Here is a 70,673-nt window from a genome sequence, read left to right as displayed (position 1 = left end):
TCTGTTCCCGTGGTAGCAACTTCTTGCTCAGGTACACGATGGGGTGTCTCTCCCCCTTTTCATCCTCCTGCATTAATATCACCCCCAGTCCCATGTCTGAGGCGTCAGTTAACACCATAAAGGGCTTGTCGAAATCTGGGTCTGCCAGAAATGGGTCACTAACTAGAATCTTCTTCAGCACCCGGAGAGCCTGCTGGCACTGCTCGGTCCAGACCAGCTTGCCTGGCTTCCCCTTCTTGCACAGCTCAGTGATGGGGGCAGCTATGGGGCAGAAGTGGGGCACGAACCTTCGATAGTACCTCACCATCCCAATAAAGACCTGGACCTGGTTTTTGGTTTGGAGAGCAGGCCAGTCTCTGATCACCTCCACCTTGGCTGATTCCGGCTTTAGGCAGCCACTCCCCACCCGATGGCCAAGATAAGATCCTTCAGACATCTCCACCTTGCACTTCTCAGCCTTTATGGTTAACCCAGCCTCTTGCAGTTGGTCCAGCACTTGTTTAACCTGGGACACGTGGTCCTCTCAGGTCCGGCTAAAGACGCAGATGTCATCAATATACGTCACGGCATAATGCTCCATCCCCCTCAATAGTTGATCCCACAGGCGCTGGAAGGTGGCTGGCGCTCCCTTGAGGCCGAAGGACAGGGTCAGAAACTCGCAGAGCCCCAGAGGGGTGATAAAGGCCGATTTCAGCCTGGCATCTGCGTCCAGTGGCACTTGCCAGTAGCCCTTTGTAAGATCCTCAGAGGTGAGGTACAGAGCACCTCCCAGCTTCTCTAGGAGCTCATTAGGCCTGGGCATGGGGTAGGCAACAGATATGATGATGGCATTGAGCTTTTGATAGTCCACACAGAACCGGATCGACCCATCCCTTTTGGGGACCAGCACCACTGGAGAGGCCCAAGGCCTGGAAGATGGCTGGATCACCCCCAAAGCCAGCATGTCCCTGACCTCTCTTTCTAGGTCCTGGGCAGTTTTCCCGGTGACCCAAAAAGGGGATCATCTTATAGGAGGATGTGACCCGGTCTCCACCCAGTGGACAATCAAATTAATGAGTCTAGGCTGGTTGGAAAACAGCTGTCGGTATAGAGATGCAGCACCCCTGTGTTCTCAGCATGCTGGGCCGGGGTCAGCTGATCAGAGACGGGAATTGCTTCCAGCGGGGAACCAGCTTTTTTAGCAGGATATAGATCCACTAAAGCGTCATCTCCCTGCTCCTCCCAATGTCCACACATGGCCAACACCACATTCCCCCTGTCATAATATGGCTTCATCATATTTACATGGTACACCTGGCGGTGGTGCGCCAGTTCGACAGCTCCACCGCATAGTTTGTCTCATTTAGTTGCTTGACAACCTTGAAGGGCCCTTCCCGGGGTCCTGAAGTTTGTTCTTTCTCATGGGGATGAGAACCATCACCTGATCCCCGGTGGCAAAGGTGCAAGCCCGTGCCGTGCGGTCATATCAGACCTTCTGCTTCCTCTAGGCTCAGGCCATATTCTCCCTGGCCAGGCCCATGAGCTCGGCAAGTCTTTCCCGGAAGGTCAGGACATACTCCACCACTGACTCCCCATCAGGAGTGGCCTTCCCCTCCCATTCGTCTCTCATCAGGTCCAGGGGCCTCCTTACCTGCCTTCCATATAACAGTTCGAAAGGTGAAAACCCAGTAGATTCCTGGGGTACCTCCCTATACGCAAACAGCAGGTGAGGTAAGTACTTGTCCCAGTCCTGCGGATGCTGGTTCATAAATGTTTTTAGCATCATCTTCAGAGTCTCGTTGAATCTTTCCACCAGCCCATTGGACTGAGGGTGATACGCTGAGGCCCGGCTGTGCCGGATCCAACATTTCTCCCACAAGCACCGGAGCAGGGTCGACATGAAGTTGGACCCCTGGTCCATTAAGACTTTCTTGGGGAACCCGACCCGGCTGAAAATGGTCAGCAGCGCATCTGCCACAGTATCTGCTTCGATAGAGGACAAGGCCACCGCCTCGAGGTAGCGAGTGGCGAAATCTACCACCAGAATGAGGGATTTTTCTGCAACTCATCCTGGAACTCAGCAGCTGAGACAGGGATGGAGACACGCTCTCTCTCTAGCTGGCTTGTTCTGAGGCCGCAGCCTTTCTGAGCCGTGTCCCTGGGCGTTCTCCTTGGGAGGGGATTCTCCCTATTACCTCTTTGGGAGGTCCCAGGATGAGACTCTCTCTGCATCGCAGTGGGCCTGTTCTTTTGGGTCTCCTCCGTGATACCTCCCGACCGGATCTTCACAAACTCATTGGCCAGCCGCCCTGTATGTTGCGGGTCCTCTGGTTTTTGGTCCCTCAACCACAGCCTCAGGTCGGATGGGTACCGCTCATACAGTTGCTCCAGTCCTAGCAGTTTAACCAGGTCCCCCTTCATCTGGGCCCCACTGGCCCACTTGCTGGTTTATCCCTCCATGCGGATGGCTAGTAGAAGATATGAGACCTCAGGGGTTTTATACTGACCCCTGGAAAATCTCTCGTGTACCTCTCAGGAGTCAGCCTGAATCCGCACAGCAGGGCCTGTTTGAATAGTTCATAGTTCCCTTTCTCAGCATCTCCCAGTTGGCAGTACAATGCCATGGCCTTGGGGTCCTGTAAGGGAGTGAGAACCTGGAGCCTGTCCTCAGGATCTACCTGGTGCAGCTCGCAGGCCATCTCAAAGTCAACCAGGAAATCATCCATGTCCTCCCCCTCCTTACGCTGAGCCAGAATGCACCTACCAAAGCTCCATGCAGTCCTGGGCCCCCCTCACTCCTTGCAGTTGGGGGCCCCGCTGTTCCTCAGCCTGAGCCAGTTCTAGCTCATACTGATGCTGTTATTCTTCATATTCCTCTTTCTCACTTTTTCCTCCTGTTCTTCGCTGTCTTTGTCTCTCTTCATGTTCTCTCTGTCGCTCACGATCCTCCAGCTCTCTCAGTTTTAGCTCTCTCTCCCATTCCAGCCGCTTCTGCTCCACGGATGCCGAGCATTGTCGGGACGATCCCCTGCTGGTGGGCGAGCTTTGCCGGGAGGATCCCCTGCTGGCCGGGGGTGTCACGGTGACCTTGGTATTCGCTGGGCTCCTCCTGACCCTTCCCCTAGGCATAGGAAAGGGAGGTCTCGGGAAGCCCTCAGCCGTCGGCTGACCACTCCCAGTGGGGACAGACCCAGGTGTCTGTGCTGCATCTATCAGGCTGCTTCCCTCAGAGACAGTGATCAGTTCATTCAAGTGATCTCCCTCCTCCAGCCGGGCAATCAGGTGGTCTTCGGTGAGCCTCCCTTTGCGCAGCCCCCTCTGCTTGCACAGCCCAAGCAGGTCGCACTTAAGCCACTTGGCATACATCTTCCTGTTGGCCACTCCCAGGCCAGTGTGCTCACTGCTCCCCACGGTTTCCAGGGAGACCCCTAGTGCACCAGCCCTTCTTGAGATCACCGCCCATCTGCCAGGGTTGATCCGCAGACTCCTCCACCCCTGGGACCGCTCACTGCAATCCCCCGGGGGACTCTGTTACTGCAAAAGTCCTTCTCTCTGGTCACACACTCCCAGGGCTTAATCACCCCTACAATAGTCCCTTAGTTTTACTGCTCCCCAGTCACTTACTGCAGGAAGCGTCGTCCACGGGGTGCAGTAGATCCCGCTGCTGCCACCAGTTGTCACAGAGTGTGGAGGAGTCTGGCCTGCACCCCTCTTCCTGGGACTCACAGTGACTCTCAGCCAGCCAGTAAAACAGATGGTTTATTGGACAACAGGAACACAGGTGACAGCAGAGCTTGTAGGCACAACCAGGACCCCTCAATCTGGTCCTTCTGGGGGTTCAGAGTGTTTTGTCTCCAGCTTGGGATTCCCTGAATTCCAACCACCCAGCCATAAAACTGAAACTGTCCAAACCCTCTCTAGTCAGCTCTCTGCCTTTGTCCACCTTCTCGGGCCAAGGTGTTGAACTCCCGTCGCCCCTGCATCGCTCAGGTTACAGGCTCAGGTCCTGTCCCTCACCTAAAGTCACCCCCTGCTCTCCCATCCCCCACACAGACAGTTCATACTCCATCACAAGGGGCACCAGTAGAGCAGGGGGAATCCCACGGGGCTGCGGGTCGGGAGTGATGGGCATCAACAGACCTGTGAGTCTGGAGGTCAAAACTGGGATAACAGGGACTGCGAGTCGGGAAGTGAGGGACACTGGCTAGAGCTGGAAGGTGCCCAGGGGGCTGCGGGTCAGGAGTGAGGGGAACCACTACAAGCTGGGGTGAACCCAGGGGGCTGTGGGTTGGGAGTGAGGGTCACCAGCAGAGCTGTGAGTCTGGAGGTCACGACTGGTATACCAGGTGCTGCAGGGTCGGGAGTGAGGGGCATGGGCAGCTCAGTGACTGGGAGATCAGCGGGGAACCCAGAGAGCTGCTGGTTGGGAGTGAGGGTCACCAGCAGAGCGGTGAGTCTGGAGGTCAGGACTGGGATACCATCCAAACTGATGGTAAGTGATACCCAGGTGAACCCATGGCGAGTACATCCTGCTCCACCCACAGCCAGGATGGGAACCAGGACTCCTGGTTCTTATCCCCAGTCTGGGAGGGCAGTGCAGTCTAGTGGTTAGAGGAGCGGATGCTGGGAGCCAGGCATGGGCTGTGACTAGAAGGGACCTGGGGAGGCACCTGGCCCATGCTCCACTCAGAGGCCCTGATCCCTCTCGTCCTCTCCCCCACAAGGCCCCATCTGCCCTGTTCCAAGTTCCCATCCGCCCACATGGAGCCACGGGAGAGGGGCAGGGGTGCAAACATCAGGCAGGCAGGCGGGGGCCTTGGGGGTAGGGGGCGACGGGGCACAAGTTGCAGGGCCTTGGCGGAAGAGACATGAGAGCAGGCGGAAGGGGTCAGGGGAGTGGAACAAAGGGGGCCTGAGAGTGGAGTGTGGGAGGGGCTGAAGGGGGAGTGTGGGCGGGGCTTCAGCAGGAGGAGGCTGAGTGGGAGCGGGCCTTGGGGCAGGGCCGCAGTCCGGGACCGCCCAGCCCCCCCAAATGGAGGAGTCCCAAGCTGCCCATGGAGCCAGGACTCCTGGGTTCTATTCCTGGCTCTCCCACAGACTCCCAATTGGAGCTGGCACAGGCCATATCACCGTCCCTGGTTCCTCAGTTTCCCCATGTGTGAGACAGGTACCAGTGCGAGCGGATGCAAAACTGTGGAGAATCTACTCCCTTCTCCTGGTGGCTCCTTGTAGCCCTCAGTAAGCAGCCAACTGCTCCAGACTCTGGATCCCATATGGGTAGACCGGGGCTGAGAGCTAGATCTGGGCAATGGAAAGAATAAATCCACCCTTATCCGACTCCACCCCGGGATACATGGCAGGGAGGCTGGTGTTGGAGGGGGCAGGGAGTCCTGCAGCCCTCGCAGGGGAGAAAGGGGGCGATTCCCCGGCTTGACTGCTGATGGTGGTGGCAGGGCAGGGGGCACTGGGGGATTGTGATCTCATCCCAGCGGGGCTGGAGATGGAGCACGGCCTGCTGGGAGCTGACGTCTCCTCTGTATGTGGGAGGGTGACACTGAGCTAAATTGTGGGACCCCTGCCCCCCCCGGGACAAGGGAGGGTCCTCAGCCTTGCCTGCTCTTCTCTCTTTTACCAGGATCTGCCCAAGCAGCTGGGCCAGGCCAGGCCCTACCTTCCTCAATGCCAGCAGCTTCCATTTCTGGGGAGTGGAGCGGTCGGGGAGTGGGGGCCTCTCAAGCCCACCCCGGGGAGCAGGGGCCAGGGCACTAGGGGGGCAAGGGCTGTGATGGGGGGAGGTGGGGCTGGAGAGATGTCAGAGGGTGAAGCTGGGACTCAGCAGGGAATGGGGCAAGCTTCAGGGAGAAAGTATAGGGGGGGATGTGACAAGGTTGGGAGCTGAGGGGGAGGGGACACAGCCGGGGGGAGGACTGGGCAGACTGTTAGGGGGGGCTGCTCAGAGGCAGTAGCATGAGGGGAAGGCAGGGCGGGAGCTGGGGGGGGGGACACAGCCGGGGGGATGGACTGGGCAGACTAGGGGGGCTGCTCAGAGGCAGTAGCATGGGGGGAGGCAGGGCGGTGCTGGGGGGGGAGGGGACACAGCCAGGAGGAGGACTGGGCAGACCGTAGGGGGGGCTGCTCAGAGGCAGCAGCATGGTGGGGACAGGGTGGGAGCTGGCAGGGGAAACAGCTGGGGGGAGGGACTAGGCAGACTGTGGGGGGGCTGCTCAGAGGCAGTAGAATGGGGGGGCAGGGCAGGAGCTGGGGGGAGGGAACACAGGTGGGGGAGAGACTGGCCAGGCAGTTTGGGGGGCTGCTCAGAGGCAGTAGAATGGGGGGGGGCAGGGCAGGAGCTGGGGGGAGGGGACACAGCCAGGAGGAGGACTGGGCAGACCGTAAGGGGGGCTGCTCAGAGGCATTATCGGGGGGGAGGCAGGGCGGGAGCTGGGGGGAAGGACATAGCCAGGGGGGAGGGACTGGGCAGACCGTAGGGGGGGCTGCTTAGAGGCAGTAGCTTGGGGGGGCAGGGCGCAAGCTGGGGAGGGGACACAGCCGAGGGGAGGGACTGGGCAGAATGTAGGAGGGGCTGGTCAGAGGCAGTAGCATGGGGAGGAGGTAGAGCGGGAGCTGGGGGCAGAGGACACAGTCAAGGGGAGGGACTGGGCAGACTGTAGGGGGGCTGCTCAAAGGCAGTAGCATCAGGGGAGTGGCAGGGTGGGAGCTGCGGGGGGGCACAGCCAGGGGGAGGGACTGGGCAGACCGTACGGGGGGCTGTTCACAGTCAGTAGCATGGGGGTGTTGTTGTCACTAGGCATAAATCTAGGCCTCAGGGAACCAAAGCTCCTCCATGTTGAACTCTACCTGATCTAGAAAGCTAGCAGCTGTGAAATGAAATGTGTAACAGTAAGTTCTCAGTTGCAGCACAGCTCAAACCGGTCTAAAGCAGTGGTGATAAGGCCTGTGCACCTTTAGCAGAAGGACAAGGTAACTTACAGAAGGAAAACTTACTAACGAGCTGCCGCAGCCAAGATTACTTAATGCACCTGTGCTTATGTAACTGCTACGGGGGACGAAGGAGAAGGGGGCAGGAAGAAAGAAGAAAGAGAAAAAAACATTATAAAAGGGTCAAGCCGCTTGTGTAGTGGTGCATGATTTGAGGCGTTCGTCTCCTTGCACCGCTTTGAGATCTCAAATAAACTTTGTTTGCTTCTCCACCCTGGTGTGTATTCATTGGGGCTTCGCACTCTAGGCACGAACCACTGTTGCTTGCCTCGGGCACCTTCTGTGTCAGCAACAGAAGGCAGCGCCCGGCCCCCGCAGGAACGGCTGCTCCCCAGTCGGATCGCGGAGACGGGCAGTGAAGGCAGAGCCCCGCCCCCGCTGGAACGGCCACTTCCCCTTCTTGTTGCAGGGCTGGGGAGGGAACCCAGTGCGCCGCCCCCGATCCCCTGTCCCCTCGCAGGGCTAGGGAGGGAAACCAGCGCCCTGCCCCCGCCGGAATAGCCGCTCCCCCATCCTCTCACAGGGCTGGGGAGGGAAGGCAGCACCCCGCCCCCACTGGAAAGGCCGCTGCCCAGTCCCCACGCAGAGCCGGAGAGAGTCCAGCACCCTGCTCCCGCAGGAAAGGCTGTTCCCCAGTTCCCTTGCAGAGCTGGGAAGGGAACCCAGTGCCCCACCCCCGCTGGAATGGCCGCTCCCCATTCCCCTCGCAGAGCTGGGGAGGGAAGGCAGCGCCCCGATCCCGGTGGAACGGCTGCTCTCTAGTTCCCTGGCAGAGCTGAGAAGGAAAGGCAGAGACCCACCTCCCAGGAATGGCCGATCCCCAGTACCCTCGCAGACCTGGGGAGGGAACCCAGCGCCCCACCCCCGCTGGAACAGCGGCTTTTCCCAGTCCCCTCGCAGAGCCAGGGAGGGAACCCAACGCTCTGACCGCGTAGGAACAGCCGCTGCCCAGTCTCCTAACAGAGCTGGAGAGGGAACCCAGTGCCCGCCCCCGGTGGAATGGCCGCTCTCTAGTTCCCTGGCAGAGCTGGGGAGCAAAGGCAGCGCCCCACCGTCCAGGAACGGCCGCTCCCCAGTCCCCTGTCAGAACTGGGGAGGGAATCCAGTGCCCTGCCCCCGCTGGCATGACCACTCCCTAGTCCACTGGCAGAGATGGGAGGGGAACTGAGCGCCCCTCCTCCCCTGGAATGGGAGCTCCTCAGTCCACTGGCAGAGCTGGGGAGGGAACCCAGTGCCCCGCCCGCCCAGGAAAGACCGCTCCCCAGTCCGCTCTCAAAGCTGGGGAGGGAACCCAGTGCCCCGCCCCCACTTGAACTGTCACTGCCCAGTTCCCTCGCAGAGCTGGGGAGGGAAGGCAGCACTCCACCGCCGCAGGAACGGCCGCTCCCCATTCCCCTATCAGAGCTGGGGAGGGATGGTAGCGCCCCGCCCTGATGGAATAGCTATTTCCCATTCCCTCGAAGAGCTGGGAAGGGAGCCCAGTGCCCCATCGCCACTGGGACCTCCGCTCCCCAGTTCCATTTCAGAAGTGGGGAGGGAAAGCAGCACTCCGCCCCCGCAGGAACAGCCACTACTCATTCCCCTGGCAGAGCTGGGGAGGGAAGGCAGCATCCTACCCCTGCTAGAACGGCTGCTTCCCAGTCTTATCGCAGAGCTGGACAAGGAACCCAGCGGCCCACCCCCCAAGGAATGACAGCTGTCCAGTCCCCTCACAGAGCTGGGAGGGGAACCCAGCATCCTGCCCCCGCAGGAACGGTCGCTCCGCAGTCCGCTCTCAAAGCTGGGGAGGGAACCCAGGGCTTCTGCCCCCGAAGGAACGGCCGCTCCCCAGTCCCCTGGCAGAACTGGGGACGGAAGGCAGCACCCTAGACCCCTGAAACGGCTGCTCCCCAGTCCCAAAGCAGATCTGGGAAGGGAACCCAGCGCCCCATCCACGCAGAAACGACAGCTGTCCAGTCCTTTCACAGATCTGGGAGGTAACCCAGAGCCCTGCCCCCCCACTCCCATGGCAGAGCTGGGCAGGGAAGGCAGCGCTTTGTCCCCCCGGAACGGCCGCACCCCAGTCGCTTCGCAGAGCTGGGAAGGGAACCCAGCACCCTGCTCCCACATGAACGGCAGCTCCCTAGTCTCCTGGCAGAGCTTGGGAGGGAACACAGCACCCCACCCCCGCAGAAACGGCTGCTCCCCAGTGCCTTGGCAGAGCTGGGGAGGGAAGGTAGCGCCCCACCCCCAGAGGGCTGGAAGCTCCCTAGTCCCCTCCCAGAGCTGGGGAGGGAAGGCAGAGCTCCACCTCCGGAGGAACGGCAGCGCCCCAGTCCCCTCGCAAAGCTGAGAAGGGAACACAGCACCCTGCCCCCACAGGAACAGCCGCTCCCCAGTCTTCTCGCAGAGCTGAGGGGGGAACCAAGTCCCCCTCCCCTCTGGAACGGCAGCTCTCCAGTCCCCTCGCAGAGCTGGGGAAGGGAGGCAGCGCCCTAACCCCGAAAGAACGGTCGCTCCCCAGTCCCCTGGCAGAGCTGGGGACAGTACCCAGTGCACCGCCCCAGCAGGAATGGTGGGTCCCCAGTTCCTTTACAGAGCTGGGAAGGGAAAGCAGTGCCCCGCCCCCGCTGAAATAACAGCTCCACAGTCCCCTCGCAGAGGTGGAGTGGGATGGCAGCGCTCCGTCCCCGCACGAACTGTCCCCTCCCCAGTCTCATGGCAGAGCTGGGATGGGAACTCAGCGCCCCGCCCCAGCAGGAATGGCCGCTCCCCACTCCTCTCGCAGACCTGGGGAGGAAACCCAGCTCCTCGCCCCAGCAGGAATGGCCATTCCCCAGTCCCCTTGCAGAGGTTCGGTGGGAACCCAATGCCCCACCTTTGCAGGAACGGCTGCTCTCCGGTCCCCTCGCAGAGCTGGGGAGGGAAGGCAGCGCCCCGATCCCGGTGGAATGGCAGTGTCACAGTCCCCTCGCAGAATTTGGGAGAGAACACAGCGCCCCACCCCCCCAGGAACGGCCGCTCCCCAGTCCCCTTGCATGGGTGGGGAGGTAAAACAGTGCCCCGCCCCCGCTGGAATAGCGGACCCACAGTCCCCTCGCAGAGGTGGGCAGGGCAGGTAGTACTCCGCCCCCGCAGGAACGGCCGCTCCTCATTCCCCTCGCAGAGCTGGGGAAGGAAGGCAGCGCCCCGCTCCCGCAGGAACAGCCGCTCCCCAGTCCCGTCACAGAGCTGATGAGGGAAGGCAGCGCCCCGCTCCCGCAGGAATGGTTGCTCCCCAGTCCCCTCGCAGAGCAGGGACGGGAAACCAGTGCCCCGCCCCCGCAGGAGCGGACGTTCCCCATTTCCTTCGCAGAGCTGGGTAGGGAAGGCAGCGTACCCCCCTGCAGGAACAGCTGCTCCTCATTTCCGTCGCAGAGCTGGGGAAGGAAGGCAGTGCCCTGCCCCCGCAGGAACGGACGCTCCCCAGTCCCCTGGGAGAGCTGGGTAGGGAAGGCAGTGCACTGCCCTCGCAGGAACGGCTGCTCCCCATTCCCCTCACAGAGCTGGGGAAGGATCCCAGCGACCTTCCCCCGCAGGAATGACCACTCTCCAGTCCCCTCACAGAGCTGGGACGGAACCCAGCGCCCCATCCCTGCAGGAACGACCGCTCCCCAATACCCTGGCAGAGCTGGGGAGGGAAGGCAGCACCCCGCCCCCGCAGGAACTGAAGTACCTCAGTCCCCTCGCAGAGCTGGGGAGGGAAGGCAGCGCTCTACCCCGGCTGGAAAGGTCACTCCCCAGTCCCATCGCAGAGCTGGGAAGGGAACCTAGTGCCCCACACATGCAGTCTCTCTGTCCTAGCATTCTTTCTTAAATTTGAACCTTAGAGTCCAGAAAATGAGATACTAGCATGAATTTCCCTAAGCTTAATTACCAGCTTAGGTCTGATAGGCTGCCACCACCCTAAAATATAGTGTTTTGGGGCGCTTTGACCTCCCCAACCTTCCCTGGGGACCCCAAGATCCCTTGGGTTCTTAAAGCAAAGAGAAATAAACCATTCCCCCACCTTTCCCCCTTCCAGAACTTCCCTCCCTGGGCTATCCTGACTTTTCCCCAAGTACCAATACAAATCAAAAGATTCCCAGCAACTACACATATATAAGTTAACCAGCCAGATCCACACCTCCCAAATCGCAGACAGTGGGGATCCTCACTGGTGGCGATTTCTTCCTAGAACTGTAAAATAAACAGATTAATACAACACATGCACTTTTGCATATACTACTATGTATATAACTAACAGACTTCTACCTTTTAAGAACACTTTTTAACTACTGGATTCTGGGAAACTTTCACAAGAGAGTGCATCAGCTACTTTGTTAGGAGCTCCTGAAATGTGTTGAATTTTAAAATTAAAATCTTGGAGAGCTAAACTCCATCGAAGAAGTTTTTTGTTGTTCCTCTTGGCAGTATGAAGCCACTTTAGTGCAGCATGGTCGGTCTGTAGCTGGAACCGCCATCCCCAAACAGTATGGGCATAGCTTTTTCAGGGAGTACACAATGGCGTAGCATTCCTTTTTACTGACTGACCAGTGGCTTTCTCTCCTCAGACAGTTTCTTGCTGAGAAATACGACAGGATGGAAGTTATGATCCGGTCCTTCCTGCATGAGAACTGCTCCTATACCACGCTCAGATGCATTCTGTGGTTACTAGGAATGGTTTGTCAAAGTCCGGGGCTCTTAGCACAGGGTCAGACATGAGCAGTCGCCTTAAGTTGGGGAAAGGTCTTTTGACACTCGTCAGTCCACTTAACTGCATTCGGCTGGGTCTTTTTGGTCAGGTCGGTCAGTGGGGCAGCGATTTGGCTGTAGTGTGGTACAAATCGCTTGTAATACCAGGCCAAGCCTAAGAAGGATTAGACCTGTTTCTTTGACGTTGGGACAGGCCACTTTTGGATAGCGTCCACCTTGGCCTGTAGGGGGTTTATGGTTACTCAACCCACCTGGTGTCCCAGGTAAGTCACTCTGTTTTGGCCTATTTGACACTTTTTGGCCTAACCATTAGTCCTGCCTGTCTGATTCGCTGAAAGACCTTTTTCAGGTGTTCTAGGTGTTCAGGGCCAGGAATCAGAAAAAATGGCCACATTATCAAGGTAGGCAACTGCATATTGGCCCAGTCCTGCTAGTAGACAATCTACCAGCCTCTGGAAGGTGGCGGGTGCATTTTGCAGCCCGAAATGGAAGCACATTAAATTCATACACCCCTGCATGAGTGATGAATGCTGACCTCTCTTTGGCAGGTTTATTTAGCGGTACTTGCCAGTACCCCGTGGTTAAGTCTATTGTAGAGATGAACTGGGCACGTCCCAACTTTTCCAATAGCTCATCGGTGTGTGGCATTGGATAGTTGTCTGGACGAGTTACCGCATTTAGCTTACGGTAGTCCACGCAAAAGCGTATTTCCCCAACTGGTTTGGGTACCAGAACCACTGGAGATGCCCATGCACTGGTAGATGAGTGGATTATACCCATCTGTAGCATGTTCTGGATCTCCCATTCTATAGCAGCTTGGGCATGAGGAGACACCCGGTAGGGTGGGCTTCTAATTGGGTGAGCATTACCTGTGTCAATGGAGTGGTATGCCCATTCAGTCCATCCTGGGTTGGCTGAGAACAATGGGGCGAAGCTAGTGCACAGCTCCTTGATTTGTTGCTGCTGCAGACGTTCCAGGGTGGTTGAGAGGTTCACTTCTTTCATGCCACCGTCTTTTTTTTTCCTTCGTAGTAGACACCGTCAGGCCGCTCAGCATTATCTCCTCCCTGGACTGTAAACTGACAAACCTGTAAGTCTCTGGAATAAAAGGGCTTGAGAGAATTAACATGATATACTTTGGGCTTTAGGGAGGAATTGGCAAATGCTATGAGGTAGTTAACAGCTACCAGGTGCTTTTAGATTGTGAATGGCCCTTCCCATGATGCTTCCATTTTATGGGCCTGTTGCACCTTCAAGACCATAACCTGGTCTCCTACCTTGAAGGAACACTGTCTGGTATGTTTGTCATACCAGGCCTTTTGCTCTTTTTGAGCACCCTTTAGGTTTTCTTTAGCAAGGGCTAAAGAGTGTCGGAGGGTGTTTTGTACGTTGCTTACAAAGTCCAGAATGTTAGTCCCTGGAGAAGGCGTAAACCCCTTCCATTGTTGCTTCACCAACTGTAATGGCCCCTTAACCTTGTGACCATACACAAGTTCAAACGGTGAAAACCCTAAACTGGGATGTGGTACAGCCCTGTAGGCAAAAAGTAACCGCTGCAATACTAGGTCCCAGTCATTGGAGTGTTCATTGACGAATTTACGTATTATGGCCCCCAAAGTTCCATTAAACCTTTCCACCTAGGCCATTGATTTGATGGTGGTACGGGGTGGCAACCAAGTGGTTCACCCCATGAGTTTCCCACAGTTCTTTCATGGTCCCTGCCAGGAAATTTGTCCCTGAATCTGTAAGGATATCGGAGGGCCAACCTACCCTGGCAAAAATGTCAGTTAGGGCCTGGCACACAGTTTTAGCCCCGGTGTTGCTTAGAGCTACTGCTTCCGGCCATTGGGTAGCAAAGTCCACGAAAGTCAGTATGTACTGCATTCCTCTGGGCGTCTTTCTTGGGAAAGGACCCAGAATATCCACAGCTACTCGCTGAAATGAGACCTCAATTATGGGGAGTGGCTGGAGAGGGGCCTTGACCTGTTCTTGGGGTTTTCCCACTCTTTGGCACACCTCACAAGACCGGACATACTTGGCAACGTCCTTGCCCATCCCCTCCCAGTGGAAGGACTTCCCAACCGGTCCTTGGTTCTGTTCACCCCAGCATGGCCACTGGGATGATCATGGGCTAAGCTTAAGAACTTTTCCCGGTATTTAGTTGGAACCACTAACTGTTTTTGTGGATGCCAGTCTTCCTGGTGTCCACCAGAAAGAGTCTCCTTGTATAAAAGTCCTTGTTCTACAACAAACCGGGATCGATTAGAAGAGCTGAGAGGCGGTGGGGTGCTCTGTGCCACCGCCCAAGCTTTCTGAAGGCTGTCATCTGCTTCCTGCTCAGCCTGGAACTGTTCCCTTGAAGCTGGAGACACCTGTTTTTCTTTAGACTGTGGACTTGGGCTTGGTCCCTCTGGAAGCGATGTAGGTGATGGGGTTGTTTCCGTTGTTGGTGAACTGCTCTCCGCTGGTGCACCAGGGGGTATTTCAGGCTCTGACTGAGCCTCTTGGGTGTGGTTGTCTGCTGCTTCTGTCAGCTAAGGCTCGCTGGCGCCCTCTGGAGTTGGGGTTGAAGATGGATTTGCAAGCGCTGGTGTCAGTGCTGGCAACGGTTCTGGTGCTGGTTGCTTTTCCAGTTCCTGGTCTGGGACTGGAAGCACTGTGGCTATTTCCATTGTTGGCATGGGATCCGGGTCCACTACCTCTGTCTGGATCTCTTGTAACACAGACAGGGGCCCCTGTGGACGGCTCAGGAACAGGAATGGGTCTGGAAGCTTGCCTGGTTTGGCTACGTGTAACCATTCCCACTTTCTTGGTCCGCTTCACCTGGTTGGCCAAATCTTCCCCCAGTAGCATGGGGATGGAATAATTGTCATAGACTGCAAAAGTCCACATTCCTGACCAGCCTTTGTACTGGACAGGCAGTTCAGCTGTAGGCAAGTCTACAGCTTGTGACATGAAAAGGTAAATTGTCACTTGGGCCTTTGGATTGATGAATTTGGGGTCCAGCAAGGATTGGTGGATAGCTGACACTTGTGCCCCCGTGTCTCTCCAAGCAGTAACCTTCTTTCTGCCCACTCTCAAAGTTTCCCTTCGCTCCAAGGGTATTTGAGAGGCATCTGGGCCTGGGAATCTTTGGTGTGATGGTGGTGTAATGAACTGCACTCGGTTGGGGTTCTTTGGGCAGTTGGCCTTTATATGTCCCAGTTCATTACGCTTAAAGCATCTTCCAGCTGACTGGTCACTCGGTCGAGGTGGGTTACTGGATACTGGTGAGGTGGAAGAATAGGGCATCTGTGGCTTTCCTTGGGTTGTTGGTGGGGTCCTGTGCTGCCCTCGGTTGTAGGGTTTATTGCTGGGGTGCCTTCTAGGGTATTCGTTCCCCTTGACAGTAGCTTTTTTCTTTTTTGCCACTTCCATCCATTTAGCTCCAATCTCCCCCGCCTCGATTACCGTTTTGGGTTTCCCATCTAGAATGTACCTCTTTATTTCCTCAGGAATACCATCTAAGAACTGCTTCATTTTTATCAGGAGATGCAGCTCGTCCATATTGTTAACCTTTGTTCCTGATATCCAGGCTTCATAATTCTTTGCAATATGGTAGGCGTGTCAGGGGAATGACACATCTGGTTTCCATTTTAGGGCTCTGAACTGCCGACGCACCTGTTCAGGTGTTATCCCCATTCGGTAACTGCCTTGGTTTGAAAAAGTTTATAATCGTTCATTTTCTCCTTAGGCATTTTAGCCCCCACCTCTGCTAAGGGTCCACTGAGCAGTGGCCTCAATTCTACCATGTACTGGTCTTCAGAGATGCTGTACCCAAGGCAGGCTCTTTCAAAATTTTCTAAGAAGGCCTCAGTGTCATTACCTGCCTTGTAGGTGGGAAATTTCTTGTCCTGCGGAACAATTATTGGTGAAGGGTTGTTAGGATTGGCTGTCAAGTATCAGAGGGTAGCCGTGTTAGTCTGGATCTGTAAAAGCAGCAAAGAGGTTCTGTTGCTTAGCTTTTCTAATTCCAGGGCCTGCCAGTGGGCTTCCCTCAGGAGTTCCAACTCTCTCCTGTGGGCAGCCTCTCTTTCTCTTTCTCTCAGCTCCATCTCTTGTAGTTTTTTTTCCATGCCTCACCTGTGTTCTGCGTCTTTGATTTGGCCCTCTGTATCCAGTTTTGCCTTGGAAGTCATATTTCCTGCTTTTTTGTGTTGGGGCACCCTCTGGTGTTTTACTGCCTGAAATGCTGGTTCTCTGTTGGCTTCCTGGGGTTGCTTAGCAACAGAGTCCTTTTAACTTACTAGCCTGTTCCGAAAGAGTTAAAAAGCAAAAGAAAACTCTCTTTCATTTAATATGTGTTCTGGCTGGAGTGCATTGCTGACCGCTTAAGGCTGCTTTGTTTAACAAACGACCGTTGTTAAACCTTAATAGCCCTCCCTATGCACAGCAGAACGGAGCAAGGAAAAAACATTCTCTGGCTGCAGTTTAAAAAAATAAACCCCTTCCCTTTGCTTATAACAAGCTAGCAGAGAAGCAAATTAATAATCTTACTAGCTTTTGGATTCTTATCTATCCCACCTCTACCACCATGTCCTAGCATTCTTTCTCAAATCTGAACCTTAGAGTCCAGAAAATGAGATACTAGCATGAATTTCCCTAAGCTTAATTACCAGCTTAGATCTGATAAGCTGCCACCACCCAAAAATATAGTATTTTGGGGCACTCTGACCTCCCCAACCTTCCCTGAGGACCCCAAGAACCCAGAATCCCTTGGGTTCTTAAAACAAGGAGAAATAAACCATTCCCCCACCCAAGAACTTCCCTTCCTGGGCTATCCTGAGATACTGATTCAACCACTTAAATTACCATACAGAGAAGCATCTCCCTTCCCTTCCACAAAGAGGCAAACAGATTCAAGGAAAGCAAGAGAAGATTTTATCTCTCCCTCCTCCCGTATCCCCCATCCGTCCTGGTGAGTTATCCCAATCCCAGGGGATAAAACAAGGAAAAGAAGAAAGAAAAAAAATCAATCAGGTTCTCTAAAAAGAAATCTTTTAATAAAAAAAAGAAAAAAGTAAAGAATTATCTCTGTAACTTCAAGATGTAAATATTACAGGGTCCTATAGCTTACAGACACCAGAAAGAGACTTTCCCCCCAGTACCAATACAAATCAAAAGATTTCCCAGCAACTACACATATATAAGTTAACCAGCCAGATCCACAATTGCAAATAGAGTAAAACAATCAAAAAGCCTAAACCACCTGTTTTATTTACTATATGAAAAGAAACTTTGAGAGCCTGTAGTAATGTCTGGTCTCTCTCAGACCCTGCCGAGAGAAGAACACACAACGGACAAAGAACACACACAAAAACTTCCCTCCATCCAAATTTAAAAGTATCATGTCTTCTGATTGGTCTTCTGGTCAGGTGTCCAGTTCCCTGCTTGTAACCCTTTACAGGTAGAAAAGGCATTAAACCTTAACAATTTGTTTATGACACTCTCACAGAGCTGGAAGATGAACCCAGTGCCCCACTCCCGGGGGAACGAGAGGAAGCCAGTCCCCTTGCAAAGTTGGGGATGGAAGGCTGCACCCCTCCCCCGAAGGAATGGCCTCTCCCCAGTCCACTGGCAGAGCTCTGGAGGCAACCCAGTGCCATGCCCCCACAGCAACAGCCGCTCCCCAGTCCCCTGGCAGAGCTGGGGAAGGAAGGCAGTGCCCCACCCCTGCAGGAACCGCCACTCCCCAGTCCCTTGGCAGAGCTGGGGAGGGAAGGCAAAGCCAATCCCTAGTCTCCTGGCAGAGCCAGGGAGGTAACCCAGTGCCCCGCGCCGACAGGAATGGCTGCTCACCAGCCCCCTCGCAGAGCTGGGAGGGGAACCCCATGCCCCACCCCCGCTGGAAGTGCCGCTCCCCAGTCCCATCGCAGAGCTAGGGAGGGACCACAGCGCCCCGCCCCCGTAGGAACGGCCGCAGCCCAGTCCCCTCGCAGAGCTGGGGAAGGAAGGCAGCGCCCTGCCCCCACAGGAACGGCCACTCCCCATTCTCCTGGCAGAGCTGGGGAGGGAAAGCAGTATCCCACCCCCGCTGGAATGGCGGCACCGCAGTCCTCTCACAGAGGTAGGGAGGGAAGGCAGCGCTCCGTCCCCGCAGAAACGGCCGCTCCCCACTCCCCTTGCAGAGTTGGGAGGGAACCCAGCATCCCGTCCGACCAGGAACGGCCGCTCTCCAGTCTCATAGACTCATAGACTTTAGGGTCAGAAGGGACCAATATGATCATCTAGTCTGACCTCCTGCACAAAGCAGGCCACAGAACCCTACCCATCCCCTTCTATAACAAACCCCTAACCTATGTCCGAGTTACTGAAGTCTTCAAATTGTGGTTTGAAGACATCAAGCTGCAGAGACTCCACCAGCAAGTGACCCATGCCCCATGCTGCAGAGGACAGCGAAAAACTTCCAGGGCTTCTGCCAATCTGCCCCAGAGGAAAATTTCTTCCCGATCCCAAATATGGCGATCAGCTAAACCATGACCATGTGGGCAAGACTCACTGGCCAGCACTCAGAAAAGAATTCTCTGCAGTAACTCAGATCTCATCCCATCCAACATCCCATCACCAACCACTGGGCATACTTATCTGCTGATAATCAAAGATCAATTGCAAAATTAAGCTATCCCATCAAATCATCCCTTCCATAAACATATCAAGCTTAGTCTTAAAGCCAGATATGTCTTTTGCCCCCACTACTCCCCTTGGAAGGCTGTTCCAGAGCTTCACTCCTCTAATGGTTATAAACCTTCGTCTAATTTCAAGTCTAAACTTCCTAGTGTCCAGTTTATACCCATTTGTTCTTGTGTCTACATTGGTACTAAGCTTAAATAATTCCTCTCCCTCCCTAATTAATTCCTCTCCCTCCCTAAATAATTCCTTTCCCTCCCTAATTCCTTGCAGAGCTGGGGAGGCAAGGCAGCTCCCTGCCCCTGCAGGAATGGCTGCTCCCCAGTCCCTTCGCAGACCTGGGGAGGGAAGCCCGGGCCCCACCCCTGCAGGTAACGGCCGCTCCCCAGTTCCCTCGCAGAGCTGAGGAGGGAAAGCAGCGCCCCGCAAACGCAGAAATGGCTGCTCCCCTGTCACCTCACAGAGCTAGGGAGGCAACAAAGTGCCGCACCCCCGCAGGAATGGCCGCTCCCCAGTCCACTCGCAGACCTGAAGTGGGAAGGCAGCGCCCCGTCCCCTCAAGAATGGCCACTCCCCAGTCCCCTGGCAGAGCTGGGGAGGGAAAACAGCGCCCCGCCCCCGCTTGAACTGCCGCTGCCCAGTTCCCTCGCAGAGCTGGGGAGGGAAGGCAGCACCCCGCCCCTGCAGGAATGGCCGCTCCCCAGCCCCCTGGCAGAGCTGGGAAGTGAACCCAGGGCCTCACCCCTGCAGGAACGGCCGCTCCCCAGTACCATTGCAGAGCTTGGAAGGAAACCCAGTGCCCCATCCCCGCAGGAATGGCTGCTCCCCAGTCCTCTGGCAGAGCTGGGGAGGGAAGGCAGCACGCCTCCCCGACTGGAACAGCCGCTCCCCAGTCCCCTCACACAGCTGGGGAGGGAAGGCAGTTCCCCACCCCCGCAGGAACGGCCGCTCCCCAGTCCCCTCGCAGAGCTGGAGAGGGAACACAGTGCCCTGCCTCTGTAGGAACGGCAGCTCCCCAGTCTCCTGGCAGAGCTGGGGAGGGAACACAACGCCTGGCCCCCGCAGGAACGACCACTCCCCAGTTCCCCCCGAAGAAAGCTTACAGGAAGTGGAAGAAAGGCAGGATCAGTAAGGAAAGCTACCTTGGTGAGGTCAGAACATGTAGGGATAAAGTGAGGAAGGCTAAAACCCACATTGAACTGGACCTTGCAAAGGGAATCAAAACCAATAGTAAAAGGTTCTACAGCCACATAAATAAGAAGAAAACAAAGAAAGAAGTGGGGCTGCTATACACTGAGGATGGAATGGAGGTTAAGGATAACCTAGGCATGGCCCAACATCTAAACAAGTACTTTGCCTCAATTTTTAATAAGACTAGTGAGGAATCTAGCGATGATGGAGGGATGATAAACGGGAATGAGGATATGGAAGTGGATATTACCTCAACTGAGGTAGAGGCCGTACTTGAACAACTCAATGGGACGAAGTCGGAGGGCCCGGACAATCTCCATCCAAGGATATTAAAGGAACTGGCACGTGAAATTGAGAGCCCGTTAGCGAGAATTTTTAAGCAATCGATAAACTCGGGGGTTGTGCCGTATGACTGGAGGATTGCTAATGTAGTTCCTATTTTTAAGAAAGGGAATAAAAGTGATCCGGGTAATTATAGGCCTGTTCGCTTGATGTCTGTAGTATGTAAGGTCTTGGAAAAATTTTTAAGGGAGAAAGTAGTTAAGGACATAGAGGTCAATGGTAATTGGGACGAATTGCAACACGGATTTACTAAAGGTAGATCATGTCAAACCAATCTGATCTCCTTCTTTGAGAAGGTGACGGATTACTTAGATAAAGGAAATGCGGTAGATATAATTTACCTAGATTTCAGTAAGGCGTTCAACACGGTTCCGCATGGGGAACTGTTAGTTAAATTGGAAAAGATGGGGATGAATATGAAAGTTGTAAGGTGGATAAGGAACTGGTTAAAGGGGAGACACCAGAGGGTCGTATTGAAAGGTGAACTGTCAGGCTGGAAGGAGGTCACTAGTGGAGTCCCTCAAGGATCGGTTTTGGGACCGATCTTATTTAACCTTTTTATTACTGACCTTGGCACAAAGAGCAGGAATGTGCTAATAAAGTTTGCGGATGACACAAAGCTGGGGGGTATTGCTAACACGGTGAAGGACAGGGTTACTATTCAGGAAGATCTGAACCACCTTGTAAACTGGAGTAATAGAAATAGGATGAAATACAATAGTGAAAAGTGCAAGGTCATGCACTTAGGAATTAATAATAAGAATTTTGGATATACGTTGGGAGCGCATCAGTTGGAAGCGACGGAGGAGGAGAAGGACCTTGGGGTATTGGTTGATAGCAGGATGACTATGAGTCGCCAATGTGATATGGCTGTTAAAAAAGCAAATGTGATTTTGGGATGCATCAGGCGGGGTATTTCATGCAAGGATAAGGAGGTGTTAGTACCGTTATATAAGGCGTTGGTGAGACCCCATCTGCAAAACTGTGTGCAGTCCTGGTGTCCCATGTTCAAAAAGGAAGAATTCAAACTGGAACAGGTTCAGAGACGGGCTACAAGGATGATCCGAGGAATGGAAAACCTGCCTTATGAAAGGAGACTCAAAGAGCTTGGCTTGTTTAGCCTGGCAAAAAGAAGGCTGCGGGGGGATAAGCTTGCTCTATATAAATATATCAGGGGGGTTAACGTTAGGGAGGGAGAGGAATTATTTAAGTTTAGTACTAATGTAGGCACGAGGACGAATGGGTATAAACTGGATATTAGGAAGTTTAGACTTGAAATTAGACAAAGGTTTCTAACCATTAGGGGAGTGAAGTTCTGGAACAGCCTTCCGAGGGAAGTAGTAGGGGCAAAAGACTTTTCTGGCTTTAAGACAAAGCTTGATAAGTATATGGAGGGGATGTTATGATAGGATTGTTAATTTGGGCAATTGATCTTGGATTACCACCAGATAGGTCTGCTCAATGATCTGCGGGGAGATGTTGGATGGCATGGGAACTGAGTTACTGCAGAGAATTCCTTCTTGGGTGCTGGCTGGTGAGTCTTGCCCACATGCTCAGGGTTTAGCTGATCGCCATATTTGGGGTCGGGAGGGAATTTTCCTCCAGGGCGGATTGGCAGGGGCCCTGGAGGTTTTTAGCCTTCCCCTGCAGCGTGGGGCTCGGGTCGCTTGCTGGTGGATTCTCTGCAGCTTGAGGTCTTCAAACCAATTTTGAGGATTTCAATAACTCGGTCCTGGGTTAGGGGTTGTTATAAAATTGGATGGGTGGGGTTCTGTGGCCTGCCTTGTGCAGGAGGTCAGACTAGATGATCATATTGGTCCCTTCTGACCTATAAGTCTATGAGCTGGGGATGGAAAGCAGTGTCCCACCCCCCCAGAATGACGGCCCCACAGTCCACTAGCAGAGATGGGGAGGGAAGGTAGCACCCCGCCCCCGCAAGAACGGCCTCTCCTGACTCCCCTCGCAGAGCGAGGAGGGAACCCAGCGTCCTGCCCCCGCTGGAACAGCCGCTCATCAGTCCCCTCGTAGAGCTGAGGAGGAAAGGCAGCGCCCCGCCCCAGCAAGAACGGCCGCTAGAGAGTCCCCTAGCAGAGCTGAGGAGGGAACACAGTGCCCCACCCCCGCAGGCACGGCTGCTCCCTTGTCCCCTGGCAGAGTTCATCAACTATTAATGGAAACTAGGGTTGATAAGTCATATTCTTTTTAATATCAGGATGGTGGAATGGTATAAAGTACTAGTTATAAGATTCTTTTTTTTCCAATCCATTGGGTGTTCTGGTCTCTGCATGGAGACGTGGTTTCAAATCCCACTCCTGACATGACCATTTAATTCTATCTGCAGAAAATGGCCTCACTTTAATCTCCTTTGCAACAATAGAACACCATTTGCTTAGCTTTTCTCTTCCAGTAGTTGTGAGAGAAGTTCCAAACCAGGGGGAAACAGGGCCTGTTCTCTCGACCCATCAGTTTTTGTCTTCCTTCATTCCAAGCCATTTCCTCAGACACATCCATATTTCCCACACTTTTATGAAACTTTAGAGTCATCATTTAATTGCCACACAACTGTACTTATGAAGTAAAGTGAAACACAATATTTTTTGGATATTCTTGCAGAAGAGTTTTGTTTTCTGACCTGGAATTGAACAGGGGCTACCTGAGGGGGACAATGCTACTCCCTTTTCTTTGCTCATCCAAAAAACCATAAGTTTGTGGTGCCCTTTGTTTCCTTGTTTTTCAAACACCTGTCAGGGACAGCCTAGGGAGACTTGGTCCTGACTCTCAGAGTCCCTCCCTGCCCTACCTTTCTATATGATTCTGTTGTGTGGGTTTGCGCTGTGTCGTTGTTCCACACTGAGCTGTTTTGCACAGTGTCCCTTTGCACTCTGATGCATTGTTTCGTGTTGTATGGTTTTTGCACTGGCTTGTGTTGCACTGGTTTGAGCTGAGCTCTTTTGCAGTGCGTCATTTTGCCCCATGGGGCGTTCATTTTCATGGTGCTGAATTGTCGAGCTTTGCACTCCTACGTGTTGTCACTTTGTGCTGTGGAATGTCAGTTCACGCTGAATTGTTAGATGTTAGATTGGGGTGTTTCCACTTTTGTTGTTGTTTGTATTGTATTGCGATGGCATCGAATTATAGAGCTGTACGGCTGCAAGGGCCCTGGAGAGGTCATGAAATCCAGCCCTCTCTGCTGAAGCAGAGCCAAGCAGAGACGATGCATTGGGGGCATGTGGGATCAAGTGCCCACAGCAGTCGGCCCAGGCAGGGAGCAGAAGGAGGGAACCAGAGCCAGAGCAGGTTGTCTATGGGACCAAGTATATGCAGAGTATCCTTGACAGAGGTTTGTTCAACCTGTTCTTAAAAGCCTCCGAGGACAGAGACTCCACAGACACCCTTGGGAGCCTATTCCAGAGCTTAACTACCCTCAGAGTTAGAAAGCTGTTCCCAATATCTAACGTGAATCTCCCTGGCTGCAGATTAAGCCCATTACTTCTTGTCCTACCATCAGTGGACATGGAGACCAAATGATCATTGTCCTATTTATAAAGACCAAATTTTCCCTCTGCAATCATCCGTTAACTGGTTATTATCCCCTCTTCTTGCCTGGGGTACAATGGAAGAGGAGAAAATACTCTCTTAACATAGGATGCAAATGTCAGTTTGTTCTCTCTTCATGTTTTACTGAAGCTCAGAGAGAGGAAGAAACATGACCTGCCAAAGAGCATAGAGAGTTTGTTTCATTTTGATCTGTGACTATTAGCAGAAGAGTGACACCTAAGGGCTGTCGCTACCACCCACCATGGGGCTTGGATTTATGATGGTGGGATTAAGAGCATCATGCTCTACCAACAGAGCTAGCTAGATTTAAAGTCAGTCAACTGCCCAGACGCAGTGTAGAAGGTGCCCTGAAGGTTTTTATTTGTGAGCTGAGGTTCCCTGTCTGACATTTGACTTCTTTCTGGTTTGTTATGTCTCCAGCGAGCAAACCGGAGCTGTCACAAGGCTGGTTAGATGCTGCTTTCTAGACCAGAGAGCTGGGGTTGATTTAGCATGCTGCCGCCATCAGCTGGTCAGAGCAACCAGGGCGGGAGGTCGGAATTTAGGATTCTCCCACCAAGGGGAGGTGCTGTTGGACTCATCTAGTGGGGGAGAGTCTGAAAAAGATTCTCGGTTCCCAGAGAGGGGGCAGACAAGCTGGTGCCACACACACATTTTCACAGGGAATCGGCCCCCCCCTTGGGAAAAACTCAAAAGAAGCCCAGACCCAGGAGTGTCAGAAAAGGGAATCACTGTTTGCTTTAAGAGATGGGTGAGGGAAACCTGCAGGTCCTTAGATCCCTCCAGCACCTGATAGAACCATTTGTGGGGAAAGTCTAGGGAAGCCAAGGAGAAGGAAAAAGGCCTTGCAGCTGTTGTGCAATCACCATGCTCTCAGCAGCAGGGTCCGGGGAGCTCTGCTCTCAGAACACACAAGATGGCAAAGTTCAGAGCCCTGTTACACAGAGTCAGACTGTGATCAGCTCACAGTGAGGGGAAGCAACACCCCTCCCTTGGTCTTTATGCCAGAGCTCCTGTCATCTGAGTGTCCTTCCTGCAAGAGTCGGCTGCTGAGAGGGTTGCGATGGGGTAAATGAAGACAGAGGAGGATTGTTCCTCCTGGGTTTTTTTTTGTGTGGCTCTGTGATCCTGCTGGAGGAAGCATCCTTAGAGTTTATTTCAGTGGCTTGTGTTGGGCTGAGGTTGTGACCCTGAGTACAGGGGTTCCTGTACTCTCTGTTCTTAACCCCTCAGGGAGTGGACAATGGAGTACTGTCAGAAAGTGGATAGAAAGTAGCCTAAGACAGTGTAGCATAAGTGAGAAAAAAAACAACATTATCATCTCCCTGGTGGTCTAGTGGTTAGGATTTGGCACTTTCACTGCCAAGGCCTGGGTTCAATTCCCACTCAGGGAAAAGTGACTTCAATTAGAAAAAGCTTCAGTTATTCTTCACTTGCAATGTAAATAAATCTGTGGCTGTTTCCTGATTCCCCCATCTTCCCAGTGTCTCCATGGTAGGGCTGGCTCCAGGCACTAGGGATGGCCAATGGAATGGGGAGGCTTCTGTGGCTATTGGGTCCTCTCAGTCCCTCTTGGAGGGAAAGACTCACTGCCAAAAGAGGTAGAGTTGCAGCTTCTTTATTTTTTTTTTCCGCTTGGGGTGGCAAAAATGCTGGATCTGGCCCTGCTACATGGAAGACAATTTGTTATATCCCAGATGAGTGGAGTTCTATCAGTTCTCAGCCTGAGTCCTTAGGTCTTAATCCTGAGGATATTGTCCCATCATGGGGCCATTTCCATCCTCTCTTTCATACAGAAGCACAATTTTCCTTGCACAGACACAGGAACAGCAAGATCTTTCTCTGTCCCTTCTGCAAAGCAGGGGGCCAAATTCCATGGAAACAATGGATGAGATGGGGCCCTGGGCACATCCAGCCCTGGCAGTGAGATGTTCCCTCCCCTCTTTCTTTATGCTCCTGTTGTTATTTCATGGATTGTCTGGGATGGGGGAAAAGCTGAGTTCACTCCAGGTGAAGGGTAAAAAGGACCCTCAAAGTCTCAGGAACCAACCCCTGCTACCAGGATCACTGAGGTGCTGGGGATTTGATTAGGAAAGGGACTATGTGAATTGTCAAGGTGGGGAATGAATAACAATCTACAACCAGATCCACCTCATTAACCACTGACACAGGCTAATCCTGCTGCAGCTAGAAGGGAAACTGGGAGTGATTCTTTGCTGTTCAGCCATGGAAACAGTGACCCAATTGCACCGCAGTGAATGTGCTGGGGAAAGTTGGACTTCACAGGCAGGTGGAAACACCTAGAACTCCACACCCCACTTCTGCCACCAGGGTGAGGTGTTGAGCTGCTCACAGCATACCCCACAATGACCTTACAGCAGGGGATTGCAGCACCCCCACCACCCAATGCAGGGGAGAGGGCTTAGTGTATCTCTGCACCCTGAGTCCAGGGCACAAACTCTCTCTGCCCCACACATAGAATCTTGCCCTGCTGCAAAGTGACTCCTATGAACAAGTAACCTCCAGGAGAGCAGGCCTGGCCCTCAGAGAGGGGAATGGGCTTCTCGTGAAGCTTATAGGTCACTGGATGCAGTGAGAACAGGAAGGCTCTGAGTATAACCCATAGCAAACACAGCCCATCTGGGGATGTAGCTCAGTGGTAGAGCACATGCTTTGCATGTATGAGGCCCTGGGTTCAATCCCCAGCATCTCCAGGTTCATTTTTTCACCTTGCTGCTTTGCTCATGCCCAGAGGGGATGTGGCCCACCAGTATCCCTGCACCAGTTTCAGTCCTGCTCAGTGAGGGGCAAGTGCCAATTGCATGGAAGGTCTGGGGGGTTTCTGCTCCAAAGTCACCTTGGTACATTTAAGATTCCCTCTCACTGTGCTGCTTGGGACAAGGGTAGATGAGAAGGGCGAATCCTCCAGCACTGGAGGGAAAGGTCCCATCTGCTCAGATTGAGAGGCAAGGAAACAGAGGGGCAGTCAGTGCTCGGAGAGGAGAGAGGTCAGTTATGTACACCCAACAGGGGACACTGTCTTTTTGAGTATCACAGGGGTAGCTGCGTTAACCAGGATTTGTAAAAAGCGAGAGTCCTGTGGCACCTTATAGACTAACAGATGTACAGGAGCATAAGCTTTGAGGGGTGAATCCCCACTTCATCGGCTGAATGTAGTGGGAATTCTGTGCCTGGCTAGCCAACTACAAAAGCAATTTCTCCTCCCTTGGCGTTCACACCTCAGCTGCTAGAAGAGGGCCTTATCCTCCCTGATTGAACTAATCTCCTTATCTCTAGACTGATTCTTACCTGCATATTTATACCTGCTCCTGCAAATTTCCGCCACGTTCATCCGACGAAGCAGGTATTCACCCACGAAAGCTTATGCTATAGGGTGCCACAGGACTTTATGTCTTTTTGAGGTGAGTGCAGCTTGCTTGGGAGGTGCTGACGATGGATAGGAAAAAGGCTGGAGTCAATGACAGACGAGACCAGAGAAGGGGAAGGGGAATGGCAGCCCCACAGAAGGTCCTGGGTGCTCAGATGCCCCAGTTATTGCACCCTGGCCTATCGTAGAGAGAGAAAAGACACCGAGGGACCCAGCCCCCCTAACAGTGATCCCATGGACAAGAACCTGGTTGGGAGTGGGGTGAAGGCTCCCTCTGGGCAAAGTGGAGCTGAAATCCTTCAGTGTCCTGGAAGTTAAGCAATGGAAGCTTCAAACCCTGCACGGGTGTGGGCTGAGGTGCATCAGCAGAAGGTTGGGCTGGACAGGGGCGGCAGGTTTGTATAATTTTTGGTGGTGCCCAGAATGGGACCAAGTCCTGCCCCCCCTCCCCACACCTGCCTAAGGCTCTGGGAGGGAGTTTGGGTGTGGGAGGGAGAGGGGCTGGGCTCTGGGAGAGAGTTTGGGTGCAGGGTCTGGGCTCAGTCAGGGGGCTGAGGTGCAGGAGGGTGTGCAAGGAGCAGGGTCCTGGAAGGAGTTTGGGTGCAGATGTGGGGTCTGGGTTGGGGCAGGGGGTTGGGAGTACAGGAGAGGATGAAGGGTGCAGCATTTACCTCGGGCATGTCTCTAAAGCAACCCACACCCGCCTCTGGCAGCAGCCCCTAAGCAGGAGGGCTGGGGGCATCTCTGAGCACTGCTGCCCACAGACTCCAGCCCTGCAGCTCCCATTGCCACAGTTGGCTCTTGGGGCGGGGACAGCATGTGGAGACCCCACAAACACAGTTGTTCTTCCCACCGCTGGCAGATGGGGGGCAGCAGGGGATCTCCCCTGTTTGGAGGAATCTCTCTGGGCCCCACCGTTAGGTCTCCATCCTTTCTCCCCCTAACCACGCACACCCCTCCCCTCCCCGTTATCAATGTTTTAGAGTGACCCCCTCCCTCCGTTTGTAGGATACAGACTCTCTGTGACAGAGACTGACTGCGGCTCCTCTCTGCATGGCCCCAGTGGGGAAGGAAAGAGACTGGGGGGGCGGGGGAGATGGGCAGAAGGAGTCAAATGGGGCTAAACCAGAATAGAGGAGATTTTCTTCCTGTTAAAACGTACTGGAGTCTCATCACTGAAAAGCCGCATCTTGAATTAGGTTTGAACCAGCTGCTTTTCAATTACCAGGCAAAGGTGTGAACCACAGAGACTGGGAACTGCCTGCTTCCCAAATCCATCTAAACAGCATCTGCAGTGGTGCAATTGGTTAGTGCAGAAGGGCAAGCTGCTGGGATTATAAATTCAGGCCTTATTTGGGGCACTGGATTCTGTTCCCCATGTACCTTCCCCAGCGTGTTCCTCTTACCTGTGTAGTTTGCTTTGCCTAATTCCCACGGAAAGTGCCCTACTAGGAAAAGGAGAGTAAGTTCCAAAATGTGGCAGTAGGTGCACAGCTTGGAAACATCCCCCCTGTGCTGCCATTAGTTCCAGGAGATTGTTCACTGGCAGGGCAAATTGATTTCTCTGCTGCTGAGAAAGCTGCCAGGACAGGTCTGTGGGCACCAGAGCTCCCTGCTTCTTCCAGCACACCCCTGGCTCCTTCCCTGCCCCAGTCACCGATGTAGGAGGGTCCTATATGCACGGAGCCTAAAGCTTTACCAAGTCTTCTTAGTGCAGTTGACAGCGTGTCAGTCTCATAGTCTGATGAAGGTCATAAATTCAAGCTTCAGAGGTAGCAATGGTGTTTGCTCCCTGCTTCAGATTTCCCAAAAGGAAATCAGAGAAAAGAAACTAGAGGAGAGTGGTTTCTAGACACCCTCCCAGCCATCTAACACACGCACACAGACTTTTCTATGGCATTATCTTTTCCTTCTCTGTGCCATTTGTATTCTCCATAGAGCAAAATAAAACAAAAACATGCAAGTCCAAGCCTAATACAGCATGAAACTCAATACAGATCAAGTCTCACCCTCAGAGATCTTCCAATACTCTTCTTTCGCAGTCTAGACTTATTTCTTGTCTGGGCCCAATCTTTTCACCAGGTATAGTCCTTGTTCCAGCTCAAGGTAGCTAGGGGATTTCTCATGACTGCACCCACCTTTCTTCTGTTCCATCCCCTTATACAGCTTTGCTACAAGGCAGGAATCTTTTGTCTCTCTCCTGGGGAAAAGCCCCAGGTTTAAGATGGATTCCTGTACCAGGTGACATGGTCACATGTCCTGGGAGACCCCAAGCCTTCATTCTTCCTGGCCTGACTCACAGATGGTGCAGGACAGAGCCATCTCCAGTCAATTGTCCTGGTTAATGGGAGCCATCAAGAGTCCAAACCACTATTAATGGGCTACACTTTGCATCATTACAATAGGACCTCAGAGTTATATTTCATATTTTTAGTTTCAGATACAGGAATTATCGGTTCGTACAAATAGGATGAACACACACAGTAGATTATAAGCTTTGTAATGATACCTTACAAGAGACCTTTTGCATGAAGCATATTTCAGTTACTTTATATTCACACTCATTAGCATATTTTCATAAAATCCTATGGAGTGCAACGTCACAGCAGGGAAAGGGTTTTACTGCAGCACCTGGGAGCAGTTGAGTTTCATGTTCAGGCTGTGGTATGAGTTCCTCCAGGTTTCTCGTAAGCACACAGGGACCTTAGTGGGTGCTCTCGATACAGGAATGGCCCAGACACGCTATAGCGATGGCAATTGCATTTTCCTTTTTAATTTTTATATTTCCAATGACATTTCTGTATAACTGTGTTTTCTCCTGGATTTGATATTTAATTAAAGAAAGAATAAGGCCTCAGGGCGCCAGATGGAGGAGCAGGCTGGGGCTAGGACTGCTAAGAAAGCAAGAGTAGCAAGTTTTCTGTATTGTTTCCTGCCCTCATTTTCATGACTAATTTCTCTTCTGCATGAAATTTGCCATTTGTACATGTGAGCCTGGCTAGTTCAGTTGGTAGAGCATCAGGCTTTTAATCTGAGGGTCTAAGGTTCAAGTCACTGGTCAATGAAAAAGACAGTTCTCCCTATAAGATCTTCAGAAGGCATTTTTTGAGGATGCTTCTTGACTTCAGCTTCTCCTTTTCAGGACTTGGCCTTTCCTAGGAAGGGCCATGTATTGCCTAGGACTGAAGGGGCAACTTCCTCACATGCCCACTGGCCTCTCAGTCTGGATTAAGAAAGGTCTCTGGGAGCTGCAGCAAACTGCTGCATGACAACTTGGTGAGCAAATGCAGGGTTGCCCACACAGGTTCATCCTTACCAGAACTCAGCAGAGGTCTGGGGGTTCCCTATTGGTCCCATGGTGTAAGGGCCAGCACTCAGGACTTTGAATCCTGCAATCTGAGTTGAAGTCTCAGTGGGATCTGAGAGCAATTCCTGTGGCACCTAACCCTACTGGGTCTTCCAAGGCTCTGTCTTGCTTCCTCAAAGGCCATGAAAGTCTGTCTGTCCCCCCCACTAGCTGTTGTGACTTGAGCACAAGAGGGGATGTTTGATCCAGAAGCCTGGCTGTGCCTGGAGTCCTGTAGGTAGGGATGCGAGCTGCATTTCCTCTGAGTCCTGAAGCTGGGCTGCAGCCTGGCCTAGGAGGCAGCCCTATTGGTTGACCTACTGGCCCAAAGTCATTTGTGCAGTGTTGGTGTCCCCAGGAATGCTGAAGGGCCTAAGGGAGGGAGGCTCAATACTCCTCCCTATCAGTCAGGGCGGAAGAGGAGGGCTGCAAGAGTGGGCAGGCTGATGAGCTGGGCCTTCTAGCGTTTGGTTGGGGATGAGGTGGGGTACGCGAACTGGGAGAAGCGGTTGCTGGCCTGTGAGGAAAGGCTCAGCCAGTGGCATAAGTGGACCTTGTCATTAGCCTACAAAGTTGTGATACTCAAGACCTATCTTTTGGCTGTGGGGAATTTCCTCAGCCATGTGTTTCCCCCTGCTCCATGAGTGCTGCTGAGTCCGAACACGATGGCCTTCCACTTCCTGTGGGGCAATAGGACGTCCCTACCTAGTCAGGAGACATGTGGCTTTTCTGCCGTATTAGAAGGGGGGTTGGGTTTTGTGGGCTTTGAAGCCTTGTACGGCTCTCTCAGTGGTGGCTGAGCTGGAAGGCAGGTCCTTGTCCTCCTTTGCCTCAATCTGAACAGAGGTCAATGTACCACTGGGTGAGACAGGCCAATTTTAGGGACCTTCTTCTGAAGGTGAACAACTGTCCCCAGAACTTACTGACAGGTACTTTAATGTATTTGCAAATGTGCATGGCCGGCATGTGCAGAGCAAAGGCTGCCCAGGAGCACTGTGCCAGGCTTTGGCACTGCTTGAGACAATGAACCATCTTCAGCCACTAGGATCTAAGGCAGGAATGGGGTGAGGAAGCAAGTCAAGCCGAGCAAGGCAGCCAAAATTCATCTTGCCTTCATGGGCACTCACAATGATGCCCTTTTTTGTGTGCCAGGGCTGACAAAAACATCCCAGACAGAGAAGCAGCAGGCCAAAAAAGCAGCAGGGGTATTCTGTCTGCTATCCAAGATCCATAAACCTGGAAATCCTGGATGCCCCATCATTTCAGGCAATGGCACCCTGACAGCAGGATAGTCTGGCTGTGTAGACTCCCTCCTCAGGCCCTATGCTACCAGCACTCCCAGCTGTCTTCGAGATGCCACTAAGTTCCTGAGGAAACTACAATCCATTGGTGATCTTCCGGAAAACACCATCCTGGCCAGTATGGAGGTAGAAGCCCTCTACACCAACATTCCACACAAAGATGGACTACAAGCTGTCAGGAACAGTATCCCCGATAATGTCACGGCAAACCTGGTGGCTGAACTTTGTGACTTTGTCCTCACCCACAACTATTTCACATTTGGGGACAATGTATACCTTCAAGTCAGCGGCACTGCTATGGGTACTCGCATTGCCACATAGCATGCCAACATTTTTATGGCTGACTTAGAACAACGCTTCCTCAGCTCTCATCCCCTAATGCCCCCACTCTACTTGCCCTACACTGATGACATCTTCATCTTCTGGACTCATGGAAAAGAAAACCCTTGAGGAATTCCACCATGATTTCAACAATTTCCATCCCACCTACAATGTCAGCCTGGACCAGTCCACACAAGAGATCCACTTCCTGGACACTACTGTGCTAATAAGCAATGGTCACATAAACACCACCCTATACTGGAAACATACTGACCGCTATACTTACCTACGTGCCTCCAGCTTTCACCCAGACCACATCACACAATCCATTGTCTACAGCCAAGCTCTAAGATACAACCACATTTGCTCCAACCCCTCAGACAGAGACAAACACCTACAAGATCTCTATCAAGCATTCTTACAAGTACACTACCCACCTGCTGAAGTGAAGAAACAGATTGACAGAGCCAGAAGAGTACCCAGAAGTCACCTACTACAGGACAGGTCCAACGAAGAAAGTAATACAACCCCACTAGCCGTCACCTTCAGCCCCCCAACTAAAACCTCTCCAGTGCATCATCAAGGATCTACAACCTATCCTGAAGGATGATCCCTCACTGTCACAGATCTTGGGAGACAGGCCAGTCCTTGCTTACACACAGCCCCCCAACCTGAAGCAAATACTTACCAGCAACCAAACAACATAAACACTAACCCAGGAACCTATCCTTGCAACAAAGCCCGTTGACAACTCTGTCCACATATCTATTCAGGGGACACCATCATAGGACCTAATCACATCAGCCACACTATCAGAGGCTCATTCACCTGCATATCTACCAATGTGATATATGCCATCATGTGCCAGCAATGCCTCTCTGCCACGTACATTGGCCAAACCAGACAGTCTCTACATAAAAGCATAAAAGGACACAAATCAGACATCAAGAATTACAACATTCAAAAACCAGTCAGAGAACACTTCAATCTTCCTGGTCACTTGATTACAGACCTAAAAGTCGCAATATTACAACAAAAAACCTTCAACAACAGACTCCCAGGAGAGACTGCTGAATTGGAATTAATTTGCAAAGTGGACACCATTAAATTAGGCTTGAATAAAGCCTGGGAGTGGATGGGTTATTACACAAAGTAAAACTATTTCCCCATGTTTATTTGTCCCCGTACGGTTATTCACACCTTCCTGTCAACTGTTGGAAATAGGCCACCCTGATTATCACTACAAAAGGTTTTTTTCGCCTGCTGATAATAGCTCACATTAACTGCTCATTCTCATTATAGTGTGTATGGCAACACCCATTTTTTCATGTTCTCTCTCTGTGTGTGTGTATATATCTCTCTCTCTTCCTGTTGTATTTTCCACTGCATGCATCTGATGAAGTAGATTTTAGCCCATGAAAGTTTATGCTCAAATAAATTTGTTAGTCTCTAAGGTGCCACAAGTACTCCTCTTTCTTTTTGCAGATAAATTAATGGAGGTTAAGTCCATGAATGGGTATTAGCCAGGATGGGTAAGGAATGGTGTCCCTAGCCTCTGTTTGTCAGAGGGTGGAGATGGATGGCAAGAGAGAGATCACTTGATCATTACCTGTTAGGTTCAGTCCCTCTGAGGCACCTGGCGTTGGCCACTGTTGGCAGATATGATGTGGGGTTGGATGGACCTTTGGTCTGACCCAGTATGGCCATTCTTATATTCTTATGAAGGGAAGGGCAAAACACTACAACAGCAATTTTGTAGTGTAGTGGTTAGCATGTTTGCTTAACATGCAAAGGGTCCTTGGTTTAAAACCAGGAAGAAACATGATGGCTCCCAGCTCCTACTGGCCTGTCCCTGCTGTTGTAGGAGCAGCAGTGATTTCTATGCTATGTATAACCTGTATGCTCAATAGGTGTGTTATACTTCCCTCCCTCCTGCTTTTGTCTCCTCTCCCTCTCTGAATACCTGTGAAGTGGTTTTCCCTCTCCCCCTCCTGGAATGCTTGTGGGTTGAATGGGCTGGTTGAATAGCGAGAAGAGCAGAAGAGCTCCCAGGTAGACAAGGTCACTGGGACACTAATTAGGCAGCACTCACACACCCAGAGCATGGACACTGCCAAAGTGGAGCATGACCAGCCAGATGCAGCCAAGTCATCTCTAGTCGCAGGCCATTAGGTGCAGGTCCTTAAAAGGGGAAGGGGCAATGTGCTCAGGAGTCACTCACAAGCTTGTACCTCCAGTGAATGCCCTTTGCCCGGACCGCCTGGCCAGTGGTTCTCTGTATTGTATTTCACTGTGCCTCAGGAAGACTTACCTTCATCGCACCGTCCATAGCTGCACTGTGGGACACTTACCTTGCAGCATCCAGACATCTCCAGTGCTGTGCCTGTCCTGGGAGCATGAGTATGCAAGTGTGAGTGTGACACCCCCGCTTCTTCTTTTGAACTTAGCTGTCAGTATAATAAACCTGCTGCTTTCTGCCAAACTCTGGTGGGTCATTAGTCCTCCCTACACTTACTAGCTGGCCCAATTTTGGGTAACAGCTGCGATAAACTCAACCCCTGCAGGACAGAGGGTGGTGAAATGAGCTGGGAAAAAGCCTTAGCATCAGCAGGTGAAAGCTAGAGGACCTTGGCCAGTCACCTTTTGAAGCCTTGTGGCTTGGTCTCCTCTGCCCTTGGAGGTTGGCCTGTGGCGGCCGGCTCTTCCTGCTGGCTTCCTTTGTGTGACTTGCCAAAGGAGGGAGTGAGGCAGGAATGGGGAAAAAGAGGAAAGTCTAGCTGAGGAAGGCAGGGCAGAAGCTAAGCCCATTTGTTCTGCAAAGCCTGAAAAGCCTGGGGAGGTGCGGTTGGCTGCTGGGAGGTAGAATCCTGTGCCTACCTCTTGGCTTCCCAGGGATGGCTACTTGCATCCCAGAAGAAGAAGCATGGTTCTGGGTGAAAGGAAAACAAGCAAAGCTCTGGGAGGATATTTGGGTGTGAGATGCAGGCTCTGCACTGGGGGAGCGGGTTGGGGTGCAAGAGGGGTGGCGCTTACCCCGGGCACTGCAGCTCCCAAAGTGACTGGTACACACAACCCTGGGGGAGCAGGTCCTAGGTGGGCCATGCCAGGGGGTCTCTGTGTGCCGCTGCCTGCAGGCTCTGCCCCCAGAGCTCCCACTGGCTGCAGTTCCTGGCCAATGGGGGCTGCGGAGTTGGTACTTGGGGCAGGGGCAATGAATGGAGACGCTCCCCTCACCCCAGGGGATGCCGGGACATGCCGGCCATTTCTGGGAGTGACACGGAGGGACGGGGGCAGCGTGGGCAGGGAGCCACCTTAGTGCTGCTGGCACATCTCTGCACACCCATTGGGGGAGGGGAGCAGAGGTCGTCCATGTGCTGCCTGGGGTAGGGGCAGTGCACAGAGCTGCCTCCCCTACTGGGTCTATTACAGGAGGGGAGGGGGGTCTTTTGGCCTGTAAGGTGCAGCAGGTCGGACTAGATAATCACATTGGTCCTTTCTGACCTTAAAGGCTCTGAGTCTAAAAGGGAGAGGGAAGTAAAGGAAGTTTTTAAAAAAAATAAACCAAACATTTTAATACCAGGATAACTCCACCTGCTCGTTGTCTAGTCCCACCCCTTTCTTCCTCCACTGTGTGTTGAATGACCTGCAGAACCTTGATTCTCTCATTCCATTGACAAACTGATACAATGTGACTGAAATTAAACCAGTTCCCACCAGAGGAAACATCACATCATTGCATTGGCTGGGAATTGAACCCAGGTCAACTGCTTGGAAGGCAGCTATGCTCACCACTATACCACCAATGCATCTGGTAAAAGGGCCACTTATGCTTGCCCAGTGAGGCTAGACAAGCATTGAGGAGATTTTCTGCCCATTAAAATGAACTGGATTCTCATCACTAAAGAAAACCACCTTCATCTTCACTTGGTTTGAACCATCAGCCTTTCAATTAGCCACCAAAGCTGTTAATCACAGGGTATGTCTACACTACGGGATTATTCTGATTTTACAGAAATCAATTTTTGGAAACAGATTGTATAAAGTCGAGTGCACGCGGACACACTAAGCACATTAGTTAGGTGGTGTGTGTCCATATACCGAGGCTAGTGTCAATTTCCAGAGCGTTGCACTGTGGGTAGCTATCCCATAGCTATCCCATAGTTTCTGCAGTCTCTCCCACCCATTGGAATTCTGGGTTGAGATCCCAATGCCTGACAGGGCAAAAACAGTGTCGTGGGTGATTCTGGGTAAATGTCGTCACTCAGTCCTTCCTCCGTGAAAGCAATGGCAGACCATCATTTCGCGCCCTTTTCCCTGGATTGCCTGGGCAGACGCCATAGCACGACAACCGTGGAGCCCATTCAGCCTTTTTTCACCGTCACTGTATGACTACTGGATGATGCTGACAGACGCGGTACTGCAGCGCTACACAGCAGCATCCCCTTGCCTTTTCAAGTTAGCAAGGATGGTTACCAGCCATACCGTCCCGTCTGCTGCTTTGCAAGTTGACAATGACAGTTACCAGTTATACTGTACCGTCTGCTGCTGTCATGGGTGCTCCTGGCCAGCCTCGGTGAGGTTGGCCAGGGGCGCATGGACAAAAATGGGAATGACTCCCCAGGTCGTTCCCTTCTTTGAGTTTTGTCTAAAGGGAGAGTCAGTCCTGTCTAGACTATCAGGCAAGCCTACTAAAGAACCAGAGAGGCAAACGGCCGCTCCGGGTCAGAGCCCCAGACATCCCGCAGAAATGATGAGCTGCATGCCATTCCAGGGGGTGCCCCTGCAACAACCCCACCCGTTGCTTCCCTCCTCCCCCACCCCTCCTGGGCTACTGTGGCAATTATCCCCCCATTTGTGTGATGAAGTAATAAAGAATGCAGCAATTTGAAACAACACTGACTTTATTGCCTCTGCAAGCAGAGCTCAAAGAGGGCCAATACCGCTGAATTGCGGCCACACTAATCCTAATCTGACATGGCAAATACCGATTTCAGCGCTACTCCCCTCGTCGGGGAGGAGTAGAGATATCGGTATTAAGAGCCCTTTATATCGATATAAAGGGCTTCATTGTGTGGACGAGTGCAGGGTTAATGTGATTTAATGCTGCTAAATTAGATATAAACTTGTAGTGTTGACCAGGCCAGAGAGAGCAGCAGGTTTTCCCTACTGTTTCCTGCTCTTGTTTTCTTGACTAGTTCTCCTCCACACCAAGTTGCTCTTTTACTTTGTGAGTCTGGCAAGCTCAGTTGGCAGAGCGTTAGACTTTTAATTTGAGGGTCCAGGGTTCAAGTCCCTGGTCAGATAATAAACTACTCCCCAAGATCTTAAACTGTCTCTCTGGAGTCCTCTTTGACATAATTTTTTCTCTTCAGGATTTTCCCTTTCCTCAGAAGGGCCTTTTTGTGTGTGGGTTTGAAGGGGCAACTTCCTGACAGCCCCTCTGTCCTAGCAGCCTGGAGGAATAAAGGCATCTGGGCATATAGCATGTTCCCTCCCTGCACACACACACACAGAATATCCCTAGGAATTAGAATCACCTGCTGCTTTCCCATTTCCTGCTGGATCCCCAAATGATGATGCTCCTCAGCCTAAACCCATGTCCCCTCTTTTCCCAGTGCCCCTTAGTCCCAAACTTCAGTCCCTCCTATGCACACTGCTCCTCACTCCCAACCAGAGCCTACTCCTCTTCACCCTTCTCCTCTGTCCCTACCCACAGCCCCCTCAATCCCAACCCACAGGCCCCTCCTTCTCATGCTGCTCCTCAATCCCAGCCCACAGCTCCCTCCTTCCCTCCAGCAGCAGGTGCTTCAGACCCCTTCAGGAAGATTTTCTTGCAAGGTTTTGTGTATGAGTCTGCATGTGGATTTTACAGTATGTTGGAAATATGTTGGATTGCTGACCGAAATGATCACTTTTGCCTGGTGTTGGATTCCCAGTCTCCTTGTTATTGGGGCAGGAGAAATAAAGCATTGTTATCCTTGTTGTGTAAATTGAGGGCAGTACAACCGTGCTCGGCAGACCCCGACTGAGGGACTCACGCTTAGTTCAATAGCACTTGCTAGGCAGGGGACAGGAGTTCGAAAGCCAAACGGGCTGGCACCTGGGTCCTAATACTAAAATTTAGGGGTTAGGTCAGTGTTAGGACAGGGTGGCTGTGGAGGGATGAATGAGTCCCTAGACAACATAGTGAGAATAGTGCCTTCTTATTTTCCCCCTTTTCCACCCAGGATGGCAGGTGAACTCTGCAGAGGTACCTCTGGACTTGCACTGACTAAGGACAACAGCTGTGAGTGGGGTGCAGAGAGAGGATGGCTCATGTTAAAGGACTTTTGGTTGCTGGACTTATGAACCGTAGGGAGAAGGACACTGCCCAGCTTATTTTGGGGGTTGGTCTTTTCCTCCTGGTTTATGTTTATGCACTGGGGCTGCTGACATGACTTCTGCTAACCCTGGGCTTACATTGCAATGTAGACATACCCTGAGAGGGCATCTATAATGTAATAAAAGCAGTGTGGCCCGGCTGGCCTGGATCATCTGACTTGGACTCCTGGAGCTCAGGTTGTGAGGCTAAAAACTGCAGTGTAGACATATAGGCTCAGACTGGAGCCCAGGTTAGGAGACCCTCACCCCTTGTGGGGTCTCGGAGGCTGGGCTCAAGCCCAAGTGTCTACACTGTAATTTTATAATCCTGTAGCAAAAGTCCCACAAGCCTGAATCAACTGACCCAGGGTTTCAGAATAGTGACTTGGGTGTGTTTATGACAGTGCAGACATAATACTACGCTATGTCCACGCTGCAATGAAACACCCAGGGCTGCCCAATGCCAACTCAGGCTCCCGAGGCTTTGGCCGTGGGGTGGTAAATTTGCAGTGTATATGTCTCAGCTCAGGCTCAATACTGGGCTCTGGGCCCCCTCAAAGTTGGGAGGGAGTTTAGCAAGCAAAAAAGGTAAAACCGCAATGAAGTATTACCCTGGACTCAATGGCATTTCTCCATTGGTCTGCCTGCTTTGGGGCAGGGACAATAGCACATCCTGCTGCATTCATTATTTCATAGGGTGGTTTAGGATTTTCATTCTCAGACACTGGGCACAAAGCAGGACTCAACCCTCAGCATAAACTAGGTGAGCTGCCCACAGATTCTGGCAGCCACAATGAGCATTTGGTGTGAGAGCTCAGACCTGCCCCTGTCCCAGAGAGAGGGGGTCATCCATGAGGGGACTGGACCACTGACCTACCAGCTCCTAACTCCCAAACGTTCAGTAACTCTGTTATCAGTGCCTGTGTGTGTAATTTAAACCATAAAAAAAACCACACTGGGCTAGACCAAAGGTCCTTCTGACAACAGCCAAGAGCAGGTGCCCCAAAAGCCACTCAACAGGGCACCACTGGCAGTTATTATCCCTGCCTCAAAAGCAGACAGACCAATGGAGAACTGCCATGAGTCCAGGGTAATACTTCCCTGCAGTTTTACCATTTGCACTTGCTAAACTCCCTCCCAACCTTCTGGGCTCCTAGACCTATCCTAGTGTTATGTCTACACTATGATTAAAACACCCAGGTCATCTGTCTCAAAGCCCAGGTCAGCTGACTCAGGGTTATGGGACTTGGACTGCAAGACTATAAAATTACAGTGCAGACATATGGACTTGAACCCAACCTCTGAGACCCCACGAGGGGTGAGGGTTTCTGAACCCAGGCTTCAGTGTGAACACAAATATCTGCACCACTGTTTTTAGCCTCTCAGCTTTAGCTCCATGAGCCCAAGTCAGATGACCCAGGCCAGCCATCCTGCCATCTTTATCCCGGGAGAGATGGATTCTACGGGTACGCTCCCATTGCAATGGAAGCCCAGGTGTGGCACGCTGTGCTCAAAGCAGCACCCTGCAAGCCTCATATTCACCACTCTCATATAGTGATGATACATTTGAACAAAGTCTGCGTGGTGAGGTATCATTTCAAAAATCTTGAACTGTTCATCTGTTGAACCTTAATGTCTTCTTGCATTCTATGTGCTCACATTGGTTTGGGAAGTTATGAAGTTTGCTCTGTGTGCATTACAGAAATATGTTATGAGGTTGGGAAATGCCCCCCACCAGCCTTTCAGGTGCGACAAGGGAGGAGCCAGACTCACTGCTGGCCCATTGAAGGTATCTACACTCCCAAGGACTATCCCAGGAACCTTGTACGATGCAGACTTCACCGAGATAACACAGCAACAATGGACACTGCTTGACTCACATCATAGCAAAGGAGCTTTCTAGAAAGTTGGAAGAAACTATGAAAGAGGGGAAGAGACATCATGACTTGGCATCTCTCCCCCACAAATCAACAGCTGGAAACACACCTGGATGACAAAACTGATTCATAAATCAGAAGATAATAATAATAATACATTCAAACCAAGGTCCCCAAATAGCTAGTACTGGTTTTTCAGCTGAAAATTTTCAGTTTGGGGAATTTTGTTTTCCCAATCAGACCTTGCCAAGGGAAGCAGGAAGAAAATGTTTGAGTTGCCTCCTTCAGAACAGCTTAGCCTAGACACTCTAGCTGTGAGTCACTGTCATGGCCTTGCTGAGAACTGGGGTATTTTAATAATTTGGGGAGGTCTCAGGGTGTTTGGGGGAGATTATGAGGCTGTTACCTTTTGATATAAAAGCTAAGACATACAGGGCTTGAGAATTTTATTTTTAGAAATCTGAGATTTAGACATTTTATTTAAAGCAAGGGGGTTTCTGAGCAGGGTTTTGTTTGCAGGAAGCAACATTGTTTTGTCTGTCATTGTACCAAAGGGGAGATGGTGGTCTAGAAAGGAGGAGTGAAGAATAAATGCATCTGATGAGGATGGGATTTGAACCCATGCATGCAGAGCACAATGGATTAGCAGTCCATCACCTTAACCACTCGGCCACCTCATCTGAGATGTCAGGCAATGGACAGGATGAGAAATCTAAGGCCAGCAGAGATAGGGACACTAAGGTGTTTTTAAATACTAAGCGGAAGCAGGGGCTGAATGAGCTCCCGCCTCACACCTAGTGACCAGCTGTGGGAAAGGCTTCAGGAACAGACCGTGTTTGCATAGACACACCTACTCTGCCTAGGTATGCAGCATCATGGGGCCGCTTCCCCAAAATGACCAGTTTTAGCTGGTGGCAGGTTACAAATCACTTTAGCACTGAGTGGTATGAAATGTTATTATCCTTCCTGCATAAGTGAAGGGCAGCAGAACATACTTAGTCGGTCCTGATAGGTGAGGAATAGCTTTTATTGGACTGCATAGAAGTGATTCAGAACGTCACCCTAAAGCAGTGGTCCCCAAACATTTCACACTGTGCCCTCTTATCCATGGCTGTGGGCCCTCGGAGCCACACTTGAAAACTGGGGCTGGGAGTGGGGTGTTGCTTGCTGAAGAAAGGGGTGCAGACAGGGGCAAGGGGGTCGAGGCCGAGCTGGCAGTCACGGGCCGTGGATGAGGGTGGGGTTGGAAAAGAGCTGGGACAGAGTCAGGCTGACTGGTGCTCCCTCCATGGGGTCTGGCTCAGCCCCTGAGGTGCCCCTATGAATCTTCCTCTTTGTTCCCCTAGGAGTCATGCCCCACATTTTGGGGACCACTGAACCCTACACGTTAAGCAGGGGCTAGTGATGCCAAAGCCCAGGGAAAGGGAGAACAAGTGCAGGGGCCCCAGCACTGGAACTAGGCCCCCTCACTTCTGTCTGTGGCTCTGCCCCCTGCCACACCTTCCACCCATGGCCCCATCCACTATGTCACCTCTGTTCCACCCCTTCCCCCACTAGCCCCACCCTGTCACTCCTTTACCCCTGCCCCGCTGTGGCCCCAAGACCAGAGAAGCTCTGTGCCCCTGCTGCAGCCCCCGGGCCGTAGCACGGAGTGAGAGCTCCTCCAGCCCTGGGGCTGACATGGGGCAGACTTTTCCAGGGGGACCTAATTTCTCCAGGGCCCCTAGTCTTTGGCTCCACTGGCCCTTGGTGACACAAGGTTTAGGGAGGCTGAGCCCCCCCGAGCCTCCATTATGTGCTGCCCAGGCTACCGCTGCTCAGTGTGTGGCCAGTCTCTCTGTGTTCTCTGCTGTTTGTGCTGGGGAGCCTGGCTGGCCTTAGGGGTGGGGCCCTCCGGCAGCCGCTCCGGACTTCAGGGGGTCAAAGGGCACTGTGTGCCAGTGCAAAGGTGCTCACTGCTCTCCCCTGCCCCAGTGCTCCTCCATGGCCCCATAGAGGGTTGGGGGGAGAGAGGAGCAACACTATGTGCTCCATGCATCCTGGTCACTTTCCCCACCTGGGCTGTGCTGTGAGGGGAGCATCAGAAGCTGCTGCTCTCTGCCCTCCCCTTATGCAGCCTGGCTGAGGAAAGTGACCCGGATGCAGGGAACTCAGATGATGCTTCTTGCCCCCGCACCCCACCCCCACAGCTCCTAGGAGTGCCTGGAGGAGCAGCCTTCCAGGGAGGAGCGGGCAGCAATGCGAGCTGCTTCATGCACACAGGTCACTGTCCCCACGTGGGTGCAGGAGGGGGTGCAGGGGTTAGGGGTGAAGGAGGTGCAGCAGGGGGCAGTGGCTGGTAGCACAGGAAGGGAGTGTGGGACTTAAGGGCAAAGGGGACACAGTGTAGGGGTTAGGGCACAGGAGGGGGCAGGAGATAGGGGTGAAGGAGGTGCAAGGGTTGGGAGTGCAGGAGCTGGGGGGAAAGGGGGAGGGGGATCGTCCAGGGGCGATGGGGAAGTGCTAAAGTACAAGTTTTGCCCAGGGCACCATTTCCCCTAAAGCTGATCCTTGATAACATTTCTTGCTGGGAGGGGGAGGGGAGAGAGATGAGGCGTTTTCTCTCTGTTTCTTTCCTCTCCATTTTCTGCTCCTTCCTTCAATTCCAGAAACCTCCCTTGTGTTTCAGACTGTGCAGTGACGCACTCCCCACTCCAGGCCTCTGGAGCCTTTGGAGCAGAAAGATCCCAGGAGCTGAGGAGGAATCCAGGGGTGAGTAGCTGGCAGGAAGGAGTCCTAGCAGCTCTTCTGGGAGTGCAGGGGAGAAATGACTCCCCCTTCTCTAGATTCTCCCCATGGGGCTCTGGGGAGCAGGGAGCGTTGTGTGATAAATTCCATCCAACATCCCCCTTTGATCCAAGCCGACGGACATCTCAGCTCTGCACGTTCCCCTTGGCAGCACCAAACAAGGGATGTTTTCCACTGCGCAGGAGACCCAGCCAGGGACTGATGTGCTGGAGATATGTTGGGAAAGGGACTGTCTGAATTCCCAAGGCAGGAAACGAACAATCTACAGCGACATCATTAACCACAAACACACTCTAACCATGATCCAGCCAGTAGGGAAATGGGCAGGAATTTTTGCTGTTCAGCCATGGCCACATGTACAGAGCTGCACAGCAGTGAGTGTGCTGGGGAAGCTGGTCTGAGCAAACAATTGGAAATGACCCTTCAGTGAGAACAGAACCAGAGTGTAGAAAGGCCCCTGTGTTAAGTGGTTGTGGCTGAGGGCTTAGGGAGCTGGGGTGTGACACCATAGGGGTCTTTCTGTGGAGGTTTGATTTTTGCCAGCTAGGAAAGGCTGGTGTGTGGTGTCTTCATGGCTGTACTTTCAGTGATGCAGGTTTCTCTATCCCATTGTTCCATGGGCATCCTACTAGATTGCCAGCTGCCTTTCAACTGCAGTGTGGAGATTGTTTGTTTGTGGGGAGAGACAGTGTGTGTGTTGAGGTAGGTAAGACTGGATCATTATTATCCCTACTTGAAAGAGGGAGAAACTAAGGCTGAGAAAGGAGAATTGACTTGTCTTAGGTCACACAGCCAGTCAGTGGCAGAGTTGGGAAAAGGACTCAAGAGCCCTGATTTTGAAACTAACCATCAGATGTTGAATTTCATACATGGAATGACCTGAGTAAAGTGCTCTCACATGAGCTCAAGACCAACAACAGTGCACAGTAATTATTCAGCAAGTATTTGAGGAGAACAGCAATGTTAGAGACTCACAAACTGCTCAGAGACCATTGATGCAGAGAAGCAGCAAAATTCTTCAAACATATGACTGGTTATGACTTATTTACTTGGTCATAAAAGAGAAGAAAAAGGACCTGAGTCTCCTCCTTGTCAATAACCCCCTGCTCAGCCAATCAGGGTAGAGACTGAGGAAGGGAGGCTGAGGGTTCTCACCAGAGGCCAAAGGGTGGCCCAGGTCACTGGTGGGGATCACTGCCCGAGCACTATCTCAGCCGAATATTTTTGGGTGGACCTCCCAGAGTGGGAGCTACAGAGCACTCCCCCACAACACACACACACACACACCTCTCTCTTGGTGTTGGGAGGGGAACAGGTGAAAGGACAAAAGAAGCAAGAGACAAAGAGAAAGGAGGAAGGGATGGATGGAGGAAAAGGTGAAACAAAAAGGACAAACCCTAATGTCCCCAGTGATTCTAAAGGAGAAAATCTCAGATGTGGAATAAAATTCAGCCTCCTTAAGCTCGTGTTTTCCATGCCTAGAATTCAACTGTCACCAGATGGCTCAGACTGAACAGGTTTCAAAGCTCGAGGAGGCTCTTACCTTCTAAACAGGGATGGCTGTTTTCTAGTAAAATCAGGCAAAGGGAAGGAGACAACTTGAAAGAAGTTCCTCCTGGCGCTCATGTATGTGAACCCGAATACTCTCTCAGTCCTCAAAGAGAGACCTGGAGAAGGAGACTTGCTGAAGCAAAGCCACAGGGGTCTCTGAGGTTTCCTTGGGCCCTCGCCGCCTCTCCTGCCTGGCTGATGTCAGCATCTCTCTGTGAGATCACCACCTCCCCACCACCTTTGACCAATAATCTGAGGTCCTGCAAAAGGCTTTTGTGATGTCACTGCCACACCCCTCCCTTGCTGTGCTAATGTCCTGCCCCTGGCCAGGCACTTTGGAGATTTGAGCTACTCCCTATGGTCACCCCACTCAAGGAGCATTCATTCTAGGAAGCAAGCCAGTAGTTTTGGATCATCTGCAAATTTTGTCACCTCACTGCTCAGCAGATCATTTATTAATATGTTGACTAGTCCTGGTCCCAGTACAGACACCACTAGATACCTGTTTCCATCCTGAAAACTGACCATTTAGTCCTACCCTTTGTTTCCTATCTCTTAACCAGTTATTGATCCACGTGAGGACCTTCCGGAGGTGAAAGTAAGCCAGTATGTTACGGTATGGGGTACTGGCAAGAGCCAGTATGCTGTGCCAGCCCGGCCCATCTTCCCCAGGCTGATGATTTAAAGGGTCCATGGCTCTCTGCTGTGGTCGGAGCCCTAGGACCTTTAAATCACCTCCCAAGCCCCCTGCCGGAGCCCCGGGGAGCAAATCACTGCCATGGATGCTGCTCTCTCCCACTCTGCGAACACAGAGCAGGGGCGGCAGAAGCTTCCTTACAGTGGGGGGCGCACTGTTATCCGAACTGTGACACCCCCATGACACTCCTTCCTTAAGGACCCCCACTCACAGCACCTCTCCCCTCGAGGCCACACCCACAGAACGCCTCTTCCCCAAGACTGCACCCTTCCCCGCCTTCATCATTTGGCCTAACAGCCAATAAAGAGTGGTGGGGCCATGGCCCTCTAACCCCCCTGTTCCAGCACCCCTGACACAGAGCTAAGCAGGCAGCAGTGTGTACGTGTATGTGTGTGTGTGTGACAGAGAGTGCTGGGCTGTGCTGAGCTGAGCCAGTGAGAGAAGGGGGGCTGATGTCGGGGCTGTCCCCTGCCTCAGGACTGGTTGCTTCCAGCAGCTGTCTGAACTTAGAGACAGTGTGCCGACACACTCACTCTTCTGCAACACACACACTGTCTCTCCTCCCCACACACACATGCTCTCTACCCCACCACGCACATTGCAGTTGAAAAGCAGCTGGCAATCTAGTAGGATGCCCACGGAACAATGGGATAGAAAACTGTATCATGTGATGCTGTACCAGCCTGTGAGGCATTGCAAACCCTTCCCAAAGCACCCTGCAGCCAGTTGCACAGTGGGATAGCTACCACAATGCACTGCTCTCTGTGGCCATCCAAGAGATGCTAGCATGGATGTGCTCTGGTGACACAGGATGGACATGCAACAGCTGTTCAATTAAAACAGTTTAACTAAAGCCACATCACCCATTAGTGTAGGCCTAGCATGAGAGTGAGATAAGACCCAGCTCCATTGAAATTAAAGGACCACAACTTCCTCTGTAGTTAGCAGGACTTGAACCAGTGCAGGGAGACCACAATGGATTTCTAGCCCATCACCTGGACCACTTGGCCACAACTACTTGCTTGACACATGGCTCTCACTCTAGTTCTGTTCTTCCTGAGTGATGAATTCCAGTTGTTTCCTCAGACTAGCTTCCACAATGCACACACTGCTGTGCCATTATAGACTCATAGACTCTAGGACTGGAAGGGACCTCGAGAGGTCATCGAGTCCAGTCCCCTGCCCTCATGGCAGGACCAAATACTGTCTAGACCATCCCTAATAGACATTTATCTAACCTACTCTTAAATACCTCCAGAGATGGAGATTCCACAACTTCCCTAGGCAATCTATTCCAGTGTTTAACTACCCTGACAGTTAGGAACTTTTTCCTAATGTCCAACCTAAATCTCCCTTGCTGCAGTTTAAGCCCATTGCTTCTTGTTCTATCATTGGAGGCTAAGGTGAACAAGTTTTCTCCCTCCTCCTGATGACACCCTTTTAGATACCTGAAAACTGCTATCATGTCCCCTCTCAGTCTACTCTTTTCCAAACTAAACAAACCCAATTCCTTCAGCCTTCCTTCATAGGTCATGTTCTCAAGACCTTTAATCATTCTTGTTGCTCTTCTCTGGACCCTCTCCAATTTCTCCACATCTTTCTTGAAATGCGGTGCCCAGAACTGGACACAATACTCCAGTTGAGGCCTAACCAGCACAGAGTAAAGCGGAAGAATGACTTCTCGTGTCTTGTTTACAACACACCTGTTAATGCATCCCAGAATCACGTTTGCTTTTTTTGCAACAGTATCACACTGTAGACTCATATTAAACTTGTGGTCCACTATGACCCCTAGATCTCTTTCTGCCATACTCCTTCCTAGACAGTCTCTTCCCATTCTGTATGTGTGAAACTGATTGTTCCTTCCTAAGTGGAGCACTTTGCATTTATCTTTATTGAACTTCATCCTGTTTACCTCAGACCATTTCTCCAATTTGTCCAGATCATTTTGAATTTTGATCCTGTCCTCCAAAGCAGTTGCAATCCCTCCCAGTTTGGTATCATCCGCAAACTTAATAAACGTACTTTCTATGCCGACATCTAAATCGTTGATGAAGATTTTGAACAGAGCCGGTCCCAAAACAAACCCCTGCGGAACCCCACTTGTTATACCTTTCCAGCAGGATTGGGAGCCATTAATAACTACTCTCTGAGTACGGTTATCGAGCCAGTTATGCACCCACCTTATAGTAGCCCCATCTAAACTGTACTTTCCTAGTTTATCTATAAGAATATCATGCGAGACCGTATCAAATGCCTTACTAAAGTCTAGGTATATCACATCTACCACTTCTCACTTATCCACAAGACATCATGACTTGGCCTCTCTCCTCCACAACTCAGCAGCTGGAAATGCACCTGGAGGAGAAAGACTGAACTGATTCAGAAATCAGAAGAGAATAATAACAATAATACTTTCAAATCAAAGTCTCCAAACAAAGTAGTATTGGTTTTTCAGCAGAAAATTTTCAGTTTGGGGAATTTAGTTTTCTCAGTCAGACCTTGCCAAGGGAAGCAGGGAGAAAATGTTTGAGTTGCCTCCTTCAGAACAGCTTGGCCTAGACACTAGCTCTGGTTCACTGCTCTGGCCTTGCTCGGGTTGAGGGTATTTTAATAATTTGGGCAGGTCCCAGGGTGTTTGGGGGAGATGATGAGGATGTTATCTTTTGAGATAAAAACTAAGAAATACACCACTAGAGAATTTTTTTTTAAAGAAAACTGGGATTTAGACATTTTATTTAAAGGAAGGGAGTTCTCAGTAGGTTTTGTTTGCAAGAAGCAACTGTGTTTGATCTGTCATTGTACCAAAGGGGAAAGATGGTTTTCTACAGAGGAAGGGTGAAGACTAAACACATCTGGTAAGGATGGGATTCAAACCCATGCATGCAGAGAACAATGGATTAGCAGCCCACCACCTTAACCATTTGGCCATCTCAACTGAGCTGTCAAGAAAGAGACAGGAGGAGAAATCTAAGGCTAGGAGAGATAGTGACAATAAGGAGTTCTTAAATACTAAGCGGAAGCAGGGGCTGAATGAGCTCCCCCCTCACATCTAGTGAGGAGCTGGGGGAAAGACTTCAGGAACAGACCGTGTTTGCACAGATACACCTACTCTGCCTAGGTATGCAGCATGATGGGACTGCTTTCCCAAAATGACCAGTTTTGGCTGGTGGTGGGTTACAAATCACTTTAGGATTGAATGGAATGAAATGTTATTATCCTTCCTGTATGAGTGAAGGGCAGCAGAACATACCTAGTCAGTCCTGATGGAGGGGTGGGTGGGTGAGGAATAGCTTTTATTGGACTTTGTAGAAGTGATTGAGGACATCACCCTAAACCAGTGGGCCCCAAACATTTCACACTGTGCCCTCTTATCCATGGCTGTGGACCCTTGGAAGCCACAGTCAAGAACCGAGGCTGGGAGTGGGGCTGTGGCTTGCTGGGGAGAGGGGTGCAGATGGGTAAGGGGGTCAAGGCCAAGCGGGAAGCCAGAGCCGCAGGCTAAGGGTGGGGTTGGGGAAGAGCTGGGACAGAGTGAGGCTGAATGGTGCTACCTTCATGGGGGCTGGCTCAGGCCCTGCGGTGCCCCCATGAATGTTCCTCTGTGCCCCCTAGGAGTCATGCCCCACATTTCGAGAACCACTGAACACTACACACTAAGCAGGGGCTAGTGATGCCAAAGCCCAGGGAAAGGGAGAACAAGTGCGGGGCCCCCAGCACTGGAACCATGTGAAGGGGCTGCAGAAGAGGGGCAATGGCTGGTGGCATGGGGAGTTAAGGGCAAAGGGGGCACAGGAGGGGGCAGGAGTTTGGGGTGAAGGAGGTGAAAGGCTTGGGAGTGCAGGAGCTAGCAGTAAAGGGGGAGTGGGGATCATTCAGGGGTAATGGGGAAGTGCCAAAGTACAAGTTTTGCCCAGGGCACCATTTTCCCTAATGCTGGTCTGAGCAAACAATTGGAAATGACCCTTCAGTGAGACCAGAACCATAGTGTAGAAAAGCCCCTTTGTTAAGTGGTTGTGGCTGAGTGCTTAGGGAGATGGGTTTAACAACAACAGGCATCTCTCTGTGGAGGTTTGATTCTTGCCTGCTAGGCAAGGTTGGTGTGTGATGGCTGTATTTTCAGTGTCTGATTACCCATGGTGTCCCAGAGAGCCAAGTCTAGACATATTCAGAGGCTCTTTGCCAGGGTTTCTCAAACTTCCTTTCACTACAACCCCCTTCTGCTGAAAAACACCTTACTACATGGCCCTGGAAAGAGGGACCAAGCCCCTCCACACTGAGCAGAGGCAGAGGAGGCAAAGTCTGAGCCCTGCCCCAGTTGGGGGAGGGCGAAAAGCAGAGCTTGAGGGATTCAGCCCTGGGTGGTGGGGCTCAGACTTTTGGCTTCAGCCCCAGGCACCAACAAGTCTAATGCCAGCCCTGGCAACCCCATTAAAACAGGGTCACATCCCACTTTGGGGTCCTGACATAGTTTGAGAATCACTGCTCTATGCTGAGGGGAGGGAGTTTTCCTGTGGGTGTAGTTGATTCACTTCCCCAAGAGGTGGCAGCTATGTCAGTGGGAGAAGCCATATCGGTGAGTGTGCAAGCTGTGGCGTTTACCACATTTAAGAAGTTTAATCAAACCCCATTTTTAAAACCATCTGTGGTCTGGGAATGGCAAAGGAGGTCGATGAAGCAGGGTTTGTCCTTCAAAGTCCTGGAGATCATGATTCCGTGCACCTGTAACTTCCTTTCTTTTTTTTTAAAAAAAGGAAAACATTTTCATTTCCATTCTCCATTATGTTTAGGAGCTCCACTATATGGGGGGGCTTGATATGAATGTAAACATTCAACATTTCGCTATCCAAATGCATAAAAATCTAGCAAACCTGTCCATCAGCTGAAATCAGTTCCAACCCTCTAAGGCTACATCTAGACTACCCGCGCGGGTTAAAATTGATTGCTCAGGGATCGATATATCAAGTCTCATCTAGACGCGATATATCGATCCCCGAGCGCGCTTATATCGATTCCAGAACTCCATCAACCCCAACGGAGTTGCGGAATCGACAGGGGGAGCCGCGGACATCGATCCCGCGTGGTGAGGATGGGTGAGTAATCCGATCTTAGATATTTGACTTCAGCTACGTTATTCACGTAGCTGAAGTTGCGTATCTAAGATCGATTTCCCCCCGTAGTGTAGACCAGCCCTAAGTGTCTAGTTTATGTTTTCATCAATTAAACAAAGGTAACATATGAATGTACATTTGCAGATCCCTCTTCTCCAGGAGCTATGTTGTGCAGAAGAACAAGAACCACATCCAGTTGGGGTTCAGGATTCTGATGAGAAAAAAGCCAACAAATATTCTGAGGGCTGGAGAAAAATGCCTTCTAGTGAGCTATTGAAAGAGCTCAACCTGTTTAGCTTATCAAAAGAAGATTGAAAGGTGACTTCATTGAAGTGTTGAAGGGCCTTAATGGAGAGAAAAGACTGAGTATAAAAGGGCTCTTTAATCTAGCAGAGAAAGGCATAACAAGACCCAATGGCTGGAAGGTGAAAAGAGACAAATTCATATTACAAATAAGACACAAATATGCAACAGCGAGGATGATTCACCACAGGAACAAGCTACCAAGGAAAGTGATGGATTCGCCATCTCCTGATGTCATTTAATGAAGACTAGATGCCTTTCTGAAATGTGTTTGCCTGAAAAGTAGCTATTGTGTCATACAGGAGGCATGTGATATGCAGGGGGTCAGATTAGCTGCTCTAATGGACTCTTCTGGCCACAAAGTTGACTAATTTCTGAAAAACTGAGTGTAGAATTGGCAGCAGCATCTGATGTTTTACTATCTAGCCAGCTTGCTGCATAGAACGATTGCTTTTTGATTGGGGTGATCCACAGGGAGTAGCTCAAACCTCCAAAGTGCCTGGCCAGGGGCAGGACATTAGCACAGCAAGGGAGGGGTGTGGCAGTGACATCACAAAGGCCTTTTGCAGGACCTCAGACTATTGGTCAAAGGTGGTGGGGAGGTGGTGACCTCACAGAGAGTTGCTGACATCAGCCAGGCAGGACAGGGGTGGGGGCCAAGGAAACCTCAGAGACCCCTGTGGCTTTGCTTCAGCAAGTCTCCTTCTCCAGGTCTCTCTTTGAGGACTGAGAGAGTATTCATGTTCACGTATATGAGTGCCAGGGGAAACCTCTTTCCAGCTTTCTCCTTCCCTTTTCCTGATTTTACTAGAAAACAGCCGTCCCTGTTTAGAAGGTAAGAGACTTCTCGAGGTTTGAAACCTGTTCAGTTTGATCCATCTGGTGACAGTTGAATTCTAGGCCTGGAAAACACGAGCTTAAGGAGGCAGAATTTTATTCCACACCTGGGATTTTGTCCCATAGAATCGCTGAGGACATTAGGGTTTGTCCTTTATGTTTCACCTTTTCCTCCATCCATCCCTCCCTCCTTTGTCTTTGTCTTTTGCTTATTTTGTCCTTTCTCCCGTTCCCCTCCCAACACCAGGAGCAGGGTGTGTGGGGGGAGGGAGTGTTGTGGGTGAGTGCTCAACAGCTCCCACTATGGGAGGTCCACCCAAAAATGTGGGACTGAAATAGTGCTCAGGCAGTGATCTGCACCGGTGACCTGGGCCATCCTTTGGGCTCTCTGGTGAGAACTCTCAGCCTCCCATCCTCAGTCTCTACCCTGATTGGCTGAGCAGGGTCTTATTGACAGGGATGAGACTCAGGTCCTTGTTCTCTTTTAAGACCAGGGAAATAAGTCATAAACAGTCATATGTTTGACAAATTTTGTTGCTTCTTTGCATTAATGGTCTCTGAGCAGTTCATGATTCTCTCCAACATTGCACTTCTCCAAAATTCTTGCTGAATAATTACTATGCACTGTTGTTGGTCTGGAATCATTTGAGAACACGTTACTCAAGTGATTCAATGTTTGAAATTCAAGATCTGATGGTTAGTTTGAAAATCAGGGCTCTTGGGTCCTATTCCCAACTCTGCCACTGACTGGCTGTGTGACCTAAGACAAGTCAATTCTCCTTTCTCAGCCTTAGCTTCTCCCTCTTTCAAGTAGGGATAATAATGATCCGCTTCTACCTACCTCACAGTGGGTGGAGGATGAGGATCCATTAGAGAGTGTCACTAGGAGTAGTGCATAATATGAGGTGTCCTATCATGTTTACTCAGAGCAGATTATGACATAATAGAATACCTGAAATAGTCTATATTTTATCTGTATTTTTTATTTTGAAATTATTAAGAGCAGCAACTACTTAGCTCAGACTGAAGCATCTTATCTAATTTTTGAGATCTAAATGTCTCCTCCATGTGTGCGACGAGACAATTTAACACACTCTGACAAACAGGAGATGCTTTTGTTTTGCAACAAAATATTTTTGCAAAGAACTTTCATCCCACTTGTTTTGATTTTGAGAAACAAATTGGTTCAGTCTGAAGGGGATTTTCTGACAGAAATGATTTCAATGAAATTTCCCCACCATCTCGATTCCTGGGCTCTATCCCTGCCTCTGGCGGGGGTTGCTGTTTGTTAGAACAGGAGTCAGAACTGGTGGCTTCCCTTTCTGGTTCTGCCACCACCTTGTTATATAGGCCCTTGGGTAGGTCATTTCCCTTCTCTGGACCTCAGGCTCCTCCCCATCTGTCCAATGGGAACAGAGACAATTCTCAAACTCTGGGCAGTCGTGAGCCTGAGTTGAGATAAGGGGCGTTAAAGCCCTCTGTGAAGGAGAAAGGGGAGTTTCACGGTGTTTAACACCAAGGAATTCTAAAGTTTGCTAAAATGTCTAGTCTATGGAAACAAGAAATAGTCAGGCCAAACTTTTTAACCACTGCCTTTTTTAAAGCCCATTCAGGGATGTGAGTCCCTGTCTCTTAGGTACCTGGGGTTCTTTGCCAGCAGGAAAGAAGAGGTTCCTGCCTCTGTTTTTGTGGCCTTAACAAACCAGGTGTTGTGCCCCAGTTCTCGTCTGAGATCCCTGAAAAAGAACATCTTCCCATCCATGAACAAGACAGGACCTATCTTTAAAAAGGGAACAAAAAGACCCCTGGGACTTGCAGACTAGCTCGCCTCACTTCCACAGCTGGAGAGATACTGGAATACATTCTTTAACAATCAGTTTGTCAGCAGCAACTACAGGATACTTTGGTTCTTAGGACTAGTGAGCATGGATTTGTCAAGAAGAAATCATTCCAAACCAATCCTCTTTCCTTCTTTGGCAGGGTTCCGGGCTTAGTGAAGGTGGGTAAACAGTAGATGGGATCTAGCTTGGTGTTACTAAGGCTTTTGACACAGTCCCATAGGATATTCTCGCAAACAAACGAGGGAAATGTGGTCTAGATGCAATCACTGTCATGTGGGTGGAGAGCTGGTTGAAAGCTTAGACTCCAAGAGCCCTTCTCCATGTCTGGCTGTCCAACAGAGAAGGTGTACCTAGTGGGTCCGGCAGGGATCAGTCTGGGGTCTGGTACTATTCAATATTTTCATTACTGATTTGGAAAATGGAGTGGAGAGCATGCTTCTAAAATTTGCAAATGACACCAAGCACTTAGGAGCACAGGATTGGAATTCAAAACGCCCTTAACAAATTGGAGAATTGGTCATCTTGAGCCAAACTCCATGGCTCGGCCCCTCTCTCTAAACTGGGATGAAGTGAAACCCCAGAGCCAAACACTGCTCCTCCTGGGCAGTGCGCTCCGCCCTTCAATGGTCAGATGCTGCTTAGCACTGTCAGAGCAGCTTTCCCTGGGGGATTCTCCCAGCACTTTCCAATAGCGGGAAAGTATGAAATCCCTAGCGATGGACCTCAGGAGTCCTGACCCCCAGTCCCCTGGTCCAGTGACTCCAGCGGATCACACTCCCTCTCAAAGGCAGGGGGAGCGGCCATGAGGGCCTGCTTGTAATTTGCCAGCTGTGGGAAGGAGTGCGCAGCAATGCTTAGCGAAGAGGCCTGGAAAGAAGGACTGCTGGGTCCCATCCATACTTCTGACACTTGATGTGACCCTGAGCCAATAGCTTCCCCTCCCCAGGCCTGTTTCTCAATGGTAGGGTTGGGGTCGCAGTTCTGACAGCACAGGGGGGTTGGGAGGCTCCAGGAAGGTGTGTAAAGTGCTGGGATTTCAGGATCCCGAAGGCACTGTCACCCCCACACTAGGGTGATGTTCTGCACCCCCTGCTGATGGCCAAGTTTCTCCTTTCCCTGGAAATAAGACAGACTCTTGTTTTCCCAGTCAGCCGATCACCCAGTGTCATCACCCTGCCTGCTGGCTGGGCAGGGCAACTCCTCAAGTCACCACCCCGCTCTCCAGCCTGCCTTGGGATTGGAGAGTGAGGAGAAGGGCAAGGGACGACACTGAACATCCTCCATCCATCGCTCCGTCACCAGAGCAAGTGAGTGGTAGTAGGGTTCCTTGGTGGCGTCCCTTGTCTGTTTGGGGAGAGGCAGAAAGAGGGGGATAGAATCTCTCCCAAAGGACATTGGATTTGCAAACAGCCTGTCATAACATAATTCCCAGATTTTGACCTAAGCGTCCAAAATATGAGTGTTAGCATGAAAACCTCCAAGCTTAGTTACCAGCTTGGACCTGATAAAGCTGCCACCACCCAAAAAATTAGAGTGTTTTGTGGCACTCTGGTCCCCCCAGAATCCTTCCCTGGGGACCCCAAGACCCAAATTCCTTGAGTCTCACAACAAAGGGGAATAAACCATTTCCCTTCCCTCCTCCAGGTGTTCCCTCCCTGGGTTCCTGGAGAGATACACAGAAGCAAGCTCCGTGAATCTGAACAGAGGGATTCCACCCTCCCTATTTCCAGTCCTGGAAAACAGAAGTACCAAAAGCTAATCTCTCTTCCCCTCTCACCCAGAGGGAATGCAAAGTCAGGCTACTAAATCTAACACACACAGATTTCCCCCTGACTTCTTCCTCCCACCAATTCCCTGGTGAGCACAGACTCGATTCCCTGGAGTTCCCGCTAAAGAAAAACTCCAACAGGTCTTAAAAGAAAGCTTTATGTAAAAAGAGAGAAAAAATACATAAAAATGGTCTCTCTGTATTAACGTGACAAATACAGGGTCAATTGCTTAAAAGAAATATGAATAAACAGCCTTATTCAAAAAGAATACAATTTAACACATTCCAGCAAGTACACACATGTAAATACAAAATAAAAACCCTATAAATCACTATTTTATCTTTTGTACTTACAACTGGGAAACAGAAGATTAGAAAAGCAGGAGGCAGAAAAAAATCCTCTCATAGCCGAGAGAGTACAGGCAGAAGACAAGGAACAAAAGACTCACACACAAACTTCCCCCCACCCAGATTTGAAAAAGTCATGTTTCCTGATTGGTCCTTTGGTCAGGTGTTTCAGGTTACTCCTTTTCAGGTAAAACAACATTAACCCTTAGCTATTTTTTTAGTTATCTGTTTATGACACACCCCCAAATTGCAGACAGTGGGGAAGCTCACTGGCGGCGATTTCCTCCTAGAACTGTAAAATAAACAGATTAATACAATACATGCACCTTTACATATACCACTAAGTATATAACTAACAGACTTTTACATTTTAAGAACACTTTTTAACTACTGGATTCTGGGAAACTCTCATGGGAGAGTGCATCAGCTACTTTGTTAGAAGCTCCTGAGATGTGCTGAATTTCAAAATCAAAATCTTGGAGAGCTAAACTCCAACGAAGAAGTTTCTTGTTGTTCCCCTTGGCAGTATGAAGCCACTTTAGTGCAGCATGGTCAGTTTGTAGCTGGAACCGCAGTCCCCAAACATATGGGCGTAGCTTTTCCAGGGCGTACACTATGGCATAGCATTCCTTTTCACTGACTGACCAGTGACTTTCCCTCTCAGACAGTTTCTTGCTGAGAAACACGACAGGATGGAAGTTGTGATCCGTTGCTTCCATCTTATGGGCCTATTGCACCTTCAAGAACATAACCTGGTCTCCTACATTGAAGGAACGTTCTCTGGTATGTTTGTCATACCAGGCTTTTGCTCTTCCTGAGCATCCTTTAGGTTTTCTTTAACAAGGGCTAAAGAGTGTAGGAGGGTGTTTTGTAGGTTGCTTACAAAGTCCAGAATGTTAGTTCCTGGAGAAGGCGTAAACCCCTCCCATTGTTGCTTCACCAACTGTAATGGCCCCTTAACCTCGTGACCATACACAAGTTCAAACGGTGAAAACCCTAAACTGGGATGTGGTACAGCCCTGTAGGCAAACAGCAACTGCTGCAACACTAGGTCCCAATTATTGGAGTGTTCGTTGACAAACTTACATATCATGGTCCCCAAAGTTCCATTAAACCTTTCCACCAGGCCATTGGTTTGATGGTGGTACGGGGTGGCAACCAAGTGGTTCAACCCAGGAGTTTCCCACAGTTCTTTCATTGTCCCTGCCAGGAAATTAGATCCTGAATCTGTAAGGATGTCGGAGGGCCAACCTACCCTGGCAAAAATGTCTGTTAGGGCCAGGCACACAGTTTTAGCCCTGGTGTTGCCTAGAGCTACTGCTTCCAGCCATCGGGTAGCAAAGTCCACGAAAGTCAGTACATACTGCTTTCCTCTGGGGGTCTTTTTTGGGAAAGGACCCAGAATATCCACAGCTACTCGCTAAAATGGGACCTCAATTATGGGGTGTGGCTGGAGAGGGGCCTTGATCTGGTCTTGGGGCTTTCCCACTCTTTGGCATACCTCACAAGATTGGACATACTTGGCAACGTCCTTGCCCATCCCCTCCCAGTGGAAGGACTTCCCCAATCTGTCTTTGGTTCTTTTCATCCCAGCATGGCCACTGGGATGATCATGGGCTAAGCTTAAGAGCTTCCCCCGGTACTTAGTTGGAACCACCAACTGTTTTTGTGGCTGCCATTCTTCCCGGTGTCCACCAGAAAGAATCTCTTTGTATAAAAGTCCTTGGTCTATAACAAATCGGAATCGATTAGAAGAGCTGAGAGGTGGTGGGGTGCTCCGTGCCGCCACCCAAGCTTTCTGAAGGCTGTCATATGCTTGCTGCTCAGTCTGGAACTGTTCCGTTGAGGCTGGGGTCACCAGTTCTTCCTCAGACTGTGGACTTGGGCTTGGTCCCTCTGGAAGCGATGTAGGTGATGGGGTTGTTTCCATTGCTGGTGAACCGATCTCCGCTGGTGCACCTGAGGGTATTTCAGGCTCTGGCTGAGCCTTTTGGGTATGGCTGTCTGTTGCTTCTGCCAGTTCTGGCTCGCTGGCGCCCTCTGGTGTTGAGTTTGAAGATGTGGTTGCACTTGCTGGTGCTGGTTGCTGTTCCAGTTCCGGGCCTGGGACTGGAGGTGCTATGGCTGTTTCAGTGGTTGGCACGGAATCCAGGTCCACTACCTCTGTCTGGGTCTCTGGTAACACAGCCTGTGGATGGCTCAGGAACAGGAATGGGTTTGGAAGCTTGCCTGGTTTGGCTACGTGTAACCATTCCCACTCGCTTGGCCCACTTTACCTGGTTGGCCAAGTCTTCCCCCAGTAGCATGGGGATAGGATAATTGTCATAGACTGCAAAAGTCCACATTCCTGACCAGCCTTTGTACTGGACAGGCAGTTCAGCTGTAGGCAAGTCTACAGCTTGTGACTTGAAGGGTTAAATTGTCACTTGGGCCTTTGGGTTGATGAATTTGGGGTCTACGAAGGATTGGTGGATAGCTGACACTTGTGCCCCCGTGTCTCTCCAAGCAGTAACCTTCTTTTCGCCCACTCTCAAATTTTCCCTTCACTCCAAGGGTATTTGAGAGGCATCTGGGCCTGAGGATCTTTGGTGTGATGGTGGTGTAATGAACTGCACTCGGTTGGCGGTCTTTGGGCAGTTAGCCTTGATATGTCCCAGTTCATTACACTTAAAGCATCTTCCATCTGATGGGTCACTGGGTCGAGGTGAGTTACTGGAGACTGGTGAGGTGGAAGAATAGGGCGTCTGTGGCTTTACTTGGGTTGTATGTGGGGTCTTTGGCTGTCCCCGGTTGTAGGGTTTATGGTCGGTGTGCCCCCTGGGGTATTCATTCCCCTTGACAGTAGCTTTCTTGCTTTCTGCCACTTCCATCCATCTGGCTCCAATCTCCCCCGCCTCCATGAGATTTTCGGTTTTTCCATCTTGTATGTACCGTGTTATGTCCTCAGGAACACCATCCAAGAACTGCTCCATTTGTATGAGGAGGTGCAGTTCTTCCAAGGATTTAACATTGTGTCCTGATATCCAGGCCTCATAATTTTTCCCAATGTAGTAGGCGTGTTTGGGAAATGACACATCTGGTTTCCACTTTTGGGTTCTGAAACACCGACGGGCATGATCTGGGGTTATCCCCATTCTGTATCTGGCCTTGGTTTGAAAAAGTTTATAGTCGTTCATGTTCTCCTTAGGCATTTCAGCCGCCACCTCTGCTAAAGGTCCACTGAGCTGTGGTCTCATTTCTACCATGTACTGGTCTTCAGGGATGCTGTACCCAAGACAGGCTCTTTCAAAATTTTCCAAGAAGGCCTCAGTGTCATCACCTGCCTTGTAGGTAGGAAATTTCCTGTGATGTGGAACCATAATTGGTGAAGGGTTGTTAGAATTGGCTGGCGTGTGCTGCTCAGCCTGCGCTAAGTCCAGTTCATGTTTTCTCTGTTTTTCCTTCTCTTCACTTTCTTTTTGTTGTTCTTCCATGTCTCGGTGGTGGGCTGCATTTTTGGCTTCTTCTTGTTTTTGTAGCCTTTCCATCTCTTGTTTGTGAGTTGCCTCATCTCTGGCCATCTGTGTTCTGAGCAGTTCTGTTTTTCCATTGCTTCGAGCTGTACTGCATCTGGTTTTCATGACATCCTGTTTTCTTGTGTTGGGGTGCCCTCCGGTGTTTATATTCTGAACTGCAGGTTCTCTGTTGCCTCCTGGGGTCTGCCTAGCAACAGTGCCTTTTTCCCTTTCTTCCTCTAGCTAATCTTTTAAATGTAAAGTAAACCAGAAGATCCACTTTATTTGCATGTGTATAGTGCTGGTATTTGACTCCTAATGGGAGTGCTATTGTGTGACAAAAGACCCTGAATAGTTCCTTAATTGTTCCTTGCTTAATATGCAAGCCACAACTGCCAGAGAGAGCAGAAAAAAAATTCTCTCTGGTTCCCTTTTAAAACCAAACTGTTTCTCTCTGCTAAAAAGCCCCTAGCAAAGAAAATAAAAATAGAATCCAGAAGCCAGTAGGAATATTATATCTTTCCCACAACGGCTGCCACCATGTCATAACATAATTCCCAGATTTGGACCTTAGCGTCCAAAACATGGGTGTTAGCCTGAAAACCTCCAAGCTTAGTTACCAGCTTGGACCTGATAAAGCTGCCACCACCCAAAAAATTAGAGTGTTTTGGGGCACTCTGGTCCCCCCCAAAACCTTCCCTGGGGACCGCAAGACCCAAATTCCTTGAGTCTCACAACAAAGGGGAATAAACCATTTCCCTTCCCCCCTCCAGGTGTTCCCTCCCTGGGTTCCTGGAGAGATACACAGAAGCAAGCTCCGTGAATCTAAACAGAGGGATTCCACCCTCCCTATTTCCAGTCCTGGAAAACAGAAGTACCAAAAGCTAATCTCTCTTCCCCCCTCACCCAGAGGGAATGCAAAGTCAGGCTAATCAATCTAACACACACACAGATTTCCCCCTGACTTCTTCCTCCCACCAATTCCCTGGTGAGCACAGACTCAAGTCCCTGGAGTTCCCCACTAAAGAAAAGCTCCAACAGGTCTTAAAAAGAAAGCTTTATGTAAAAAGAAAGAAAAAATACATAAAAATAGTCTCTCTGTATTAACGTGACAAATACAGGGTCAATTGCTTAAAGGAAATATGAATAAACAGCCTTATTCAAAAAGAATACAATTTAACACATTCCAGCAAGTACACACATGTAAATACAAAATAAAAACCCTATAAATCACTATTTTATCTTTTATACTTACAACTGGGAAACAGAAGATTAGAAAAGCAGGAGCAGAAAAAAATCCTCTCATAGCCGAGAGAGTACAGGCAGAAGACAAGGAACAAAAGACTCACACACAAACTTCCCTCCACCCAGATTTGAAAAAGTCTTTTTTCCTGATTGGTCCTCTGGTCAGGTGTTTCAGGTTACTCCTTTCCAGGTAAAAGAACATTAACCCTTAGCTATCTGTTTATGACACAGCCCCCAGGAGCCGCTCACTCTCAGACCAGGGAGGGGCTTTTCCAGAGTCATCTCCAGTGTGTTTGGCAAGATCCTAGCAATGGGGCTCCCAGCCCTTCCCTTGTGGAACACTGTTCCCCAGGCTGAGAGTCTCTGAGCTGGGCCAGACCCGGTGAGCTGCTGAGCATGGAAATCAATGGGAAACAAGGGGGCCCTGGCCTTGCTATGCCTAGGGAATTTGAAGTGGGGAATGGTTTCCCAGGAGAAGTCCAGACTCCTGGGTTATGTTCCTTCTCTAGCCTGGGTGGGGGGTGGGAGCGGGAGGTTTGAGTGTGTCCTGGGCTGGCAGGAGGAAGCTGCTTGTCCTAAGTGACCGATGGTCTTTGTGACTGACCCCAGTGCTCGAAAAGGACGAGGCTCCCCGGTTCTTGCAGCTCCAGGGATGAGGAGGGGGAACGTTGAGGGGGAGCAGATCATGCAATGAACTCCTGCCAGTGTTTGTAGCCTGCACTCCCTGCACCCCTGTGTGGGGAGGAGGAGCTGCTCTGGCTGCGGCAGGGATGGGGAGGGACCAAACAGGCTGGTTAGTGGGAGGCTGCCATGACCCCAGATTCACACCTGCTCCCCGCTCGGTTCCAGGAGGGTCAGGCTCCTGAGGATGTTCAGGAAGAAGGCTCTGCAGGTGGTAAAAATGAACCTGCCAAGCCGCTCCCTTTGCTGGAGCAAAAGCCTCTCATTTATCTCCTCAACTCCCCTCCATGAAAATCTCCACCCCTCCCCCAGCGCTGAGAGACCCCTCACTCTCATGAAGATTTGTAATTGTTCTAATTCTTCCTTGGCCTTGTCCAAATAGTTTTCCCAGAAAAATGATCAAGGACATTTCAAATGAGAAAAACAAAACAAACCAGAGAAACCCTCACCACACACAGTTTGAATCTGAATTTTTCTACTGAAATTTTGAGACAATAAAACTCATCCATCTGTTGGCCAGAAACCAAAGCTAGACCTCCCCTGCTGTAGCTGTGACTTCTGCTACCAAACCACCAATGCTCTGAGTCCTCTTGTGAGACATTTCTCCGCACAATACCGCTGCTAATCCAGTTACTGACTCCAGGAAACATTTTCCTTAGCCTGGTTCTGTGTGTCACTGGTTTCTCTAGCAAAGATCAGTCCCTGGCCCTGTGGTCCAGACATCCTCATTCACATCAAGCTTCAAGTTGAGAATCATTTCCCATTCCCGCTCTGTGGGAGGGGAGACTTTTAAACACACTCTCTGTGCGACTGCACATGGCTAAGCAAAGAGAACAAACCCCAAATCCCCCCTGTGCTTTGGGAGCCAGGTTTCCGTTGGGAATTCTGTAGTTCAGATGACTTCACACCTGGTCATTGTGATTCTTTACCAGTTTCTCTGGCATTGAGGCAGCTTTTCACTCACAGTTGTGGTGGCTGAGTGGTTAAGATGTGGGAGTTGAAGTCTAATAGGGTTTCTCCTGTGCAGGTTTGAATCCTTCTCACAGCATGGCCTGTGTTTTAGCCAGTCTCTCACCCGGGCAACACCTCTGTATAACCCCCTGAGATGCTCTCAATTCTCTCCCCACCCCAAGAAAATCCTGTTCTGTTCCTTACATAGAGATCCCTGGGACACCACCTCACACTGTGTCCCTGAGGTGTCAGGCAAACTCTCAGCACCTGAAACCTCTGATGCTCACCTGGTGCCCCATGGATCAGCCATAGCCCTGATTCTGCTCCTCTCTCTAGAGTGTAAAGGAAGCCCAGTCAGCGACTCCATGGTAGCTACGGGGCTGCAGAACCAACAGAGAAAAAATAGGTGCTCAGCACCCACTGGCAGCCAGCTCCCTCCCCCTACTACAGGCCTTGCTGACAAGCTCCTCCTCTTCCCCTTCAGCACCTCCCACTTGCCAGTGATCAGCTGTTCAGTGGGGTGCAGGAGGCGCTGGGTGGGGAGGGGGAGGAGCAGGGATGGGAAGAGGTGGGAGAGGGATAGGAATGGTGCAAGCCGGGAAGAGATGGGACAGGATGGGGTGGGAGCTTGGGGGAAGGGGTGGGGGCTAGGGAGGAAAGGAGGGATTTGTCCCAGACTCCAGACCCCTCTAGGGCTGGCCCTGAACGGAAGCAGTGACTATCACAGCGATAATAAAACTGACCAGCATTGCGAGGGAGACTGAGGGAGATCCAGACTCATCAGGTTTCTTCTCTCCCCCACGGTGAGCCAGACACTGCTCTCTCCTGGCTCTCACTCTAGCAGCTGGATACCAAGAAGCCATTTCCCCACAGGAAGTGCAGTGAGTGCCCCTGTGGTGCTGGGGGGGCTGGCGCGTCTGCTGGCTCTGGGGCTGGCAGGGGGTTGATGTCTGCACAGACTCTCAGCTGCCAGGCCGGAGGGGGCACTTGGGACCTTACCAGACTGGCTCAGTGAAGACGGGGGTTGACAGAGCAATACAGACGCTCTCCAGAGCACGGAGCAGCATCCGCCCATGCAGCCAGGCAATGAGCATTTCCCACAGCCTGGAGCCGAGGGGGAGGTGGCAGCTGCTGTTCCAGCTGCTCGGGGACAGGCTCTGTCAGCCAACAGATACTTCTTAGGGCTGGTCTACACTAGGGGAGGGGATAGATCTAAGATATGCAACTTCAGCTACGTGAATAACGTAGCTGAAGTCGAAGTATCTTAGATCGAGTTACCTACCGTCCTCACAGTGCTGGTATCAATGTCCGTGGCTCCCCTGTCGACTCCACTACCGCTGTTCACGTTGGTGGAGTTCCGGAGTCGACAGGAGCACGTTCAGGGATGATGAGACACGATATATCGATCCCCGAGAAATCGATTGCTATCCGCCGATATGGCAGGTAATGAAGACGTAGCCTTACTTACCACAGCTAAGGGCGTTGGGTTCCTCCGGTGGGCGTGTGGAGCAGCCATTCATTTTCCTGTTCACACTCCTCTGTGGTGTGAAAATTGGGGAGGGGAGGCAGAAGCTCCACTTCCCTCCCGAAATGACACCCAGTGGGGGAAGCCAGGACAACAGGGTAGGGTGGCAAGTGGTGGCCAGACTCTCACCGCCAGGGTCTAGTCTAGCTCACGGTCCAGCTCAACTTCCTCCCCGCACCACTGGCCCCCAGTCCCCTTCCACCACCAGGTCAACCCAGGAACTAAGGCAGGAATGGAGTGAGGAAGCAAGTCAAGCTGAGCAAGGCAGGCAAAAGTGAGTCTTGTCTTCATGGCCTGCTCAAAATACGTCCTTTTTGTGTGCAACGGCTGCAAAAACATCCTGGGCAGAGAAGCAACAGGCCAAAAACATCTCCTACAGTTGCCAAAGTAGCTCAGTTAGAAGAGCATTAGACTGAAGAGCTAAAGGTCCCTAGTTCAATCCCAGGCTTTAGCAGCTTCTTTCATCTTCATGCAGGAGCAGCTTATTCCCTGGCAGCACAGTGGTGCCTACACCCAAAATGAGCAGGGCTGACCTGTGGCAAAGCAGTTTTGGGGGCTCCTTCCATTAAAAAAAGTTGCAACATTGTATTCTCATGGGGCCCCTGCAGGGCCTGGGGCAAATTGCCCCACTTGCCTCCCCTCTGGGTGGCACTGAAGGTGAGTCTCTGATCTTGGGCTCTGCAGTAGGAAAACATAGAATGGGCTTCTGCCCCTAGTTGGCCCACCTGACCTTTAATGATGAGAGCTGTCTTTCCCAACATGGCAGGAAGAGAGCAAGGCAGGGTGACCCTCAGGAATGGTGCCAGAGGGCTGCTGGGCAGTGACAGGCAGGGATTGGGGATGAAAACTCCTCTGTGCAGCTGAGCAAGGGCAGTACCAGGGAAGGGGCATCTGTGAAAATGGCTGTGTGGAAGGGATTTGGGGGCCCAGGAGGAGGTGCTTAATGTTTTGTGCCTTGGAGCAGCTGGACTTGGACATGGTGGGTGTTCAGGAAATGCACATTAACAACTCTAGGGTAGCTCAATAGGCAGAGGGTGATTGGAGAAAGGGCCTCCTGGCCAGGGAAGAATGATGGGGCTGGAGTCTTGTTTTTCACATTCGCGGTGCGAGTACAGAAGGTGGTGGAGCTCCGACCAGGGAGGGCATTACTGGAAGACTTTGTGCTCTGTGGCACTGGTTACTACTATATTAGTGTGTATGGTCCCCAGTTAAGGCATGAGAGGGAAGATCAAAGGCTCCCTTCCTCTGGACTGCATGATGTTTGTTGTTGGGGGAGGATTTTAATTGTGTCAGCCGGCCTGAGGACCGCTGGTCCCGTTTTCCCAACCGTCAGAGGACACACTTTTACAATGAGCACTACCTGGCACAGGTCTGTAGTGAGGTCAGCTTAGAGGAGCTCACTCCAGCCACAGAGGGGGTTCACCTTTCTGCGGGGACAGACCAGGACTCGCATTGACCGGATTTATGCTTAGCTTTTGTGTCTTTAGCATGTTGCTTCTCAGATTCTTTCTTGGCCTGACTTGTTACACTTTGACACTTAACAGGCCAGAGTTTGTGCACCTTCCTATTATCCTCACTAGGATTTGATTTCCAAATTTTGAGGAATGACTTTTTGCCTCTAACAGCCTCCATTCCTCAGCCGTTTACCTAGAGTGGCTTTCTGCTGGTCCTCCTATTGTTGTTTCTGATTTAGGGCAAACGTTTCATCTGAGCCTCTAATTGCAGTGTTTTTAAACGGTCTGCATGCTGCTTGCAGGCACCTAACACTTGTGACAGCAGCTCCTTTTAATTCCCATCTAACCATCTGTACTTATGCCGATAGGTCGATTTTAGGTTTTTAACTTTGAGCGGTAGCTGAGAAGATGGTAAATTGGACAGAAACCCGTTCGACAAACCTCTTCATTTCCTTGTTATTTCCTGACTTCTTTATTCATCGCCTTTTCCTTATTTCCTGGCTGAGGCGGCGGCCTGCCAGGGAGCTCCCCGGCACCCAGGACCGGCGCTAGTGTTTTTAGTGCCCTAGGCGGATGGCCATTTTGCCGCCCCGCGCGCTGGTCCTGCAGCTCCGGTGCACCTGCCACAGTCGTGCCTGAGGAGAGGGTCAGCTGGTCCACGGCTCCGGTGGAGCTGCCGCAGCCGTGCCTGCAGGAGGTCCACCAGAGCCGCGGGAGCAGCGGACCGTCCAGAGGAATGCCTGCGGCAGCTCCACTGGAGCCGCGGGACCAGGGGACCCTCCGCAGGCACGACTGCGGCACGTCCACTGGAGCCGCCTGCTGCCCCCCCGGCAAAATGCCGCCCCCCAATCATCCTGGCACCCTAGGCGATAGCCTAGGCCACCTAAATGGAAGTGCCGGCCCTGCTGGCACCTCTGACTGCCTGGGCTGAAGGCAAGAGGCAGGCCTGGGCAGGGTGAGGGCCTCCTGTCCCGGAATGAGGCCACAGTACTTCCTCGTCCCCTTTTCCCACCCACACCGGCAGGCGGCTGAGAGAACTGGGAGAACACGAGGGAGGCTCTCGGGACGCTTAGCAGCGCTTAGCAGCGCTGTGTGGCTGTCAGGGGAAAGAGCTGAGGCTCCCGATTCGACCTGCCATTGACTCACGTGGCTCTGCGCGCTGTCAGCCAGGGCAGGCCAGGCTACGGACGTGACTTAGGCTTGGGCAGCATGGCCGCGCTTTCCTGACGAGGCATGAGGCAGGCCAAGGGCTTTGCACAGTGTACAGGGAAGTGGGAAGGAGGCATCTTTGAGCCAGCGTGTCTCGTCCACTTCTCCCTTGCCGCTTGGGCGGAGGTAGGAAGGGAGCAAAATATTCCCGGCTGAAGGTTTTGTGCTGGGCTTTGAGGATTAATCCCAAGCCTCTAGTACGGCTGCCGGGAGATGGGCTTTTGCAGCACAGCCCCCACACTCTTCCAGCCAGCAGGTGAACCCACAGTTTCCTGAGAGAGCCTTCGAGGCGGTAAAGGGGAACATTACGGCTCCCAGCAGACCTTGAGGAGCCCATGAGGAGCCTTCAGTGGCATCCCTGGGGGAGCATAAACCCCCCTCCTTTCGATTACTAGCTGAACTCACTGATCCCTGATATCACAGAGACACCTACCAGCAGCTGGTTTGCCAGGGCCGCTGCTTGACACCCTGCAGCGCTTCCTGCCAGTACCAGAGCTCACCAGGCACTAGCCTGGAGCCAGGGCCACTAGGTGCTGCTGAAGAAAAGCCAGCAGAGTGACACAGCGTCTGTGGATTAATAGAGGTAGATTAATCAAAACCCTCTTCTGCCAGCACCAGGTCTCCTTCTTCCTACACTGGGCCTTCAAGCGAGGGGGCGGCTGGCACAGCCCCAAGAGTCTAACCTGTGAGGCAGGAGGCGGCTGACACCCGCAGCCTGCTGGGGAGCTCCCAGAAGTTATTAAGGGACAGAGACTCCTCAATGCCCTTAGCAACAAGGGTTTGGGGTTCACCAAGGCCAGTAAGGGGGTCACTATGTCGGCCTTTTAACCCTGGGTGTGAGGTCACTGTGCAGCTTTGATCTAGAGCTCAGATCTCAACAACTGACCAGCAGCCCACAGCCTCTCCCTGGGTCTGCCCCACCTGGTTACTCCTTACAGGCTGACCTTACCTCCCTTTCAGCCCCGGATTTGCCCCCTAATCATCCTACTGCCACTCAGAGCCACAGACGTGGAGGCGCTGAAGGAGGGAGGAGTGACTCTAGGACAGGGTTCTTCTCTAAAGATGGCTGGTAGAAAGGTGGTGCTCAGCTCTGTCAGTCACCTGCCTAATTACCTCACTGCCAGGGGGTGCAGACATTTCTGTAAGGGGCAGAAAACGGGTATTTGGCTTCCAAGCAAATGTGAGGAATATGCATTTATGAGAAGGAATTTCTGTCCTTCCAGTTGTACATCAGTGGCCTGATGGATAAGGCATGCGCCTCCTGAGCTAGAAATTGTGGGTTCAAGTCCCACCTGGGGTGAAAATCTCCTGTATACTGCAAAGAAACCTTGGTCTTGTTTCCACCAAGGAAGCTGGGAGATGTTTAAACATAAAGTGCTGGATCTTGGGAACAATTCCCCAGAAATGTCATCTTTCACACAATAAATGCTTCTAAACCCCTCAGTAGCAAACAGTTAATACTAGTGTTTGTCTGACAATAGACTGAAGGGGAGTGTTTACTCTGACACATCCATGGGTGAAACAGACAGGAAGAGCAAGGCTGTTCTGAAAGAGAATGGATCTGTCTGGAGACAAAGCAGACCCTGAGAATGAGCAACAGTGTGAAAAGAAGAGGTTCAAATGTGTGTTAGGTTGGTCTGCCAAATTTAAAGAAAATCCCAATGCCCTTAGCATGATGCAGACACTGGCGGTTTCTGATCTTTTACTGAGAATTCATTGAGAAATATTTTCCTTAATTACATTATGGAATATTGGGTGGGCTAGGAAGGCACCATTCTTCCTGCTTTCAGCCTTCCAGATCTCATGGCTACATGGCCTGGGGCCAATGCGCCCCTTCCAGTCAGCTGCTAGAGCAGACAACAGCAACACAGACAGGGATGGCAGCAGGGCAGACTGGAGCTCCAGGAAGATGTGAGACCAGGTCTCATCAACGGGGAGGTGGCCACCCCAGCATGCACAAGGCTGAGCCAGCAAGTATGGTGTGTGCTGCAGCCTGCCACTACTCACTTTTGCAACTGTGTTGCCCTGAGGACACTCATATGTCTGGGTGGTATCAGCTCCCTGGATGGGCTCACAGAGCAGCTGAGCCTCGCTTGGCAGAGCCTGGCCAGACCCCCAGGAAGGGGAGGACATGCACTCAGGCCCTGTAATGGGTGATGCTAGGGTGGTGCCAGGGTGGCACCTCCTGCTGTTTGTCTCAGGGATTAGCTCGCTCAGCTAGTGTTCCTTCCCCTGGTGGTGCCTTGTCCATCACTGTCACTGCTTGCAGACTGCCTCAGTCCAAGTACTGCAGCATCCTCTTTATGACTCGGCCATCCGGCCGTGCCATGATCTGTGCTCCTCCCTTCCAGAGTGACTTAGGCGGGTATACGGTGAAGTGTCTCCCAATCCAGCCATTTCCCCAGTGGTGAGTGGCTGGGATCCAGGCCCACACTACTCTGGGTCCCAGCCCAGGGATCCTGTAGCTACCAGCTTCTGCTTCCTCTCCTTAACTTCATCCCCCAGTGCTGCTTCAATTCCTGGGGCCGCTTCCCCGCAGCCCCAGCACGTTCTTCACCCTCTTCTCAGGGTCTCAAGCCTGCAAGTCCCAGCAACCAGCCAGGAGCTCTCTCTAGCTTCCCCTGGTCCCTGCCAGTCGCTGCCCTGCCAGAGGAGCTGTGACCCTACACCCCATATTCTTCATAGATATATTGTTATGATATGGATATGGCACAGCTAAGATGTGTTTTATGCAAGAGGGGACATGTGAGATATCACTGGAAAGGTCGGACTGTCCTTGAACTCAAGATTTAGGAGCACTAAGTCCAGAGTCGACATGGCTGTCCTTGGGTTCAGGATTGCGTGAGTGAGTCAATATGGCCACCCTTTGGTTCAGGTCTGCAAGGCCTAATGGTCAGATCAGGGGGCCACTTCAAAACGGGGATAGTGGCTGGATTAAGGGGAACTGGGCCCACCTGACTCCACCGTGTCCCAGCCCAAGGCCCTCTCAAGTTGAGTGCGTTCGTTACCCAGCCAGCCAGGATCCTACCGCAACATGCTGACCTTACACGGGTACGAGATACCACTCTCTCTGCCTCCCGGGGCCACTTCCTACCTTGTTTTCTGAAGCTGTCGTCCATCTATCGTCAGAGTCTCCGGGTTCCCTGGCACTGGCAGCTCCATAGAACTTTGACTCCCACCAATTGAATGTAGGTAGAAAGTCTCCGATCTGATACCTGGGATCTCTGGTCCCGCAGTCAGGAGCTGTAGCGGCTCCTGGCCTGGAGCCTCCACCAAGCATGCGTCTTCCTCAGTGGCCAGCCCAGACTGAGCTGAGCTGTTCTCCTTTATACTGACACAGCAGCTGGAGCATGCCCAGCAGGGTCTGAGGGGCAGGACTTGCTCCAGCCATAATGTGGAATTAACCCGTTCTTGCCTAGTGGGGGGTATGCACACCCCATCATGGACTGTAATATTTGATCTGATTATTTGACCCCTCCCATGCATTGCTGAAGTGCAGGAGGCACAGAGGCTTCTTCTGGGTCTCCTTTCTCCTGGCACTGAAATGGAAATGGTTCTTTCACGTGCATGGTGGGCAAGAAGTAGGACTTTCTGCAAGGGTCATTAACAGCCAGTCAGGCTGAATTGTTTTTTTTAATTTCAGCAAAAAAGTTTCAGCCTTTTCCAGAAAGGGCCTTACGCTTGTTTTCCCAGGGTGCCATTTTTTTCACTACCATTAAAGCTACAGCGTCTCCATGCTTTGGAGCAGAGAGAGACCATTTTGCAGGAGGTGTCAGAGACTGGTCTTTTGCTCCGTGCCCACAGAAATCACTGAGCATTTTCCAGCCTGGGGTTGAGAAGGACGTTCTCTGCAATTGCTCCTCTGAGCTGTCAGAAGATGCTCTGTGGCTGACACTCCACAGTGCTACATTCACTCCGAGGACAAGTCAAATGCTGCGCCAAGGGTGGTGAGTTCCCCATGAATTCCTGTGTGAGCACACACTGCCCCTGTCCTCCACACACACTGCTCATACACACACTCACACACAGTGCCACTGCCCATCACACATTCTGCACACACACACACACAAACACAATGCCACTGTCCACCACACATACTGCACACACACACAATGCCACTGTCCACCACACATACTGCACATACACACACAGTGCCACTGTCCACCACACACACACAGGGTCGGTGCTACCATTAAGGCGAACTAGGCAGTTGCCTAGGGCGCCAAGATTTGGGGGCGCCAAAAAGCAGTGCCTCCAATTTTTTTTTACAGCAGTTCCTCCCCGAGTGCACAGTCGCTGCTCCACTTCTCCCGCCTCCCAGGCTTGCAGCGCCAATCAGCTGTTTGGTGCCGCAAGCCTGGGAGGAGAATTGGAGCAGGGGCAGCGTGCTTGGGGAAGATGTGGAGCAGAGATGAGCTGGGGTGGGGAGGTACTGCATGGCTCCCAAGGGAGGGAGCTGCCATTGGCGGGGTGCCTGAGGTGGAGGGTGGGGAGCTGATGCAGGGCTGGGGGTAGGGGGAGCAAGGTGGAAGTTTTGCCTAGGGCGCGAAACTTCCTTGCACCGGCCCTACACACACACACACACACACACACAGTGCCACTCTCCACCACACACACTGCACATAGACACACACACCATGCCCCTGTCCACTGCACACACTGCACACACACACACACACACACACACACACACACCGTGCATGCTGCGCACACATCAACTGCAACAAAAGAAACACAAACTACACACTCTGGAGACAGTTGGTTTGTTTCCAGGCTGCTTTTACTTACAAAGGTGCTGAAGTGTGATCTCTCTTCTTTTTCCGTGGGCAG

General features: G+C 51.5%; 6 non-coding genes across 6 annotated transcripts; 4 read left to right on the top strand and 2 right to left on the bottom strand.

The window, feature by feature from the left end:
* The first annotated feature begins 24,770 nt into the window (after positions 1–24,770).
* Positions 24,771–24,842, top strand: TRNAE-UUC. Its single transcript has one exon. It is a non-coding gene; the product is annotated as a tRNA-Glu (tRNA).
* A 1,248-nt stretch (positions 24,843–26,090) lies between these two features.
* Positions 26,091–26,162, top strand: TRNAA-UGC. The gene has a single exon. It is a non-coding gene; the product is annotated as a tRNA-Ala (tRNA).
* Positions 26,163–35,538: 9,376 nt separating this feature from the next.
* Positions 35,539–35,610, bottom strand: TRNAG-UCC. Its single transcript has one exon. It is a non-coding gene; the product is annotated as a tRNA-Gly (tRNA).
* A 1,425-nt stretch (positions 35,611–37,035) lies between these two features.
* TRNAK-UUU lies at positions 37,036–37,108 on the top strand. The gene has a single exon. It is a non-coding gene; the product is annotated as a tRNA-Lys (tRNA).
* A 3,531-nt stretch (positions 37,109–40,639) lies between these two features.
* Positions 40,640–40,721, bottom strand: TRNAS-GCU. Its single transcript has one exon. It is a non-coding gene; the product is annotated as a tRNA-Ser (tRNA).
* A 22,840-nt stretch (positions 40,722–63,561) lies between these two features.
* TRNAF-GAA lies at positions 63,562–63,634 on the top strand. Its single transcript has one exon. It is a non-coding gene; the product is annotated as a tRNA-Phe (tRNA).
* The last annotated feature ends 7,039 nt before the right edge of the window (positions 63,635–70,673 follow it).

Source organism: Gopherus evgoodei, unplaced genomic scaffold, assembly GCF_007399415.2.
Source record: "Gopherus evgoodei ecotype Sinaloan lineage unplaced genomic scaffold, rGopEvg1_v1.p scaffold_46_arrow_ctg1, whole genome shotgun sequence".
NCBI classification, from domain to species: Eukaryota; Metazoa; Chordata; order Testudines; family Testudinidae; genus Gopherus; species Gopherus evgoodei.
This window is presented reverse-complemented; position numbering and strand designations above follow the sequence as displayed.